Genomic DNA, 72,089 nt, shown 5'->3' with positions numbered 1-72,089 from the left:
TTCTAGTTGTAAATCCATGGTCCTTTATAAGACAAAGAAAGGGGATGAAAGACTCACATATTGAGAGTCAGAGATTATGTATGGATAAACTGAATACTACATAGACATCTACTAAATACTTACTAGATGGCCTCTGAATTCCATTCTAGTTTTAGATCTATTATCTTAATTCCTAAAAAAGGGTAATCGAATTGAAGAGAACTCCATCCCTGAGACCACTTCCTAGACCAGTAGATAATAATATTCTCTTTCATGCTTCTAAAACCTTCTTATTCTAGGATGAATTTATCTATATTAGAGGTTGATCAGGACAACTTGATCTGCTATATGAAATTACAGGAAGGTGAAACTTTTTTTTAGAAGTTTTGATTGTCTCTTTTATGGAGAATATGCATATGCTTAATAAAAACTTTTTTTTAACGTATTGGGAAATGTATTGGGGCACTGTTATTAACAACTCATTGAGAGAGTAATTAAAATCTAATAGCTGGGAATAACTTGGCTTGTTGTGGTTTAGAGTTACTGTTTTCTATGTGGCCTATAAAAGGCAATTTTCATTTTAGAATAAAACATTTTGAGATGTCCTGAGAGAGCTAAACAGAAACAAAAAAAAAGTAGACCTAAGAGTGAACTTGCTATCTTCTTCAGCCTGACAACTGATAGTTGAACCAGATCAACAACTTTACTTCAGAATTTTGCCCCATAATTATACTAGAATGGACTCAAAGATTCCTGACCTTGGACTGTAGACCTGGATATAACTTAACTATCTGGTTTCCCTCAAAGATAACTTTGCAGGCTGTTAGAATATTCTAGTGGTACCTGGCAAACAAATGATACCAGATAGCTAGTGTTGTGGCTAACACAAGAATACAAGTTGCCTGAGGGATCACGGTTTGGTCCTTACCATTTTATGTTGCGCTGCCATTGTAGGTTCCCCTAAAACCTTGGTGTTCTGACCACGTGGCAAGAAAACATCACTAATCTCACTGAGTTCATCCTTGTGGGCTTTCCAGCTACAATCTGGCTGCAGATCCTGCTATTCATCCTCTTTCTTGGAACCTATCTGTTTGTATTGATGGAGAATCTGGTCGTTATCCTCACTGTGTGGACCAATGGCTCCCTCCACAAGCCTATGTACTACTTTCTAGGTAGCATGTCCTTCCCAGAGACATGGTACATTTCTGTCACAGTCCCCAAAATGTTAACTGGCTTTCTTCTTCATCCTGATACCATCTCATTCTTGAGCTGCATGACTCAATTGTATTTCTTCCTTTCACTTGCCTGCACAGTGTGTACTCCTGGCCGCCATGGCATATGACCGTTACGTTGCAATCTGCCAACCACTCCACTACCCAGCCATCATGACCACAGAGCTCTGTATCCAGCTAACTGCCACCTCCTGGGTATGTGGCTTTTCCATTGGTATAGTCAAAGTCTATTACATATCACGTGTCTTCTTCTGTGGTAACAATGTGTTAAACCACTTTTTTTGTGATGTTTCTCCCATCCTGAAATTGGCCTGCAAGAACATTTCCATGGCTGAGATGGTGGACTTTGCCTTAGCCATTGTGATCCTTGTATTCCCTTTCTCAGCCACTGTTCTTTCCTATGGTTTCATTGTCTCCACTGTCCTAAACATCCCCTCAGCTGCTGGACAGAGGAAAGCCTTCTCTACCTGTGCTTCCCACCTAACTGTTGTAATAATATTTTACATGGCTGCAATCTTCATGTATGTTCGGCCTCGGGCTATTGCCTCCTTCAACTTCAACAAGCTGATCTCAGCTGTATATGCAGTCTTCACACCAATGTTGAATCCTATTATCTACTGCCTGAGGAACCAAGAAGTCAAAGATGCCATCAGAAAGACCCTAAGCAGTGGATGGGCCCTATTCTTGAGAGATTCCTCCTTTTGAAAAGCCTCTCTCATTTCTATTCAGGGACCCAGAAACCATTTCCAAGAGAGGCAATGACTAAATAAAAAAGTACTGACAGCCCAGAAATGCCAGCTTAATTTTATGACACAAAGTAAATTCTCATAAATAGAAAAGAAAATGAGAGAGACAGAGAGAGATAGACAGAGACCAAGAGAGAGACAGGGGGGAAGAGATAGATAGAAATAAGGAGAGGGGGAGAGAGAAATTAACACCTATGCAACAAAATTGTTTGTAATAACTGAAAAAAGAGGCATTAAATTTAACTCCTTTTTATACAAGACAAATGTGGGTTTGATTCCCAAACAATGGATAATGCAGAGAAATAGACTTGTGGACAAATTTCTCCAGAAATAAATTAAAAAGTTCTTAGAAATAATTTTCCAGAAATACATTTTTAAACATTCACTATGAATAAGTTAAATTTGCATAAGGCACATAAGAATGTTTAATCATATAAGAAATGATGAGCTCAATGATCTTCTAAAAATATGAGTAGACTTGCATAAAATAATGAAGAATAAAACGAGCAAAACCAAGAGAATGTTGTATACAGTAATAGCAATATTGTTTTAAGAATAACTTTAAGCAACTAAGTCATTTGGCTATCGTAAATACTCAAATTAACTACAAAGGACCTATGGAGGAAGAAGCTATCTACACTCAGAGAAAGAACTAATAAATAGAAGTATGTATAAAATTATTTTACATATACATGTTTGTATATATACATATACACACACATATACATACATATTTGTGTCTAATGGTGGCCATCTCAGGAGGGAGGATAAAAGGGGGAAAAAAAAGAAAGTTACATAATAACTTCATTATACATTTAAAAGGAGTGGCAAGTTGTACATAATAGATTTGCAGTTTCATGCACAATCATCTTTTTTTTTTATTCTATTATGTTATGAAAATGCTTGTTTTATTGTTTAAGTTCAGAATAAAATAAATTTTTAAGAGAATGATTAAGCATTAGGAATTAATACAACCATATTTTTAAAAGCTTATCAAAACCATGAGATTATTTTAAAGAAATGTAAGCAAAATCTTCAAAAACACTATTGCCTTCATAATAAAATTCTTTTTAAAAAAGTACAGGTATGAAAAGCCCATTGAAAAATGTGATCAAAAGTATATCTCAGAAAGCAAGCTCAAATTTTCAATGAAGAAACACAGAAAAGTGTTTGAATAAGTAAAAAAGGGGTAGAAATAAAAGAAGACAAATAAAGAGGTAGTCGTAGTTCATTGTTGGTCTATGCCAGCATGGAAAAATTGCAATGCTGTCTAAATTAACCTATATATTAACTATTATACTTAGATAACTGGTAGAGATAATTTATGAAATTTCATAGTAATAGTGATAATAATATTCTTTGTAAAGAAAAAATTCTTAAATCTCAAGAGAAATAGTAAAAACCCAACAGGAATAAAGATAGGGAGTGGTATCATTTCTAGTTCTTAAACAATATTGAAAGGCAAATACCCACAACATTCTTTGGTGCTATTTAAAATTAGAAAAGTAAAGCAGTGGAACGTATTATATAAGCAAGACACAGAAACAATCAAGCTCCATGTTTATGAAACCTGAGGATACAAATAAGGGAAGGGAAGGGAAGGGAAGGGAAGGGAAGGAAGGGAAGGAAGGGAAGGGAAGGGAAGGGAAGGGAAGGGAAGGGAAGGGAAGGGAAGGGAAGGGAAGGGAAGGGAAGGGAAGGGAAGGGAAGGGAAGGGGAGGGAAGGGAAGTTGTGCTGCCCAACTGACCAGTTCCAGTTGGATCCCCAGGGAGGCAGCTTCTACTACTATTCACAGAGATTGTTGTTTGGCATTCGTTCTTGAAGAAAGACCATGACATCAGGGAGTGAAGCTATGACATGCAAGTGAATTGGATTTAAATGAAGGAGGGCTGAGCAAAGTCATCAGCCTCACCTTCTCTGGAGCCATTTGGGTCCAGTGGCAAGATATAGATTGGGATGATGGGTAATGAGGGCCTAAACTGGGATGACAACAGCATGAGTGGAGAGAAGAAGCATTGCTGGTTGATGCTTTATGAGAACAAATTATAAAGTGACACTCATAGAAGAATCAAAATCGAAGGTGACCCAAATGGTAATAGAAAGGCATGTGGTGGGTGCAAGTAGGCTACTACATACTACTGCCAGCTGTGACTTCTGCAATCAGGCTATTAACAATCAATCAACCGCTGGTTGGCAGTGATTCCAGGCACTGTGTTCAGCTTTAAGAAAAAAGATTGAACTGAAATGTTCCCTGTACTCAAGAAAGTTACAATTCTTATCCACTTTTCTAGCCTATTTCACTTTAGTCCCTTTTCAGCACTCTATATACCAGCCAAAATTAGACTGTTAGCTTCACAGAATTAAGGAAGTTAGGAAGAGAGAGTGCTTAAAGAGAAAAAAGATGAGTTGTGTTTTGAACATGCTGAGTTTGAGATGCTAAGGGACATATAATTAGAAATTTCTTGATACCACCTGATTCAATAACCTTAAGGTGTATTTGCTAGAAGAAAATCTATCAGCTGTTTTATACATAATTTCATATTGTCAAGTACCCACGTTTTTGTGCTTCATTCCTATGCCATAGACATGGCCAGGTGATAGCCATTTGTGGTGTAACCATATGAAGGCTCACACTGACGATGTGTAGACTGGAAAATGGGAAGGTAGCCCTTAAAACCTGAATATATCTTCTTTTCCCTAAAACAAAAAAGCAAAATCCCCAACAAATGAGACTGGCTACTTGGATTCCTCAATCTTCTTTGAAAAGAAAGCTAAACTTTAGCAATTTCATGTGGATTGAGAAGAATGCGGGAGAGTAAAAATAAGGGTGAGACAAATCATTCCCTATTTCAAAAATTGTATGTTGATTTGAAGTTTGTCAAAAAGAATACATATGTAGAGGGCATATGGTTAAATAACACAAGTGGTCAGAGAGCATATATGAAAGCTATGTGTATAGGAAACACATGTGACTAGGGAATACGAATGAAAGAAAATGTATTTAGGAACAGCTAGGTAGCATAGTAGATACAGTACTGGGCCTAGAGTCAGGAAGAACTGAATCCAAGTTCAGTCTCAGAGATTTACTAGCTAGATGACATTGTCATTTAACCTCTATTTACCTCAGTTTCCTCATATGTAAAATGGGGGTAATAATAGTACATGTCTCCTATGGTTGTTGTAAGGATCAAAAAAAATATTTGCAAAGAGATTAGTACAGTACCTGGCACATAGCAGACATGATATAAAGGCTATTGATAATAATAGTAAAGTATAACATAATTATATGTGGAGAATGCAGCCAGAATGAAAGAGTCAAAGGGTCAACTCACACCTCCAGAGCTGCAGAACTGCTACTACCCTCTGGAGTTGTCATCAGGCATGATGTTTTCTCCCCTGAGCAATGGCCATGAGTTTCTTTTTTCTTTGCTTATACTCTGTAGGGCAGCTCTGCTCTCTGTTGAACATCTTCACTGAGTTGCTCTCTGCTGAGAGTTTTCCCTACCGCTCTCTCATAAACTCTAAATGCTTATCTGAGTTATAGTCCAAAATTCCTATTGAATGCATTAATATCCTTGAGTCACCAGCCTCAGTTCCCTTTCAATCATTGCAGAAACTCCATTTACCAAAACTACAAATACAAAGCTGGAGGGGAGAATGTGTCTTTCAATTCCTTATTCAATCCCATATTGCCCATGATTACCATGCAAATCCAATCAGGAATACCACTGAAAAAAGCTCAGGTAAAGCTAATGAGACTGGCAAGGTTTGCACTTCTTTCTACCAGCAACCAAAGTCACTATTGCTGTAATTATTACACACAAAACTCCCCTCCACCTCCATTTCCAATATTTGAACCCAAGCCCAAGAGTATACAGAGCTGAATGGACCACAGGCTATTCAAATTTCTCTCTTCCTTCAAGACATAAGTCAAGCAGCACCTTCCATGTGAATTTCTTCCTGGCCTTCCCTGTCTAATTATATTTTGATTACATTAATTATTTTTATTTATTTGTATATATTCTCTATATACTTTGATATGTACTTATCTCCCCACTAGAATGTATGGAATTCTTTCATCTGTTAAATCTGTATCCTTAGCACCCAACTCAATGACCAGGACATAGTTGGTACTTAAATACTTGTGAGGATGATGAAAGACCAGGGTGAAAGGCCTAAAAAGAGTGCTTAAGTCTGTCTCAGAGATGCTTAGCCACCAGCAAGGGAAGTAGTCAGGACTACTTGGCCAGGAAATATATCCCATGGGATCCTCTAAACCCATGGACTCTAGGTAAGTAGATTCATGATGATGTCATCTCTCCTGAGGAAACAATAAGTGTAGCCACAGATCCAGGCAGGGGAGGGGACACGTGATGAATAGTGGAGCCAATTCCCCCAAGAATAGGCAGCTGTCCTTTTTAATCTCAGAGGACAATGAGGACTGAATACTGAATATTCCCCGTGGGCTTCTCAATTACTTCTTCTCCTTCCCCTCTCTTTGGTCTTTCTCCTGAACCTTGGCAGTTTCTAAGCTCCTGGCCTCAAGAACCTCCATTTGATTCCTTCTGCCTGACAATAACTTCTAGAGAAAATTGGAGGAGACGTGTTATTTCTTTTCTTTCCTCATAGACAGCAGCAGGAGAAAGGCGACACCATGATACCCTAGCATCCTTCCTGGGGGAGAGGAGATGCCTAAGGTCCAGAACTTCCTGTCCAAATTCACTGTACTCAGCGGAGAAGAAAAGCATTATTGTAAAGAAGGCTGAGCTTCAGACCATCTGGCCCTTGAAGTCCCACCCTAGGTTCATCATTGGTGGAAAAGAACTTTTTCCTGTTTAGTCAGCTCAGGCTTTCAACTAACCACAAAGCAGTCAGTGTGGTTGGTGGCTGGTCTTCTGCACCCATCAGAAGTAAGTAATGCTCACAGAGCTAACTCTATCCTGGAACCCTGTATAGAACTTAATCTGGACATGTGTTAGGGGGTCGTGGTGGTGATAATGGAGGCCTCAGGATAATAGCCAAAGGAAAATGAAACTAGCTTTTGGATCTTTCTGCCACCTAGGTCCATGTTTTTCCTGGACTTTGTTCTTCCTACTCTGGTCAACACTCAAACCCAGTCCAGCCTAACCCAGTCCATCACATCCTACCGAAACAGCCTGATAGGACTACTAAAAGATCTTTGTGACTTGTAAATATTTGCCCTGAATAATAGAGATATGACTTTCTATTCCTAGCCTGTGTCCATAGAAGCCCTTCAAGTTTCTGCTAGCCCCCAGTTAGGCAGTTTGTGGTCTTCACCAATGACCAGAAAGGAATCTAAGAGTTTTCAAAAATCTGTTAAACTTGTATGTTCCATATGTGTTAGTCATTCAGATCATTGTGGGCACAATATACTTTGAGTGGAACTTGGTGTTACTTTTCAATAAGCAGTCCCACGAGCTGTCCAAAGGTCCCTAGAAAACAAATGGGACAATACATTAAAGGTATCCTCTTCTCTTTCCCTTTCTCAAGCCTTTTGCTAAGAAGTGCTATTCTCTTTAAAGCCCAGAGGCCACAGGCTTCTGTATTTGACTTCTCCTGTGGTTCCAGGAGAATTCTTTTGAGAATGTAATTCTCAAAATTTGTAATTCTTTTGAGATGCAACATGGGAGAGTTGATAGACTCACGAACTTGGAGTCAGGAAGAGGTTAAAATCCCATTTCTAATATTTTATTTCCATAAGACCATAGAAATAATAGTATCATAGATCTAGAGTTGGAAGGGGCCTCAGATATTATCAAATCCAACTCCCTCATTTTACAAATAAGGAAACTGAGTCCTGGAGAGGTTAAATGACTTGCCCAGGGTCAGACAGCTAATAAGTACTTGGAGCAAGATTTGAACTCAAGTCTCCCAGATAATCATAGAGAGGCAACAACTTTGTTATCAGAGTGCTTTGTTTGACTGAACTATCTTCCATTCTTTTGCAGTCTAAATTATATAACTTTATTGAAATTGCCTCCCCTTCTGCTGTAGAATGAACAATAAAACCTGAATTAATCACTTTCATACTGCTTAGGTTGAATATTCAAAATCTTATTGCACACAGCATTTTTTGACTTCATAGGACTCCACAAATACTGTATACGCAACCAGAAACTTTCAGACCAAATTTCATTTAGGGACAGACTATATCCCATTCATCCATTTAAATATCATAGAATGCTGTTGATTGGCTGTGTATTCGAAGTAGTCTTGAAAAAGTTATATAAGCCAAATTTGAACCCTAGGAAACTAAAGCTGCTACTAGTGATCAGTCTTCCATACTACATGGATAAATTTATTTTCCTTTCAGTTTGGCTACTTTTGTTATTTGACCTCAAGTCATGTAAATCTAGAAGTAGGTGAGATTCTCCCTGGATTCCCAAGGAACCCAGGCTAAAGTATTCCCTAATACTCCAAGTGTCAGGTCTTCATCCACTGTATGATCTAGCTGCCACCTAACATGTCATTTAATCTATGTAACCTAAGAAAACTAACTCTCCAATATTATAAATTATACATGAGGACATATATCTATGAGGGCATTCCTAAACCGGAAGTTTCTACACCAAGAACATCACATGCCTTTGACTTTTGATTTATATATGATTACACACATAATTCATAATTGGACCCAAGACTATTGCTCGTGTTTCTCAGAATATGGCAGAAACTAAAAGTGAGTGTCAGAGAAATCCTGATCCAGTCTCCCCAAAACTACTTCTCTAGTTGCCCTCTTGCTTCAAATGCTTTTAGTTAGCTCTGTCACGGAAAATACCAGAAGTACATGTCAGAAAGTCTTGTATCCTTGTTCAGAAATGGCTAATCTCTTTCACTACTGCTTCTGAACATTAGTCCATCTAGCTGTGGGGATGGTAGTTATGAAATGTAAATACCATTTCCCAATGACCTCTTTCTTCTAGAATTTCTTGCATTCCCTGTCAAGCATGGCATTCAAGAGTTTGGCTATGTGTCACTTTGATAATTCTTCCCTTGGCCAACAGACCTCTCAGTTCCTATGTTACTTAATAACTTATGTACCAAATAAGTGAAACTCCAACCCAAAAAATGGTTAGTCCATTCAAAGCTCAGGAACAGATACGTAACAGCATGAAATAAGAGTAGTAAAGGAGCTGTTAAAAATAAAAAAAGCATAAAATATTGGTTTCAAATACACCAGTAACATATAGTCAGTAATCCCATTGGTATTCCTTTTTTTTCTTCTCACTTTTCCCAGGACACTAGTCCCATATTTCAAACAAATGTAGCACACTCTTCACCTGCTAAATTTCTACCCATCCTTTAAAGTGCAACTGAAATTCTACTTACTATGTGAAGCTTTTTTCTCTGATCCCTCCTCCCTTTCCCAGTAACAATCATCCCCAAGCTCTAACATTTCACACTCATACATCATACAACCCTAGATCAATAGGCTTCGGAGCTAGAAGAGACCTTAGAGACCATTTGGTCTAACCCCCTTACTTTATAGATGAGAACTGTGAGGAGCAAAAATTAAATGACCCCTCCATTTCCCACATGCTGTGAGTAGCATAGCAGAAATGTAAAACCATGTCCTCTGCATCCAAATCCAGGTTTCTGCCCACTAAACTACAACTGTCTCTCATACTTTTTTTTCTCTACCACTCAAATGTGCTTAAGATGTACTATTTGTTTTTTTTTTGTCCCTGTTAAGTAGCTTTTCAGTCATGTCTGACTCTTTATGACCCCACTTGCAGTTTTCTTGGTAAAGATACTGGAGTGATTTGCCATTTCCTTCTCCAGCTCATTTTACATATGGGGAAACTGAGGCAAACAGGGTTAAGTGACTTGCCCAGAGTCACATAGCTATTAGGTGTCTAAGGCCAGATTTGAACTCAGGAAGATGAATCTTCCTGACTCAAAGTCTAGCATTCTATCCACTGGGCCACTTACCTGTTCCAAGACGTGCTTTGCATTATGGTTATTTGTGTTTGTATCTTATTTTCCTACTGGGCTAATAAGCTTCAATAGGACAGAACTACTTGTCTAATTTTGTCTCTCCCCTAAAACTAAACACAATGCTAGGTATATAGTAGAACTTAATTAATGTTTTTATTTAACTTATTAATTCTAAAAATTTTTTTGCATAAATGGGTATAAAATGTTAATCTTTTAACTTACACAAGTGAACATGAGTCTTTAAAGATGAATAAAGTTAAGGTGATTTGAAGTAGCTAGATGGCAAGGTGGATAGAGTGCTGGTCCTGGAGTTTAAATCTAGTCTCAGACATTTACTATCTGAGTATCCGTGGTCAAATCATTCAACCTCTGTTTGCCTTAATCCACTGGAGAAGGAAATGGCAAATCACTCCAGTATCTTCAAAGCAAAAACAAAAACAAATAAAAACAACCCATGGATAGTATGGTCCATGAGGTCACAAAGAGTTGTACCTGACTGGACAGCAAAAATGAGATTAAAAAAAACCTTTAAGATTATATGATACCATAGTTGTTTTCTATTATACTAGAATAAGAGCAGACTTTACAATGGGGAGGTTGAGGGGGCAGACCCCAGAAATCAGATAGTGCAACTAATGCCTTTTTGAGATAAGAAAACTGAGTCACAGATAATAAAAATTGCTGGCCTGTGGCTACACAATTTATGCAGGTCTTGTACCCAGGTCTGCTGATTTCTAAAACAGAGCTTTTCCTATCACACTGCCTCTGAAATGAAATGCTTCCTAAAATAATCTTGTTAAGAGAATTAACATTAATTAGCATGTAGCATGGATTGTCCATATAGGCCCAACTTAAATAAGCTTATCTTTCTATCTTCATTGAACATTACTCTTCCTCCTGCTCTCTGCTATCCAATCAAGTGGGCCTTTTCCTTGTTCCTCATAGACGACACTCCATTTCCTATTACCATGCCTTTGAACTAGTCATCTCCCATGTCTGGAATATACTCAATATACTAAACTCTTGGTTCAGATCCCTTTTTTCTTTCAAGACATAACTCAGGCACTACCTTTTTTAAGGCCACAAGTGGCTTTAGTGTAATTTCCCAGTAGCAATTTGAGTATAGTATACCCAAAAAGGGAACATGGGGTAGTGAATAGAGTCCTGACCTTAAAGTCAGGAAGACTTGAGTTCAAGGATCATCTCTTACACATACTGGATATATCACCTTAGGAGAGTCCTTTATCCTCTTAGTGTCTGGAGCAACTCTCTATAACAATGTTAAAGAATAGTTGCTGCTCTTTATTTATAGAAGAGCTTCCTCACTGGGGGTTCTTAAATCCATGAAATTTCATATTCAGTGAAAACAAATAAAAAACTTGGCTGTAAATAAAAAAAATAATTAAAAATAATTATTAAGCACATATTATACCGTAGGCACTATGATAGGTATTGTGGATATATACACAAAATCCAACTGTAATGGCATTTGGTTAGCCCCTTATTTATAACCTAATTCCAGTGAAAACAACTGTCAACTTATAAGATACTTTCATCTGACATAATATTTCACTTAAGTAATTAATGATGTCAGGTGAGGCATGAAAGGACAACTAAATTTGGAAGTCAAATCTGATTTGTAACTTTTACTTCCATTCCTTGTATCTAATCTTCCAGTTTGCAAAATGAAGAAGGTGAGCTAGATAATCTCTAAGGCTCCTTCTAGATCTAAAATTCTATGAACTTATCTCTTTTTTCTTTTTAGGTCAGGGTCCTATCCAATGCTTTCCCAAATCTTGATTTTGCCATTTACCCTATTAGCTATCTGTCCTAGTTCATATCATCTTCAAATTAAACAATAAAGCTTTTCGTTGTGTCTTTAGACATTTAAAGGAAAATAATGTTGACTAAAACAGGACCACAGACAAAACCCCATGAGAATCCATATAAATCTCACTTCAGGATGACACATGCAAAATATAAGCTCTTTGAGGGCTACCATTGATTAATGTTTTCCATTATATCTCTTTATCCAAGCTTAAGGTAGACTTTTGTTAGGTAGAATTTTGTTAATTTATTAAGTAGTGAATTCAATCTAGTGCCAAGCATTCATAGTATTCTTTTGTAAATGCTCATAAGCAAATTGTTAACCAATACTAGTTAGATTCTCCTTTTTTTCCTGAGGATCAATGTCCAACAAACAAGTTTTAGCCTATCTTCATTGTCCTTCAACAGAGAAAGTCCCACTCAAATGCTTCATTATGGCATTTAGATTGCCTTGCATTCTCAGAGACTATGCCAGTAGATGATCAGCTTCTGTACTAAAATGACTTTAAGTCTATGGCAGTAGTTTATATTTGTTGTCCAAAGGCCAGCCTAGCTAAGTGTAGAAAAGCATATTGGCCTCTAAGTAATTATCAATTCTTTGGCTGTAGAGACTAACGTAAAAAATAAATATAGAAAATAAATTTAAAATACAGAATGTAGATATGCATATAGAATAAAAATAAATGTGTATAAATTATGTATGATTGTAAAAATAGAATAAAATAAATACAAATGTAGAAAGAAAGTTTTGTTTAGCGCCCTGTGGCTTTTTCTGTAATGCTATTATAATGGTGGAACAGAGGGCAAAGGGTGTCAGAATCATTTTTTTCAAGTTGTCTTCAGATATATTAATTAATTAACTTATTTTAAATATTTTGTCTAAAAATAAGTGAAATTCTACTACTAACATTACAGCACATCCTTATGAACATTCTCAGTATAAATGCAACCAAAAATAATAAAGAAATTAAAGACGATAGATTTTCCTAAAGAGGCAAATAAAGGGATTATCAGAATTGGATTCAACATGCAACTAAGGGCAAAAAAATAAATGAATTGCATGAAGATGAATGCAGTTTATAAAGGAAATTCTGTGAAGAACATGGTTATCTAAACCAAGTAAACAAATGTCTTGATGTCTCATGATTTAAAGCTGTGAAAAGGATGAAAAAATAATATGCTAGAAAATATAGTTTAGGTTTAAAACATTAAAGAAATCGGAGACTTGGAGCCTCAGGTATACAGGATGATGAATACTTGCTTCAAGAAGAATGGCTGTACATGCCAAACATAGTGAACATGAAAAATAAATTACAAAATAAAGTTAACTACCTCTTAATGTGAGAACTGCTAGTTACAGATAAGAGTCATGTAAAAATTAGCACCAGTTTGTTTGATCAACACTTGAGTCAATAGTAAATGAAAAATTATAAATATGTGAAGAATGCACTGTATGCAATGACAATTTCACTTATTTAAATAAATCATCGGCTATGAAGTAATGGAGAAATTAATAAAGTAAAGAAATTGAGTACCATTTCTTACAGAAGAGACATAATAAGCCCAGAAACTACATCAGCTAACAAAATCCTTATTTACCAGGGAAGAAGAGTCACTTGGAAGCAAAAAGCAATGCCAATTTTTAATACTAACTCATTTTAAAAACTTAAAGGAGTAAGATGGGAGAAGTTTATGGGGAGCATCATTTCACAAAACAACTAGTAAAAAATATATGGGAAAATTACAGTTGAAATTGAGTTAATTTATCAGTACATATACTTTGGCCAAGAAATTCATAGGAACAATAAGCTGTATCTAGAATGGAATATGAGGAGAATAGAGTGGATTGCATTTGGGAAACTGCACAATAATTTCATGATCCCAAGCTGATTATTGTCACAAAGCTTATTTTTAAATACTAATATTCTCTCAATAAAACTGTATCACTAAAAATCATAAAATGCCATAACTTCAAAAGAATGACTCTTGTGAGTGACATAAAGGGTCATGGAAATACAAATGGTGGATATAAATAACCTGCAGCATATTACCAACAATGATGTTCACAAGAAGTGGTGTAAGAGACTTTACCAGATATATATGCAAATAGAAATGGTCCTTAGCCATGATAATATTGAACCATTGAGTATAATTTTGATCTGGCCTTCCAACCTATTCTGAATCCATCTGGTTACATTTTTATCTAATCCATATCTTTCTATCCTTTACCACAGAAATAGAATGAGATATTAAGAAAGTATTTTCTTAAAATGTAGGTAAACTTCATCCACATCATTCCACTTATTAGTTTAGTAATACTATCAGAAAAGGAAATGAAGTTAATCTGGTCTGAACTCTTTTCAAAGAATCCATGCTGGCTCTTGGTAATCACAACTTCCCTTTCTGGGTGTTTATTTTTCTTTTTTGCTAACTATTTCTATAAAGATCCATTCTAGAAGTTTCCTGCTGGTTTGTAGACTTTTTCTTTCTTTTTATTTGTGAATTGGTACAACAATTGCCTTTGTCTAACCCTGTGTTACCTCTCCTATTTTACATAATCTTTCAAAATTCATTGACAGTAGTTTAATAATTACATCTGTCAGTTCCTAAGTACCAAAGAATACCAATCATCTGGGCCAGTTATTCTCTTCCTATCAGCTTAGTCATCTTGGGCAACAACTCCACGCTGGTTATTTGTGTTCTGTCATTTCCACTGTAAAGCTCTTTTTGGAGAAAACAGAAACAATAACAACAAAAAGAATCATGAAACTCCTTTTTCTCCCCATTGGTTATCATCATCCCGTCTACCTCATGCAAAGGTTCTATTGCTCCATGATATTCCTTTAAAAAAAAAACTCAATATAGCTAAAAGCAAAACAAATCAGAGCAAAAAAAAAATCTTTTACTGTTTTTGGTGTCCCTTATCAGTTTCAACTCATACTGACATTACTAACAATTTTTATAGAACTGTACTATACCCATACTCATAATCTGTTACCTGATCTTACTTCCATCTGTAGAACATTTCCTAAGGTTTTGGGTATGTTCTCTGTGTATTCACACTGTTCTCTTCAGACAAATAGCCTTCTCATTAGAACAATTTCCCTATGTATCTTCAGAATTTCATTATTCACCCCCCCCATTCCTCCTGGGTTAAGTTTCTCCTAAAGCTCTTTACTCTATGGGATCTTATCTATCTTTCCTCTGAACCCTTTGAAATCTACTTTAGCAAAATCCAATTTGTATGTCAAACTATATTCTTTCTCATTTTCTATCACTTCCTTCCAAGATCTCTTTATTTTAACCCCCAGCAAATAGTTCATTCTCTGTTAGTAAGACTCAGATCCAGAATAGAATATCATATTGCCTTCAAAATGATCACCTTCAATCCATTCTATACCTATCTTGGATGGTTTCTTCCCTGTATCCCCAGCACTTGTAATAGTATCCAACACATGGCAATGCTTAATAATTGCTTCTTGGTTGATTGATTTATTTCTGTGTCTTTTAAAGGATGAACTTATTTTTTAAAAAGTCACTTCAATAAGTTATTAGCTGCTCTGCTTTCAGAGAAAGAGAGAGAGAGAGAGAGAGAGAGAGAAAGAGAGAGAGAGAGAGATCATATGACTGGTAATTCAAGTCCCCTATCAGTACTAAATCATGCCTCTGTGCCAGACTGGTGATCTATTTTCCAAATTTTTCATCTATTTCTTTTTATCTCTTTATCCCTCCAAGTGCTCTATATTATACTCCAAAGACAATATTATTTGTTTCTCCCTTCTTTGAACTTTACTTAAATGATTCCCCCCCTCAAGTTCCTCAATTTCTCATATTACTATGTTTTCTTCACACATAATTCCCCTCACCCATTTTTTACCTATCCTGATTCCACTGAATGAAACCATAATCTTGTTATGAGTTTCTTCTTAGTAAGTCTCAATGATACCTGTGCATTAAGACATCTAGTTCTTCTTGTCATTCTCTACATTCTGGCTTCTGACTGCATCATTCAGGCAAAATTTTCTATGCAAAGTTACTAATTATCTCTTAATTCTCAAATCTAATGGCCTTTTCTAAATTCTCAGCCTTCATCATCTCTCTTCAGCTTTTTGTGCTGTAGACCACCTTCTTCTTCTTGATATTATCTTCTCTCTAGGTTTTTGTAACAATACTCTCTCCTGTCTCTCTTCCCACCTCTCAGTCTACTCCTCATTTTCTTATGTTGGATCTTCATACAGGTTGCACCCAGTAACTGTGAGTGTCTCACAGGGCTCTTTCTTGGGTCTTCCCATCTTTCTTTACACTATTTTACTTGGTAATCTATAGATTCAATTTTTATCTCAATCCTGATGATTCTCAAAATCTACCCTATTCAGCCCTAACCTTTTTGCTGACCTTCAATATCCCATCTCCAACTGCCTATTGCACATCCATAATTGGATGTTTTTTAGGCATCTTGAATCCAATGTCTAAAACTGAACCCATGTTTTCCCCTAAACTCTCACTTCTTCCAGAATTTTCTATTGCTGTTGAGGCCACCACCACCCTCCCAGTCCCTCAGGCTCACAACCTATGTGTCATCCTTGCCTTTTCACTCTTTTCACTCCCATATCCAGTCTATTGACAAAGCCTGTTGATTTTATCTTCATAGCTCTCACATATAACCCATTCTTTTTGATACTGCCACTACCCTTGTGTAGGCCCTCATCACCTTAGACCTGACCTATTGCAATAGCCTGCTGATGAGTCTGCCTGCCTCAAGTTTCTCCCCTTTCCAGTCCATTCTCTACTCAGCTGTCAAAGTGATCATTAAGCACTCTTCCCTCTTCATAAATGGCTCTCTATTAGCTTCAGGATCAAATACAAAATCATGAACGTATAAAAAAAAAGTCACTTCAATAAGTTATTAGCTGCTCTGCTTTCAGAGCTTTGGCTTTTAAATCTTTATAACCAGCCTCTCCCTATCTTTCAGTCTTCTTTTACCTTATACCTCTCTCCCTCATGTACTAGCCTCTTTGCTATTCCTTGAACAAGATACTCCATCTTCTGACTGTGAACATTTTTACTTTGTGTCCCCTATGCATGGAATGCTTTCCCTCACCTCTGTCTCCTGGCTTCTTTGGTTTCCTTCAAGTCTCACCTAAAATCCCATCGTCTGTAAGAAGCCTTCCCCAATCCCCCTTAATTCTAGTACCTTCCCTTTGTTGATTACTTCCAATCATATATAGTTATTTGAATGTTGCTAATCCCATTAGATTGTAATGTCCTCAAGGGCAAGGTCTGCTTTTTGCCTTTCTGGCTAGCACTTAGCAAGTGACAGACACACAGTAAGCATTCAATTAATGTGTACTCTAAGCATACTTTGGATATTTGAGTATAGTCACTTGAGACAATGGCTTTTGCTATTTTCTCATTCTTTGGATTTTGTCTGCTTTGAATTCTGGGCATTTCAACTTCAATTCTCCTTTCATATTCTGTCTCATTTCTATTCTTTTTGTTGTTCAGTTTTTTTTTCAGTCATATCTGACTCTTCATGGTCGCATTTGGAGTTTTCTTGGCAAAGATACTGGAGTGGTTTGCCATTTTCTTTTCCAGTTTATTTTACACATGAGGAACTGAGGCAAACTTAGGGAAAGTATTAAGTGACTTGCCTAGAGTCACACAACTAGTATGTGTCTAAGGCAAGATTTGAACTGAGAAAGATAAGTATTTCTGACTCCAGGCCTGGCACTCTATCCACATAGACAGTCTTTTTTTCTTCTCCTGCAGCCTGTAATTTGAAGCCCTTTACATTAGATTTGCAAGCCAACTGACAAGTACATTCTTGCCAGTATTTGTAAACAATGTTCCATCTCAGGACAAGGATTTTTCATCTATATGTTGTAAGCTATAATTCAGAAATCCACATCTCATTTTAAGACATCACACTCTTAGCTAGATTTTTGCTTTCCACTTTTTCCCCTTCTGTATCTCTTGTCTTTATAGATTCAATTTTTATCTCCATCCTGATGATTCTCAAAATCTACCTATATAGCCCTAACTTTTCTGTTGACCTTCAGTACTCCATCTCCAACTGCCTATTGCACATCTGTAACTAGATGTTACATGGAAATGGAGGAAAACTCAACCTGTGTCTTTGCTGTCTTCACTTGCTTACTGAAAACTTCAATCACAGGCAACACTTTTTAGGTTCCTTTTGGTAGAAACATTTGTGCCCACATCAATCACTCAGTCATTAGCTGTCATTGGTTTAGATAAGCCTTGGAACTTTCCTTGTTATGTCTTAGATATATGCCTCAGGAAGAAAATGGATCCCTCTTTTGTTGTCATCAAATTGACAAGTCTCAGGACGCTTGAATAGAGAATCACCTACTACTATTTTTCCGTTCTTCTTCTGAAAACTCCAAATGTGGTCATGAAGAGTTGGACATGACTAAAGTAACTGAAGTTCAACCGCATCTATATAGAAATAGAGCTGATTTGATTTAAAACATGGCCACTCCCGATCTCAGCTCAGCTAATGAAATCACAGTAAGATCCAGACGTGGAGATTTTAAATTAACTGTAAAAATGAAGCTATCCAGTTTAAAGCCTAGAAGAATCCCTTTAATGAAGTGTGGACAACTTTCTTGATTAATTTTGAAAGAGAGCTTGATATAATACCTTATTACTTTCCCCTTATTTTCTATAACTACATTAACTGATCTGAACAGGATGATATTAAATCCATATCACCTTCCCACATAAAGTGACACGGATTTGGTATCACCCTGTTCAGATGTGTAAATTGAAAGAGGGTAAAATGTATAAAATGAAAGAGTTCTAATAGATGCCATTTAACATCCCTTCCATTTCTAAATCTTTGATCCTATGATCCCATGTATCCAAACTGTGCCTTCTTTCTATTGAACTCTGATTCCTTCAAGTAGTAATAATAATTACTATCAAGTGAATAATGTGTGGTTGTCTGGCTCTTGACTCAGATTGCTCACTTTTTTCTCTGTCTTTAGGCCAAAGGCAGTTAAAATTCCTGACCTAGTATCCATACCCTGTGTCCCTCTCTATGTGTAGACACTTATCTAAGTCACAGGACCTCCTGAGAATAAGGGGACTATGAAGATGAACTGTTGAGGTAAAAAGGGATCTCAAAGTGATCATTGTCTCACTCTCTCATTCTGCCTGATGCACTGTTTGTGATTCAGATCTACTCTTTCACTCCTGAATCCTGTGTCACAACTACTGTAGTGAATTTCATAATTCCTGACCTTGGATCTAGGGTAGGAACTGGTTACAGAGGCTACTCTGCTCACCAGTTCCTCTGAAGGGCAGCCTGGGAATTGTAAAGTTTTCATGGTACTCAGTCCAGATGAAGACCGATGTAAGGTTTTAGATTAATGGAAGGATAGGTTCTATCTGGGAGGTAAATAGCCACTGCTAACCCCTAACCATTCTGTGTTGCATTACCATTGTAGATCCATATAGTCTCTTGGCATCCTGATCATGTGGGAAGAAAACATCACAAATGTCACTGAGTTCATCCTTGTGGGCTTCCCTACCTCCTTCTGGCTTCAGATCCTGCTTTTCATCCTATTCCTTGGAACCTACTTATTAGTATTGTTGGAAAATTTGGTTATCATCCTCTCTGTCTGGGCCAATGGTTCCCTCCACAAGCCCATGTACTACTTCCTAGGTACTATGTCCTTTCTGGAGATATGGTACATTTCTGTGACTGTCCCCAAGATGCTAGCTGGGTTTCTCCTTCACCCCAATACCATCTCATTCTTGGGCTGCATGACTCAACTCTACTTCTTCCTTTCACTCGCCTGCACAGAGTGTATACTCCTGGCCACCATGGCATATGACCGTTATGTGGCAATCTGCCAACCACTCCACTACCCACTCATCATGACCATCGAGCTCTGTATGCAGCTGACTGCCACCTCCTGGGTATGTGGCTTATCTGTTGCTATAATCAAGGTGTATTTCATCTCATGTGTCACTTTCTGTGGTAACAATGTGTTAAACCACTTTTTTTGTGATGTTTCTCCCATCCTCAAACTGGCCTGCAGGAACTTTTCCATGGCTGAGATGGTGGACTTTATCCTAGCCATTGTTATTCTTGTATTCCCTTTCTTAGCCACTGTTCTTTCCTATGGCTTCATTATCTCCACTGTCCTGCGCATCCCCTCAGCCTCTGGACGGCAAAAAGCCTTCTCTACTTGTGGTTCCCACCTCACAGTGGTGATAATCTTTTACATGGCTGTAATTTTCATGTATGTTCGGCCCCGGGCTATTGCCTCATTTAACTCCAACAAATTGATCTCAGCCACATATGTAGTATTTACACCGATGCTGAATCCCATCATTTATTGTCTAAAGAATCAGGAGGTCAAAGGTGCCATCAGAAAGACTCTGAGCAGTAGTTGGGCCATAATCCTAAGAGATTCCTCTTTCTAAACTCCTATTTATGTGTCAAGTATGGTCCTGATAACCAAACTCAGCTGGGATAAAGTAAACAAAGGGATCTATAGAACAATTTGTCTATTGAACATTGAAGTAAAGAATACAAATAAGGTCTGAATGAGATACCAGAGATGTGAGAGTTTATTCTACATTAAATATAAATTAGCATAATTGCCATTAAGTTTACCATTATAGCCATATAAAATTAAAAAGAATTTAAAACCTGTGATTATATAAATATATGCAAAAAAGCTTTCAGAAAGGTATCATAGTTGTTCACAATAAAAATCCTAAAACAAATAAATAAAAGAAAGCACGCGAGAAAAGGCTTTATTTAAAAAGATAACCAACAAAATTAATCATAAAAGATGAAATAGACCATTCTAATTATATAAAATAAGAGAGATTTTAAAGGAAAAAAATAATAATAAATAGGAAGAGAAACTGGCAAGAAACAAAAGAAAATATTTACATGAAATATCTCTGAAGAAAGTCTGATATAGAAGATATATAAGGAACTGATACAAGTGTAAGGTCTTCCAAAGTCTTACTGCAATTTTAAGCTTCAATAGCTTCAGAAGTAAAATATTACAAACTTACCCCAAAAAATCATTTGATAGCATAATTATTTAAATTTCTTTTACTTTTTTAAATTTTTAGTAATGACCTAAGGAAGAAAAATGACCTAAAGTAAATTTCAAAAACCAAGAACTATAATTATTTCAATGAAGAATCACTGGAAAACATCTGAATAAGTACAAGGATAAAGCAATGATGCTTAACAGAAATAAAAGACTTAGATAAATGGAGAAATAGATATTTTTCATGATTGGATCAGGTCAGTATGATAAATAAGGAAAAATTACCTAAATTAATTAACAAATTTACTATTAATCAAATCAAATATCCAACTGGTTACCATATAAACCTAGTTATAATGACATTAATTTAGAAGCTCGAAAAGTTTTTGAATATCAAAGGAAACAGTAAAAACAAACAAACAAACAAAACAAGAGGAACGAATGGGCCCTAGAAGGTCTACATCTCAAACAATACTATAAAGCAATATTCATGAGAATATTTGGTAGTCATTAAAGAATAGAAAAATAAGTCAGTGAAGCTAACTGTACTAATCATGACACAAAACCAGTTGTGACTGTTGTTGTTTAGTTGTTTCAGTCATGTCTGATTCTCCCTGACCCCATTTGAGATTTTCTTGGCAAAGATCCTAGAGTGCTTTGCCATTTCTTTCTTCAGTTCCTTTTTACAGATGAGGGATAGAGGCAAACAGGGTTCAGTGACATGCCCAGGGTCACAGAGCTAATAAGTGTCTGAGGTTGAATTTGAACTCAGGTCCTCCTAACATCAGGGCTTCCTGACTCTATCCACTGTGCCACCTAGCAATAAGACTAGCTAAATCCAAGTACATAAACTTTGGTCATGAGAAGATAGGGAAATTCCCATTTAATAAGAACTTTTGAAAAAAAACAACCTGTAGTTTGGCAGAAAGTATGTTTAGACCAGCTATTTATGCTATATAACATAATGCCACTCTTAAATATAAAATCACTTAAATTTTATTTTTAAATGAAAGAAAGGACCTTTCACAACTCTGGATAGAGGAGTTAAAGTCAGAGATTGTTGCTCCAAGTTTTCTGGTGACAATAAAGACATAGTGTGGTCTGCCTATGGATGAGGAGTTCATCTGTCGTATCTGTACTGTTCATCTAGTGTTCCATCCTCTCTGAAGAAAGCAAACATTTTACTTATGGAAACAAGTTGCTTAATTCATTTGCCATCCCAATAAGGTTGTTCTTTTGCTTAAAAGGTCCTTGTTAACTTTTACCTCCAGGCTATTCATCCAAGGTGTGATAGGCATTCAGATCCTCTGCATACTTTGGTCCTTAGGAGATCTCTTCTTCCTTTGGGCTTTTTTCAAATGGTCTTGGATTTGATGTTGAAATGGCCCCTAATCAAGAGAGGTGAAGTCCTTAATACTGTGTATCTTGCCTTTAGTAATGAGATGCTTTCTAGTGGCTGCTAATAGATTAATTTGGATACTGACAGCATTACACAGAAATGAATAATTGGTTTTTACAAAGGTCTTGTTTTTAGAACCAGGCCAGGTTTGCATGTCTTGTGCATGCAAAAGCATTGTTTACAGTTCATGAGATAAATGAGAGAATATGTGTAAAACTCTTAAAACAGTTTCTGGCACATTAAACACTCAATACTTATTTCATCCATTCAACAAGTGATTCAGGCGCTCAAAAAACAGACAAATGTGATTGCATAATATCAAGAACTTTTTGTGAACAAAAGAAATTTAGAAAAGAAATTATTGTGTATGTAGGGGGTAAAAACCTTTTCATTCAATATCTCTGGGGTAAAAGTTTTGTATCCAAGATATACAGAGAATTACTACAAATATACGTGTATATATATGTTGATTTCATATGTATATAATATATGTAGATAAATGTATATATGTATTTCTACATAAATATCAGAGAGTACATTATTGGAGTCAATCTCCAATAAATGACTAACAGCTATGAATACTTTTCAAAAGAAGAAATTTAAACTAACTGCCATAAGAAAAATATTCCAAATCATAAGATAAATGCAAAGTAAAGCAATTCTGAAGTTTTACCTCACATCTGTTGAATTGGTAGAGATGAAAAAAGAAATAATTAGTGTTTAATAAAAAGACTTTGGGAAGGCCAGCACACTAATATATTGCCAGTGGAGCTATGAATTGTTTCTAAGGTCCTCAAAAATTAATCTAATTATTCAAAATTTTATAAACTCATATATGTTGTCTCAGAGATTCTATTAGGTATATGTACTTTACATATCAATGAAAATAATGAAATCCCTACATACATCACAAAATATTCTAAATAAAAATTTTTGTTAACATAGCAAAAACACTAGAAGTAAAGTGGGGAACCTTCCACAAAGGAAGTACTGAATGAACTATGGTTTTTAATGTAATGGGATAGTCTTGTATCTTAAGAAACAATGACTATGGAGAATTCAGAGAAACATGGGATAACTTGAATGAATTGATTCAGAGCAAAATAAGCAGAACCAGAGGAATACGTATGTGTCTGTGTCTGTATGTGCCTGTGTGTCAGTGTTTGTATATATGTATATATACACATGTGTGTGTGTATATATATATATATGCATAATACATATATGAATATATGAAATTACTTCAATAATGTAATTTTTAAAGCATAAAAATCAACTGAACATAAACTACTTACAGTGAATAGCTAATGACACACATTTCCATCCCTCCAAGTAGAAAGAAGTGGGGGACACTATGGGTAGAGAATGTTGCATATAATAATAGCCATAGTTGTTTTACTTCACTGTTTTTCTTTTGTTGTTGTTATTGTTACGAGAGTGGGGTCAATGTAGTTAATTACAAGGTCACATTGAGAAATGACTAGAATATTTTTAAAAATCAGTAAAACTTTAAAAATTACTTTTATTATCCCTAGACATTTTGTAGACTTTTGCATACATGACAAAGGGGTTATCAGAAAGGTTTTCACCATAGAATGGGGCAGACTTAGAGAAGGTACAGATCCTGAAATTTGTAGGCAATGTAAGGACCTCAAAAAATCTAGTGAAGACAATCTAGGGACAAAGTCATCAGGTCAGTTTCTTTCTTGGTCCCCATAGTGCTCTCTCTCTCTCTCTCTTATCTCCACATATTTACTTCTTTCTTTTCTCCCTAAAATACCTCCACCATTCCAAATTCTATCATTCTTTAAGGACTACCTGAAATGGCTTTTTTCTCCATAGTATATCTAGTAAACATTGAGTTCTCTTCTTCCTGACACAGTCCTTAACTCATTTGCTATAGCTTGCTGCAGGTAGAAAAAAGAGCTCAACCAAAAATTAACCAGAATGAGAACCATGGGCTTAATAACTAAAAGGGAATCTCCTGCTCTAGATCATCTAGTTTACTCCCCTCACTTTAGGGATGAGGAAATTGAAGTGAGGGTAAAGTGAAGTGATTTTACCCAAAGTACTTAGGCACAACACTCTTGAGTGCCACCTGAACCAAATTAAAGTATAATTGGAAATGGTTAACAAAATAAATAAATAATATGATATTATATGATAAAACAAGATTACATTTTGAAACTAAGCAAATATGATGCCCTCACAGATCTTTATATGTTGTTTAGTGGCTCCCATTTCTATTTGAGTTTGACAACACTGCTCTATGTCAATGAATTATGAAGTAACATAATCTCAGAAAAATCAAAATGGAAGGTTACCCAAAGGACAATGGAAATATGGTGAGTCTAGGTTGCTACATGCTACTAACAATGACTTCGACAATCAGATTATTCCACAATCAACTAATTCATCACTAAAATTTTGTTTGGGACTTAATATATTTCAGGTGTTATGCTAGGCTTTAGGGACAAAAAGATAAAAGTTAAACAGTCCCTACACACAAAAAGGTTACATAATCTGGATCCAATCTACTTTTCCAAACTCTTTTTGTTTATCCCTTTTCCTGCCCTTTATGTTCCAACAAAACTAGACAACTGTTCCCTATCATGGCACTCTACCTGTTGTATTTATTCATTTAAGTAAGCTTTCTCCCATACCTGAAATATATTCCCTACTCCTTAGTACTATCTTGCTTCAAGACAACTCAAGTACCATCTTTTCAACAGATTGTAACAATTCTCCTAGTTAGAAGTGTTCCTTTCTACTTCCTCAAGTTACTTTGTATTATACTTATCTATGTTCATGTTGCGTCATCTCAATAGAATGTAAGCTCCTCTCAGTCTGTAGATATTTTTTGTTTTCTTTCTATATATCCAAAGTCCCTAGGACAGAACTTTGCACACAGTAGCCATCTAATTGTTTAATTGAATTGAATTATACATATTAAAAAATATCTTCAAAGGACACACCCAAAAAGGTAGTGGATTGGTAACACACAAAAAAAGCTTAAATGCTGCAATGATACCTACGAAATAATAAAACCAAAGGAAAGCCTTCAGCATAGTGGGCTATTCTAGTAAGGATCTGCAGAAAGACGGAGGAGAGGCAGGAGAACCATATGAGATGAGAAGACTTTGATGAGTTATGAAATCCAGCATAGGGAGGAATACTCATACCATGCAGATCATAGATCTATTGGGGGTCTTTCTGTATTTTCCTACTTGGAATATAATGTAGAGTAATGAAGTCACTGGCTTTATGGATAATAACACTTTAATGACTTGTGTAAATTCATTTCCTACCCAATTACACTCTTTTGGACTTCATCATTCCCCAAGGAACCTTATGATCTTGCAATATCCCTTTAGCCTCAGTACTCCCACATTCTCTGTATGTTCCACTCCTACTCTACTTTTTCAACCTATTTATGTTGGAGAGTGGAATGGACAGCTCCTCCCAAAACCCTAATAAAGGAGGGCACCCCAGGCCAGCCATCTTTTCATTTCCCATCCATCTGCATTCCTGTGGACTATCCATCATGTTCCCAAACCAAATTTCTTCCCTTTGCCCCACCCTTAGATTTTTAGCTTCTTTTTGTTTGTTATTTTCTGCTATTAGGTTGTAAGTTCTTTGAGACTGTCTTTATTTTAATTATTTATATCCCTAGTACTTACAGCTCAATACCTGGCACATAGGAAGTACTTAATAAATGATTGTGGTCTGACTGACTAGATCCATACTGTTTTCTGAAATGATTAGAACAATTCACAGGTTTACCACCAGTCTATTAGGACTGTCTTCATGCAATCCCTCCAATATTGATGCTCTATATTTTTTTTTGGTAAATTTTGTTAATTTCTGAGTATGAAGCAAAATCTCAGAGTTGTTTTAATTTGTAATTCCCTTATTTGTAATTTGAAGCAGAATTTCTAAACATCTTGGGTAATTTGCAATTTTTTTTGAAAATTATTCATCCAGATATGGTGGCTTATACCTGTAATCCTTGAAACCAGGAAAGCTGAGGCTAGAGGATTGCTTGAACTCAGGCATTCTGAGCTGCAGTGGCCTAAGCTGATCAGATGTCCACACTAAGTTCAACACCTATAACTTGAGACTCTGGTAAAAGAGGAACCACCATACTGTATAAAAAGAGTGAAGCAATTCATTTAAGAAATGGAGCAAGTCAAAGCTCTTGTGCTAACTAGTCCACAAGAAACCACTATACATCTAGCCTGGGCAAGATAAAGAGAAGAAGGAAGGAAGGGAAGAAAGAAAGAAGGAAGGAAGGGAGAATAGGAGAAAGGAAAAGAAAGAAAGAAGAAAAAGAAAGGAAGGAAGGAAGAATGAAAGGAAGGAGGAAAGGAAGATATTCATATTCTATAGGAAGAATACCTTTTATCTTGATACCAATCCAAGAACCACCCTGAGTGCTGTCTCTCACCGCCAGGGAGATAATCTGCAACAGGCAGTCATCTAAATGAGGGTTAATACTTCAAACATGTCCCCCTCATCTAAACAACTTGGACCCAGGAATAAAATGACCCTCTGCCTTGACTACCAGGTAGAACCAAGGACCCTTTTGCCAAACATATGTCATTTCCTCCAAATACATGCATGCTTTTCTTGGAATTTAACAACCATATCAACATTACTTTTGTTACCATGAAAGGCATAACAATTTATGATTCTGTGGATCTACTAAGAACTCCTTTGAAGATGAATTGTTCTTTTTGTTCCAGTGGCCTCCAAAGTTGGGGGTGAAGAATTCTGGACGGCTATTTTGGGTTATCAAACAATCATAGGTTGGGAAGATAGGTCACATTCCATCTTCACAGAGAATGCCAGTCTTGGGGCTTGTCTCCAACACAACCACTGTAAGCCTTATTCCCTTTAACCTTTACTCTTCCCCTTCTCTGTGGTGGAAATTCTCATATCCCCTCTCTCTCCCACCACTTCTGATCGTAATGTAGGTCTAGTTATAACCTAACCACTGCCTCAGTATCCACAGTAGCAGCTGCACTGATTCCATTAGGAAAATCCATTCCCTCCACCCCAGTATATCAAAGGACAGTGTCAGGCATCCTGGGCTACTCTATGAAGGATGTGAAGACAGATGAGGCAGGGTGAACATGACGAATGAGAAGGGTTGGATGAGGTGTGATATCCAGCAATACACTGTTGGTGCAGTTGTGGACTGATCCAACCATTCTGGAAAGCAATTTGGAATCATGCCCAAAGGGCAACCAAACTGTTCACGCCCTTTGATCCAGCAACAGCACTATCAAGGCTGTATCCCATGGAGATCATGAAAAAGAAAAAAGGACCTGCATGGGCAAACATATTTATGGCAGCTCCTTTCACAGTGGCAAAGAATTTAAAAATGAGGCAATGCCCATCAACTGGGGAATGGCTGCACAAGCTGTAACACATGAACGCAATAGAATATTATATGTGCAATAAAGATGATGAACAGGCAGATTTCAGAAAACTCTGGAAAGACATATGAAATGATGGTGCAAAGTGAAATGAGCAGAACCAGGAAAACATTGTACATACTTTCAGCAACATTGTGTGATGATCAACTATGAATGACTCAGCTCTTCTCAGCATCACAATGATCTAGTACAAAGTACAAAGTACAAAGGACTCATGAAGGAAAATGTTATCCCCATACAGATAAAGAACTAATGGAATCTGAATGCAGATCAAAGCATGCTTTTTTTTACTTTATTCTTTTTTTCATGTTTTTTTCTCCCTTTTGATCTGGTTTTTTTTTTCTTTCAGAATTGTGATTAATATGGAAATGTCTTACATATTGGCACAAGAATAACCCATATCAAATTACCTGCCATTTTAGGAAGAGAGGAGGGAGGAGTGAGAAAAGTTTGGAACTTAGCATCTTATAGAAATGAATGCTAAAATTTTTCTTAACATATAATTGGGAAAAAATAAAATGCAATTAATAAAAAATATAACTTTTAAAAAAGAATGCTTAAGACCTTCTCAGAGATGCTCAATCATTCAGCAATGAAAGTTAATCAGGGCACCAGACTGGGAAACATGTCCCATGGGACCTATTAAAACTATTGGCTCTGGACAAGGAGATTCACTTTCAGGTCACCTCAGCTTGGAGGTGATTGAACTGAGCCATAGATCCATGTTGTGTAGGGGACATATGATGAAAAACAGTCAATACCCCCAGGAACAGGACACTGTCCCTCTTCTTTCCAGGTGACCATGAGGACTGAGTATTGAACATTCCCTGTTGGGATCCTTTGTCACTTTTTCTACCCCCCTTTCTCCTGTCTTTGCCCTTTCCCCTGAACATTAGCAGCTTCCAAACTCCTAGACTCAAGAACCTTGATTCCTTCTGCCTGACTGGAGGAGTTATTTCTTCTAGAAATAGGTATAGAATTCCTTATCAGTAGAAGCTGGAGGAGAGATGTAGTTTCTTTTCCTTTCTCACAGACAGAAGTAGGAGAAAGGTGATACCATGTTCCCCTAACATCCTTCCTGAGAAGGGTCCAAAACTGCCTGTCCATACTCACAAGCTTCACCAGAGAAGGAAAACACTACTGCAAAGATGGATAAACCCCAAACCATCTGATCCTGGAAGTCCCAACCTACTCTTTTTTTCTGTAAAATACTGTTTGAGAAGCTTAAGTTTTGAAGTAACTACAAAACATACAGTTTGTTTGGAGACTGGCCTTCTATCCCCATCAGAGGTAAGTAATATTCATGGAGAAGTATGTGTAGAACCTGAATCTGGGTATGTGCTGGAGAGTGGAGAGAGATCTCACGACAAGCAGCAAGAGGAAGAGGAAATTGGAACACCAGAGTCTTTGTTGGTCTCAAATTAGGTAAATGATCAATACCATACATGCCTTATAATGACAGACCCACTTACACAAAGTGCTCATGTCTTTCCCATTTATAAACCTTCCCTAGGAGACATCTCTGGAAATGAAGAAAAAACTGAAGTTTAGCAAGAGATACGAATTTGACCAGGGCCACGCAAGATACCACAATCAGGGCTGTGACTAGAATTCAGGTCTGTTCCTATTGGTCCAGATCCCTGGAATATCTGGGACATTTTTCTTGCTACTGTAGTTCACCATGCTGGATTGTTCTCTATTTTTATGTACTACCCAAGCCCATCCCAGCCTAACCCACTACATCCCACTAAAACAGCCTGACTGGACTAATAAAGAATCTTTGTGAATTGCAAGCTTTTTTCCTGGATGAATTCATGACCACGTTAGAGGTTTGACTTTCTGTTTTTTAGCTATGTCCACAGAAGTTCCTCTATTTCTACTGTTCCTCAGTTAGACAGCTTCTGCTCTTCTCCAATGACTATAAAGAAGTCTAAGCAACTATCTGCAAAAATCTGTTAATGATTCTCTTGTATTTTCTAAATCCTCTAGTTATTTAAGTTGCTATTAAAATATTTTGCTTTCATTAGTGTCTTGTGAAAAGTAAGTCCATTCTAGGATAGTGAGCTGCCCAAATGACCCCAGAAAAGGGATTAGGGAATGCATTATAAGTACCCCCTTCTCCTTTGCTTTCTAAAACCATTATCTCAGTGCTGCTAGTGTATTTATGGAGCTTCCAGATATACCAGAACTCTGTTTTTGTCTTCTTCCTCTATTCAAAGTAATCACATGGCTCTATGGTTTATTTTCTTTTTCTACTTTTGAAAGGGAATATGGGATAGTTGATAGACTCCTGGATTTGGAATTAGGAAGATGTGCTGAGATCCTACCTGTGACACTTTCTTTCCTTATGGTCATGGTAATAGTTTCATATGATCATAGATTTAGAGCTTGAAGGAAACCCTGAAACTAATTCCTAACCATCCTTTAAAATGCAATTGAAATGCTACCTCCTGTAAGAAACTTTTTTTCTTTGATTCTCCCTATCAATAATAATCTTCCTCTAAGATTTCACATTTATAAACCATACAATTCCAAATCACAGACTTCAGGGATGGAAGGAACCTACATAAAGCATTTGCTCTAATCCCTTTATTTTATATATGGGAAGATGAAGGAACAGAGAAATTCATTGATCTCCCTGGGTCACCCAAGTAGTGAATAGTGTAGCAGAGATCTGAAAGCAAGTCATTTAACTCCAAATCCTGGGTTTTTTTTCACAAAACCATAATTGTCTTTCTTACTTTTTTATTTACCTCTTTTATGCCTAAGATGTAATATGATTTGTTGTCATATGCATTTGTATTTTATTTCTCTACTAGCCTGTAAGCTCCATTCAGTCAGGACTACCTAATATCTAACTTTGTCTCCCTCAGAGCTAAGCACAGTGCTTAGAACATAGTACACACTCTATAAATGATTTATTAGAAGAAAATTTCACAGAAACTCTTTTGAAACTAATATCTGACACAACTTGCAATATTAAAATGAGTTATTAAATGTAAGTTAATATGATGAGCTTTATTTAAATATACATATATATACAAATTAAGATTCTGTTACATCGTACCATATGATACTAGAACCATAGACTTTAGAGTTGGGGAGGGGAGTTTTGGGGGAGTAAACCTCAAAGATCATCTGTTATAACTAATTCCTTTTTTGAGTTAAGGAAACTGAATCACAGAGAAGGAAAGTGATTTGCCTAAAATTACATAGCTTATACAGCTCCAGGACTTGTAACCAGGTCTTTTTACTTCCCAAACATGACTCTTTCTTCCACATTACTTCTAAGGTGAAATGATTCCTAAAATACCTTTGCTAAGAGCAACAAGATTCATGGAATTTTAATTACTTATTTATGAGAATGACCCCTCTATACAAAAGCATTTGACTGCTTAGAACCACTTATTCCACATACACTTTGCAACTTCTCCCAACCTCTTCCACTTAGCTTTCTTCAAAGTTACTGAAAATGGTACCTCCCATATTAAATTAAGCTTTTCATGATTCTCCTGCCTGCTACTGCTTTCTCTTTGAAATTATGTTGTATTTGCATTGAATGTACTTACAAATCTATTGGCTGTTCCCACTAACCTCTAGAACATAAGCAGCTTTACAGAAGGAACTTTTATTCTTCTCTTTGTGTCCTCATGACGTACTATATTGCCTAGCACATAATTGGTGCTTAGTAAATTCTTATTGACCATCTCTCTGCAAAGTCTTTGTTTGGATCCACTAGTATATTATTGATAATAATGGCTATGATTTGTAGGACCAAGGCTTCAGGGAACCTGCTCTGATGATCAGGGATTGGGTTCCTTTGGAAGATTTCACACTTAAGGACAAAGTTGAGGCAGTAGAGAAAATTAGCTCCACTAACTCCCAGTGTAATTTTCTGAAGATCATTTACTCTCAACGACTCTCAGGTTCCTAGTGTATGAAGTGAGAGAATTATGCTGAATTCTTCATTTATGAAATTCTGTGATTCTCTAAACCAGTTAGATACTGATACAAAGATAAAAGATACCGACATACTGGACATAGCTTTGCCCAATTAGTATAATTCACAAGTCTATATTTAATACAATATACCCAAACAGGTAGCAGAGGGGAATGAATAGAGAGCTAATCTTAAAGTCAGGTAGATTTGGGTTCATAACCTTAGTAAAGTCAATTAATTTATCAATAACACAGGCAACTTGTTAAGACTATAAGTTGAAAAATAGTCATTGATCTGCATCTGGAGAGTAAGTTTTCCAATTAGGAGTCAAACCAATGAAATGATCGGTAAGGAGGAAAAAAAACCAAAATGTAGTGAGTGTTATTGGTGGTATGGGTAATATATATGGTAAGTACTGGTTAAAAAATGAAGCTGGCTGTCACAAAACATTTGTAATTTTCCTGTCACCTCTTTCTTTTTTGTCTGTTTGTCTTGTTTTTTCTTTTTTTGGTGAGGCAATCAGGGTTGAGTGACTGTCTGGGGTCACACAGCTAGTAAGTGTCAAGTGTCTGAGGCTGGATTTGAACTCAAGTCCTCCTGATTCCAAAGCCAGAGCTCTATCCACTATGCCATCTGGCTGCCTCTCACTTGAATTCTTTCTGTCTCATTTTCCAGATACATGAACTGAAATTCTTGGATTAAATGATCTGTAAAGATCCCTCCTAGCTTTAAAATACTATAGACCTATTACTTTAAATTTCTAAGTATTTTTTTATTTATGCCACAATTTTTCTTTAAAAAATTTTTCTGAATCTTGATTTTGCCATCCATCCCATTAGTTATCCCTTTCAGTTTTTCTTCAAATCATATAAGTATGACTTTTATATCATTGAAAATAACATTAACCAGAATGAGATTATGGCCAGAATCCTGTGACATACATTTAAACACTTCCCTGCAAGCTGACACACAACCATTAAACAGTTAAATTCAACAAGCGCCATTTAAATGCCTAATTGTGCAGGTTGGGAGCCTGAGAGAATGGGAAATTGGTATCAGTCTAGAGCCTTGGATCATTCCAGAGCTCATTTGATATAATCACAGAAAGTAAGGGAGGTATGAAATTGCACACTGATCCATTTAATGGCATGATGGAATTAAAAGGGGATCCAGGCCACTGTATGCATTTTTACAATTAGTCTTGGTTGTCATAACACTTCAGTTATTTTCTGTCACTACACCAAGTAGGGGCAGGGGTTAGGAAATAAGAACCTATCTTGCTTATATGTAAAATAAGGGAATCCTAGGAAGTGGTTTTCAAAGGACTTTGAAAGTCCTATAGTCCCTTTCAGCTCCAAATCTGTGATCTTATAATTCTAGGACTCGAAATTCTGCCTTCTTCCATTATAAAAGCCTGTCTCACAACAACTGGTTCATGCTGTTATGTAAATGGGATTAGTTTGCCTGACTCTTAGCTAAGATTCCTCAATTTGATTTCTATGCTCAAACCATTGGCATTTGAAGGTTCTTTGCTGCTCTCCATACTGTTTGCCGTTATAAATGATGCCCATTTTCTCTGTCACAAGACCTGTTGAGATCTAGGGTTCAGCCAGAATAAGCTGAGAAACAAACAAATACATAAAGTCACAACTGGCCTAAAATTTCTGGTTCTACTGTATGAACGATTTGTGACCCAGATACACTTTCTCAGTTTTGAATCTTGTGCCAGGACTCTTCTGTAATCACTGTTTCTTAATCTTGATTGAGGATAGAACTGGTTACAGATTCTTCCCTGCCCTCTGGTTTCCATGAAGGGCAGTCTATGGGCTCTCAAGAGGTTTCCATTGCATTCTGTTCAAAATAGACAGATAAATGCCTTTAAGCTGAGGAAAGGGTGCATGATGTATGAGGAATAAATAGCATTTGCCTACTGCTGCCCCCGTATTCCTCACCATTCTATATTGCATTGCCATTGTAGGTCCCAATAGCCCTTGGCATCCAAACAATGAAGGAAGAAAACACCACTAATGTCATTGAGTTTATCCTTGTGGGCTTCCCAACTGATGTCTGGCTACAGATTCTGCTCTTCATTCTCTTCCTTGGAAACTATCTGTTTGTAGTGTTGGAGAATCTGGTCATCATCCTCACTGTCTGGGCCAATGGTTCCCTCCACAAGGAGGGAACTTCTTCCTGAGTAGTATGTCCTTCTTGAAGATATGGTACATTTCTGTCACTGTCCCCAAGATGCTGGCTGGGTTTCTCCTTCATCCTAACACCATCTCCTTCCTGGGCTGCATGACTCAACTCTACTTCTTCATTTCACTTGTCTGCACAGAATGTGTGCTCCTGGCTGCCATGGCATATGACCGTTACGTAGCAATTTGCCATCCACTCCACTACCCAGTCATCATGACTACGGAGCTCTGTATGCAGCTGACTGTCAGCTCCTGGGTATGTGGCTTTTCTATTGCTATAGCCAAGGTTTATTTCATCTCGTGTGTCAGCTTCTGTAGTAATAATGTCTTAAACCACTTTTTTTGTGATGTTTCTCCCATCCTAAAACTAGCTTGCAAGAATTTTTCCATGGCTGAGACAGTGGACTTTGGCTTAGCCATTATGATCCTTATATTCCCTTTCTCAGCTACTGTTCTCTCCTATGGCTTCATTATCTCCACTGTCCTGCGCATCCCCTCAGCCTCTGGACAGCAAAAAGCTTTCTCCACCTGTGCTTCTCACCTCACTGTGGTAGTCATCTATTATATGGCAGTAATCTTTATGTATGTTCGGCCTCGAGCCATTGCTTCCTTCAATTCCAACAAATTGATCTCAGCCACATATGTAGTCCTTACACCTATGTTAAATCCCATCATCTACTGCCTGAGGAACCAAGAGGTCAAGGATGCCATCAGAAAGATCATGGTCAATGGCTGTGGCCTGTTCTGGAGAGATGCTTCTTTCTGAAGAGACCTATTCATTTCTTGGCCCAACTGCTAGGCAGAAACTCAAGATTATTGATAGAAGAGAGAAAGATTATTTGGTATTTATATAGTACTGGGAAACTACTGGTTGAAAAAGTATAAACTACCAAGTGAGTGATATTAAACATTAAACATAATATTCAATATATCTGTTTCAAAAAATATTATTTTTTTTGGCTAGGCAATGGGGTTAAGTGACTTGCCCAGGGTCACACAGCTTTAGTGAATATTATGTGTCTGAGGCTGGATTTAAACTCAGGTCCTTCTGACTCCAGGGCTGGTGCTCTATCCACTGCGCCACCTAGCTGCCCCCCAAAAATTATTTTCAACGAATGAGAAATAAGATACTCTACCAAATTCCTTTATTAATGTGAGTTCTGATTGAATCAATAAATCACCTCTTTTTCCTTAAGCAGATGAGAACACCTAACTATTGAAAGACTTAATTAAAGACATTGTACTAGCTGTGAAAAGTCCTTGATTTGGAATGCATGAAAGTCATTGAATGAAATGGCTAAACAAGAAGTGTATTGAAATTTGTTGAGGAGACTCATCTGTGTCTTGGGGGTTGAGGTATGTATAAAATAAAAAACCAGCTCAGAGCTAGCTTTGTCACTGGCTAGGTTGGCCAGAAAAGAGGTAGAAGCATTTCTAGCCAATTTTTGAGAGAGAATTCTATGAGTAATAGGAGATATTTCTTTCTACTAAATCTCTTCTTTCCTAGTTTGATTAAATGAATGCTTGTGAATATTTAAGTAAAAACATTAAACAAAATCTTACCAAAGAAACTCCTGAAATATAAAGAAAAATTTACTATGACCGTGTTGATTTATATAAGAGATACAGAAAAATTGGGAATGGTTGGGACATTTTACATGAGTAATTTGAGGTGAGTTGGTGTGGTTTAAGCTTCAAGAATAACCTTAAAGCTTGGAAAGATTCCACTTCAAAACATATTCTTTCATCCTGGTAAAACATTACCTCTGTGTTCCAAAAACATTTTTTCTATCTATAGCTAGCTAATAATATTAGGTAATATTTATATAGTGCTTACTATGTGCAAGATGCCTTTATAATATGAACTTTCTTGTGATAATTCCCTATGGCTATGAATTATAAAGTAACATAATTCCAGAAGAATCAAAAGTGAAGGGGATTCAAAGGACAATGGAAAGAAATTTGGTGGTTATAAGCAGACTGCAGTATATTTCCAACAATGACACTTTTGATCAGTCTCCTGCATAATATGTCTCTTTTCTCTTTTCAACCTTATGTTCCTTTATGCATCTTTTGTACTCCTCTTCATGAACTCTATGTTTAATTCCAATTGAACTTCTACTTATTTTCTGAAGTTATTCTGCTCCTTCCTCCATTCACTTGTGCAATCTGCAATACATCATTTTATCATCTGCTCCTCTTAAAATCCTTATCTTTTTTCAATGCTCAGGTCAAGTGTCAACTTCTCAACAAACCCTGGATCCTTTCTGTTGCTATATTCTCTCTCTCCTCATATCTGTGAGTATTCTATCTTTCCCCAGTAGAACATAAACTCTTTGAGGACAAGGATTTATTCTTTTTTGTCTGTATTCACCATGCCTAGCACAGTGTCTATATTATATGCCTATGTGGCACATAATGAGGACTTTGTACCTTGTTGAATTAAACTGACCTAGAATGAATTGTACATAGAAAAGAGATTACCAAAGGATATTTAACACTTAAAAAAGACCTGGGCAGGTCACATATAAAAATCCTGCATTCTTAAATATTAAAATGACCATAAGAAAGACTCCAGAACACTAGGTAGAATTGACTATTGAGATATTGAGATTAAAATCATCACCATCATGGGGCAGCTAGGTGGCACAGTGGATAGAGCACCGGCCCTGGATTCACAAGGACCTGAGTTCAAATCCGACCTCAGACACATAACACTTACTAGCTGTGTGACCCTGGGCAAGTCACTTAACCCCATTGACTAGCCGAAAAAAAAAATCATCACCATCATCATCATCATTACCACGACCACCACCATCATCATTATCAGTATAGCTAACATTTATATAATACATTAAGGATTGCAAAGTGTTTTCCATATGTTAACTCAATTGATCACTCACAACAACCTGGAGAGTTAGGTGTTATTATTATCCCCATTTTGCAGATGAGGAAATTGAGGCACAGAGAGGTTGAGTGACTGTATCACACAGCTAGTCAGTATCTAAGGCAGAATTCAAACTCAGGTCTTTCTCATTCTAAGTTGTATGCTCTATCTACTATGCCACAATTTGCCTATTATACGAGATTAGAAGATTTAAATGAGTTATATCCATCAATAAAAGGAAAGCCCACATCAAGGAGATAATAAATCTATCAAAGTATAGTTATGGAAATTAAATGCATGTATTTTATATTTTGTGTATTATGCATCATCATATATTTATTGATTATTCATTTGTATGTTCTTATATCTTATTTTTATTCAATTCAATCATTGTTCATTAAATATCTACTGTGTGCCAGGTAACAGAGATACAAAGGCAAGAACAAAATGGTACCTGCCTTATGCAATTTGCATTGAATTCATGGGAAATTATATGCATATAATATAATATTGGATATGTATTGGATATGTATATATATATGTGTGTATACATACATTATTTATATATATATACATACACACACACACACACACACACACACACACACACACATATATTCCAAAAATCCAATTTGGATGGGACAGAGCACTATAACTGGAGATGCAGAAATTTTTTTTCTTATTTTTAAGAGTTATGTTACCTCATGATCACATAGTTCTTGGGAACTGATTGGCCTAGCTTAAGTCCACACTTTTAGAATTCACACAGACATACCTGGATGGCCTCAAAGACAAGTGTATGACTTCTAAATTGTTCCTTCAGTTGTTAGATGGAAATCATTCCCCTTGAGAAAAAAGAAAGTAATCTTTTTTTTTCCTTTTTTTCCCAAACTCAATTGTATGTGATAGACATATCTTACAGGAAGAAGATTACATTTCCCACAATAATGAGGCCCAGAGTTCAAATTCTCAGAGGAGGATTCCATTTTTCATAGTGTTGTATGACTAGACAGAGATGAGAATGGCAAGGATAGAATTCTATGAAAATGGAGATTTAGTGAGGATTTCTGCCAGATTTTGTAAGACTTAGGGCATTTTAAAGACTGCAGTAGAGTATACAGGAACTCAGCATACTCAAATAATTTCTTGTGGTCCACAGAGCAAGGAGAAATAATATCTAAACAGCAACAGAGTTTTAGTGACTAGCTGATTATCCCTGAAGAAATGAAAACATTGTATAGGTGATGCTTTCCATCAGTCACTCTGAATGCAGAAAAACCTTGCCCAATTTAACTTTTTCATAAGGTCCATGTGGTTGGAAAGTTTTTTCTAAAATAAGTTCCCCAGAATTCTAGGGGAAATATGGTGATAACAATCTCCTGGGATATGAGCTGAGATTGATTTGGTTGTTCAACTAAATATTCCATTCCAGCTAAATGTTTTATTGTGTTGATGCAACATCTCCCATGAGTCTGTTAGTATTCCAAGTAACTGAATAACTCTTAAGTTCTCAGTTTTGAACTGGGTGGAGGCCAAAGAGCAAAAAAATACTTGTAATACCCAGAGCTTCACTCACACATGGGACCCCTATCAACTGAGGGACACACGAAAGCTATGTCAAGTTTGAGATATTTTGTGGTTTAGTATATACTCAGAATCATACACATGAGCCCTCACAAATACATATTTTTATAAGACCAACCAGAGGTTACATGAGTTTGAACTAACAATCAAGGAACATGTTAAAAAAAGTAATGAGATATCATACTCACATATAGTGATACCCTCTCCTAAAGATTATAAAATCACAAATGTGAGAGGGGAAAAGTGTAAAGAACACATATTTCTTAAAAAGGCACTCATGGTCAGGGAATGTGTGTGAATGGGGACTTACAAAGGGAATGCATGTAAACAAGGAACATATGCATTGGAGGTCACACAGGGAATATATGTGGACATAAATACAGGTTTTAATGTAACCCATTCCTCCTATGCTGCAGAGCCATGATACAAACTTGAAATGTCATCAAATGAGTGGCTGTCACCACTGAACTGGACTCATCTGCTGCTCTGTTTTCTCAACGTTAATATTCTCTGCTTGTCTTCATCTATTATTGAATATCTTTGTCTCCTCTCCATTCCTAAGCTACTATTTGCTTTTTTTATGAACAATTTTATTTAAGATTTTCATCATCTTTGAAGACAAAACACTGATGTACAGTGACTCTCAGTGGGGTTTCCCCTTGGTTTATCACAAATGCACAGTCCTTTATCCTTTTGATTTAGATTTTTCTTTTCCTATTTATACACAATTTCAAATCAGCCTAGCCTTGTAATTTATATAGCATGTTCTTCTGCTTGTGAGATTCCAATTTTGTTGTCAATTGGAAACAGTGATTACTTTTACCAATTGTGGTATGAGTTTGTAGTGAGGCTTTGAGGCCTCACTGTTTTAGAGTTTTTGTATAGAGTATGCATTTAATGGACAGAATTAAATATACTATATCAGTTCCTGAAAATTTGGGATATTTCCCTCTTCCCCAAAATTTCCCTGAGATACTATGATATTTTCTACTAACAGTTAAGAGGATGATGGGACTACAGTATATATGATGAACTCTGCTAGTGTGGTAAAGGAGAAACTAGCCTACTTGAATATTAATGAAAAGTTTATCTTTGAGTTGAGAGCCAAAAAAAAAAAAAAGATATCAGTAGAACAACTGAAACATAAAAGGGCTTATTTTAAATATATCCATGACTTAAATACAAAACAAAATAAAGCCCATAGAGGTTCACAAGTCTGAGGCTAGTATCTAATTGCCACAGTAATTTTAAGAACTTCCAAGAAAGCTGTGAACAAGGTACTGCCATATCTCTACTCTGCAGTTTCCTCTGTGTAGACAGCTACATTATTTCCACAAGAAAAATTTAATTTTTAAAATTTAAATTTAAACCCAATTCTTGCTACGTTCAGACTTTCATCTAAGATGTTACTAAGATCATGATTAGAAATGATCTTTGGGAGTTAGCATATTCCTATCTAGTAGCAACACACTGATACCGATAAATTCAAGGACATTATATTAGCGTTATTGAGAATAAGGAACTCACATCTTTGAGTGTTTAAGAGAAATTACAGCAAAGACTCTACATTCTTTGTCTCTCCTTTCTCTGACTGGACTTAAGTCAAGGAGAAAAGATTCATTATCTAGTTTGTGCTCAGGCCCTGCCTGGCTCACAGTTCATACAGAGAACCTATTTCTTGGATCAAGAAACTTCATTGTAAGACTTGAGATATAATCGTTTGGAAAATTTTCTTAGCTTGGAGTGAGAGCCGTTGGAGGCAGATGAATTGGCCTTGGATATGGGATCTGATAATGCAATCCTATTTTAATTCTTGCTGTGCATTCATCTATACATTGTTTAATTAGCTCTGAATCTGTAAGATTTTTGTTTTTCCAGAACAACATTCTGGCTTCATTTATAATGTACTGCTTTTCTCTGATAGTGTCTTCCATCACCCCGATGCTGCATGTCACCTCCTTGCAAGCCTGAAAATCCTGTGGTACAAGCTGAGGACTTCTTATCGTGTTGCTGTTGTCGTATCTTATGCTCACACTGTGTCCATCATGCCTGCCACCCCACCCACAGTGCAGAGGAGGAGAGGAGGGAGTGTTGGGAGTCCTGTGGAGCCAGACTGGGGTCTGGCCCCAAGCTACTATTTGTTAGATTGAAGTGGGTTCACAGCCCTTGTAATCCTATCTCCAGATATTTTCTAGGCACAATCAGTAAGATTGACAGCAAAAAATCTATGTACTTATATTGTCTTTATTTTTCACTCCTTTTTTTATCCTTCTACTTTTGCAGGTTCTTCAGTCTCCACTCTTGTCTAAATTATGGCCTGAAATTCCTTTTGACTGCTACAATATCCCTGGATTACTAGCTTGAGTTCCTTTCAAATTATTCCAATAGCTTACTTAGCCAAACTGTGAAATGAAAGCAAACCTGGGAGTATCTAGAGTTGATTGGACCACAGTTTATTTGGAAAAAACTTGAAAGTCACTTATCAATTTTTAAATTAAGAACAGATATCTCATACCTATTGTATCTTTTATCTCATCAAATTACATCAAATGAGGTCCAGTCAAATTAACAAGTATTTATTAAACACATGTTAATGTTAGACATTGTGTTAAGCTCTAGGGATATGAAGAAAGGCAAAAATTGTCCCTACTCAAATAGTTTCATAAAAACCTGGGAAAGCTGATGCAAAGTGAAGTGAGCAGACCAGGAGAATATTGTACACATCAATATTATAATAATGATCAACTGTGGAAAAACTTAGCTATTCTGATCAAGACAATGATCTAGGACAATTTTAAAAGACCCATGAGGAAAAACAATAAGAACTGATAAACTCTGAGTACAGATTGAAGCATGCTTTCCCCCCCACTTTCTTTGTTTCTTCTTTCTATTATTTCTTTTTCACAACATGGCTAATGTGAAAATATGGTTTTCATGACTTCATATGTATAACTGATATCATATTGCTTGCCTTCTCAGTGAGTGGGGATGGGAAGAGTAGGAGGGAGGGAGAAAATTGAGAACTAAAGTGTTTTTTAAATGAATGTTAAAAATAACCTATCCTGCAGCAGTGGATAAAGCACCAGCCCTGGAGTCAGGAGGATCTAAGTTCAAATCCAGCCTCAGACACATGACACTTACTAGCTTTGTGACCCTGGGCAAGTCACTTAACCCTAATTGCTTAAAAGAGAGAGAGAGAGAGAGAGAGAGAGAGAGAGAGAGAGAGAGAGAGAGAGAGTGAGTGCCCCCTCCCCTAGGAACAGGACCCAACTTTAAAATAAAATTTAAAAATCACAAAATAGGCTGGAGAAAAAAAAAACTAAAAATATAAAAAGAAGAACCTAACCATAGAAAGTAATATGATGACAGAGAAGATCAAAACACAAACTTAGAAGAGGACAACAATGTCAAAACAGTGATATGCAAAGCCTTAAAGAAAAATATGAATTGGTCTTGGCCCCCACCTTTCCTCCTCCCCATAAAAAAGACTCCTGGAAGAGATCAAAAAGGATAACAGAGGTAAAAGAATAACTGGGGAAATAAATGAGAATGATGTGAGAGAACCATGAAAAAAGTCAGTAGTCTGATAAAGAAACCTCAAACAATGGGGAAAAAAATTTGTACAAAAATTCACTGAAGAAAAATATTCCTTGAAAAGAATTGGCCAAACAAAACAAGAGGTTCAAAAGCTCACTGAAGGAAATATATATTTTTTGAACTATAATTCGGCAAGTGGAAACTGATGACTCCACATGACATCAAGAAATAATAAAATGGATAGGTAGGTGGCACAGTAGATAAAGATCCAGTCCCTTGGAGAAAGGAGGACCTGAGTTCAAATATGGGCTCAGACACTTGACATTTGCTAGCCGTGTGACCCTAGACAATTGCCTCACCAAAAAGCAAAAAATAATAACAATAAAACAAAATCACATTAATGAAAAAATAGAAGAAAATATGAAGTATCTCACTGGAAAAACTACTGACCCCGAAAATTGATCCAAGAGAGATAATTTAAGAATTATTGGACTAGTTGAAATCCATAACAAAAAAATACCCTGGACATAATATTTCAAGAAATTATCAAGGGAAATCCCCTCATATCCTAGAAGCAAAGGGAAAATAGACATTGAAATAATCCACTAATTACCTCCTGAAAGAGATCTTGAAACAAAAACTCCCAGGAATAGCATAGTCAAATTAAAGAGCTCCCAGGTCAAGCAAAAATATTAGAAGGAGCCAGAAAGAAACAATTCACATATTGTGGAGCCACAGTTAGGATTACACAGGATTTAGAAGCTTCTACACTAAAGGACCAAAGGGCTTGGAATATGATATTCCAGAGGGCAAAGGAGTGAGGATCACAACCAAGAATCACTGCTCATAGAACTAAATGTAATCCTTCAGGGGAAAAATGGATATTTAATGAAATAGAGGACTTTCAAGTATTCCTGATGAAAAGACCAGAACTGAAGAGTGAATATGATTTTCAAACACAAGACTCAGGAGAAGCACAAAAAGGTAAACAGACAAAAGAAAATATAAGGGATTCAAAAATGTTTAACTGTTTACATCACTACATGGGAAGAAGATACTTGTAACTTTTATGAATTCTATCACTATTAGGACAATTAGAAGTAGTTTACATAGACAGAGGGCATGGGTATAAGTTGGCTTTGATGGGACAATATTCAAAAACAAAATTAAGGTGAAAGGAAGAGAAATGCACTGGGAGAAAAGGTAAGTGAGAGGTAGAGTGGGATAAATTGTCTCATATGAAGATGTGCAAAAGACCTATTACAGTGAAGGGAAAGATGAGGGTGAGTATCACTTGAGCCTTACTCTCATTGGAATTGTCTCAAAGAGGGAATACTATACACACTTTTTTGGCATAGAAATCTGTCTCACCTAATAGGGAATAAGGAAGGGATGGGATAAGAGAAGGGGTAGACTAATAGAAGGAGGGGCAGATTGGAGAAGGCAGCGATCAGAAGTAAAACACTGCTGAAAAAGGACAAAGGAGAGGAGAGGAGAAAGAGAGAGAGAGAGAGAGAGAGAGAGAGAGAGAGAGAGAGAGAGAGAGAGAGGGACAGAGTAGGGAGTGAGAGAGAGGAGGGAGGGAGAGAGAGAACAGGATGGAGGGAAATACATAGTTACTAATCATAATTGTGAATGTTAACGGGATGAACTCACCCAAAAAATGGAAGTGGATAGCAGAGTAGATTAAAAAACAGAATCCTAGAATATATTATTAACAAGGAACATATTTAAAGCAGAGACACACACACAGAATAAAGGTAAGGGGCTGGAGCAGAATATATTATGCTTTAGCAAAGTGAAAAAAAAAGCAGGGGTAGCAATCATGATCTCAAGCAAAGCAAAAGCAAATATAGACATAATTAAAAGAGATAAGGAAAAAATTACATCTTGCTAAGAGGTACCATCAATAATGAAGTAATATCAGTGTTAAACATATATGCACTAAATGGTATAGCATCCATACTTTTAAAGGATAAGTTAAATTAATTACAGGAGAAAATAGACAGTAAAACTATACTAGAGAGGTACATCAATTTTCCCCTCTCAGAATTAGATAATTCTAACAAAAAATTAAACAAGAAAAGAGTTAAAGAGGTTAATATAATTTTAGAAAAAATTAGCTATGATAGACCTCTGTAGAAAATTAAATGGGGATAGAAAGGAATATACCATTTTCTCAGCAGTACATAGCACTGACACAAAAACTGACCATGTATTAGGGCATAAAACCTTACAAACAAACACAGAAAGGGAGAAATATTAAACACATATTTTTCAGATCATAGCACAATAAAATTACATTTAATAAAGGGCCATGGAAAGGTAGATTATAAATTAATTGGAAACTAAATAATCTAATCTTAACTAATGAATAGGTCAAAGAACAAATCATAAAAATAATCTATTATTTCATTAAAGAGGATAAATATGAGACAACATATGAAAATTTGTGGGATGTAGCCAAAGCAGTACTTAGGGGAAATTTTATATCTCTAAATGCTTATATTAATGAAATAGAGGGGGAAAAGATGAATTTCACATGCAACAAAAAACAAATAGAAAAAGATTAAATTAACAATCCCAAATTGAACACCAAATTGGAAATCCTGAAAATCAAAGAAGAGATTAATAAAATTGAAAGTAAGAAAACTATTGAACTGATGAATAAAATCAGAAGCTGGTTTTATGGGGAAAAAACAACAAAATATGTATTAAGTAGATATGTTGGGTTAAAGAAATTTTACAATGCTGATAGAGTGCCATGAAATTAATACTTGCAATCCAGATCACTGAAGTTTACACTTTTCTGTATGTTTCAAACTAACTGTGTACCATTTGATTGAGCACACCATAGAGTGAGAATTATCAAGGTCCATTGTTTTTAATATGTATTTTGGTTTGTAAACAAAATTATAGTGATTTCTTGCACACTTTTTGGAAAATAATTATATAAAAACATATGTATCTGCTTCTAGATACAATGTGGAATTAAAATATTCATTCACAAAATAATCTGCTTAATGTTCTATATTTGATAATCTGACGTGAATTCTAATTAAAATAATAAAACAGATAAGTCAAAGGTAAATTTTATTTTAAAAAAGAAAGAATACCTAATTATCAATTTCAAAGTGAAAAGGGTGAATTCCTCAACGAAAAAGGAAATTAAAGCAATTATTAAGGGCTATTTTGCTTAATTATATGCCAATAAATCTGATAATCTAAGAAACATAGATGAATATTTATAAAAATATAAATTGCCCAGATAACAATAGAGGAACTAGAATGCTTAAATAACCTTTTCTTAGAAAAAAAAGGAATTGAATAAGCCATCAATGGACTCCCTAAGAAAAAATTCCAAGGGCCAGAAGGATTCACAAGAGAATTCTACCAAACATTTAAAGAACAATTCCAATATTCTATAAACTATTTGGAAGAATAGGCAAAGAAGTCCTACTAATTTTTTATAGCACAAATATGGTACTGATACCTAAACCAGGAAGACTGAAAACAGAGACAGAAAACTATTAACCAGTTTCCCTAATGAATATTGATGTAAAAAGTTAAAATAAGACACTAGCAAAGAGATTACAACAACGTATCACAAGGATCGTATGCTATGACAAAGTGGGATTTGTACCTGGAATGCAGGATTGGTTCAATATTAGGAAAACTATCAACATAATTGACCATATTAATAACAAAACCAACAGAAATCATATTATTATCTCAATAGGTGCAGAAAAAGTTTTTGGCAAAATATAGCACACATTTCTATTAAAAAACACTGGAGACCAAAGGAATAAAGGGAGCAGTCCTTAAACTAAGCAATATTTATCTAAAACCATCAGCAAGCATTATATGTAATGGAGATGAGCTAGAAGCATTCCCAATAAGACTGGGGTGAAACAAGGATGCCCATTATTAACACTTTTATTCACTACCGTTCTAGAAATGTTAGCTATAGCAATGAGAAGAAAATGAAATTGTAGTAATTACAATAGGCAGTAAGGAAACAAAGCTATCACACTTTGAAAATGACATGATGTTCCCCAATTGGTCAAATGATATGAACAGGCAGTTTTAAGATGGAAAAATTAAAGTTATCTATAGTCATATAAAAAAAATGCCCTAAATCACTATTGATTAGAGAAATGAAAATGAAAACAAATCCAAGGTACCACATCACGCCTATCAGATTGGCCAACATGACAACACAGGAAAATGATAAATGTTGGAGAAGATGGGGGAAAAAATGGAACACTAATGCATTGTTGGTGGAGTTGTAAACTGATCCAACCATTTTGGAGAACAATTTGGAATTATGCCCAAAAACATAGAAAAATGTGCATACCCTTTGACCCAGCGACACCATTTCTGGTGCTTTATCCCAAAGAGACCATAAAAATGGGGGGAAAAACCCATATGTACAAAAATATTTATAGCAGCTCATTCTGTGGTGGCAAAGATTTGGAAATTGAGGGAATGACCATCAATTGGGGAATGGTTGAAAAACTTGTGGTATATGAATGTAATGGAATAAGCAGGTGGACTTCAGAAAAACCTGGAAAGACTTGTATGGAGTGATGCTGAGTGAAATAAGCAGGACCAGGAGAACATTGTACCCAGTAACAGCCACATTGTGTGATGACTAACTTTGATAGACTTAGCTCTTCTCAGCAATGCAAGGGTCTAAGACATCTCCAAAAGACTCATGATGGAAAATGTTGTCCATACCAGAGAAAGAACTATGGAGTCTCAATGCAGATTGAAACATACTGTTTGCTCTTTTTTTCCTTCTGTTTTGTTTTATTGCTTCATTCTTGTGGTTCCTCCCATCAGTTCTAATTCTTCTTTACAACATGACTAATGTGAAAATATGTTTAATAGGAAATGTATGTAGAGCTTTTATCAGATTGCATGCTGTCTTGGGGAGGGAGGAGGGAAGAGAGGAGGAGAAAATTTAAAACTCAAAAGCTTATGGAAGTGAATATTGAAAACTAAAAATAAATTAATTAATAAAAATCATACAGAATCAACTAAAACTTACTTGAAATAATTAACAACTTTAGTAAAGCTGCAGAATATAAGACAAACCCACATAAACCATCAGCATTTCTTCATAAGAGAAAATCAAGCAACAAGAGATAGAAAGAGAAATTCCATTTAAAATAATTGTAAGTGTACAAAAGTGTACAAAACACTTTTCACACAAATAAAATCGGATCTAAACAATTAGAAAAATATCAATTAAATGAATTCTACCTAAAATAATTTACTTATTCAGTGCCATATCTATCAAACTACCAAAAATTATTTGATAGAGCTAGAAAAAATAACAACAAAATTCATCTGGAAGAATGAAAATACGAGCATATAAAGGGAATTAATGGGAAAAGAGTCAGAGTTGAGATATGCTGTTTGTTGCCACAGAATGGTGGAGTAAGGACACTAATAAGATGTGTTGGTAAAGACTACAGCATTAGCAATAAAATTGCTATATGGATCTTAGATTATAAGCCTGCTGATTGGGTTGTGATTCTCTGCCAGAATATAAAGAGGTAGGTTAGGTTCTGAATAAATGCATTATGGATTAGGATTTAGCATTTTCTACTGTTAATTTATTAGGTTGTTACCTTCTACTTAGTGTTCCTGATGTCTTGGCCTACGGAGACAGCTGATTTTTATTTTGGGGAGTTTTGAGAGTTCTCCATGACTAGGATGTGTGGTCCTCTATCTTTTTAGTTTCCTTACCAATAAGGAAAATTTCATTTATTCCTTTTATATTAACTGTTACCTTTTTTAAATTATTACTTAAATAATTATATTTTCTTCTTTCTTAAAAAATCAAATCAGGAATGACTTCTCTGTTATTAAATACTCAAAAGAATATGGGAGTTCTTTGATTTGTTTATGCCTTCAAATGCTGCAGAATTTGACTTTGCTTTGAAAAAGTAGCAAAATATAAAATAAACCCACAGAAATCATTATTCTTTCTGAATATTACTAGAAAAAACATAAAAGAAAATGCTAGAAGAGGAAAATCCATTCAAAATAATACAACCAGAAGCAAAACAAACAAAAAGAAAAACCAAAAAGGGGTCAGCTAAATGGTGCAGTGGATGGAACATTGGCCTAGAGTCAAGAGGACCTATGTGTAAATCTGGTCTTATTAGCTGCATGACACAGGGCAAGTCACAACTTCAATTGCCTCAATAATAATAATAATAATAACACATGCAAAAAAGGTAGCACAAATGGATGAAATATAGAAGAGAAGAAGGGTATAAGCATTTGCATGGCACCTAATACACGCTAGCCACTGTGCTAAGTACTTTGCAAATATCTCATTTAATCATCACAACAACCCTGGGATACAGCTACCACTTTACATTTACATTTTGCATTTACATTTTACATCCCCATTTTACATTTTTGAAAACTGAGGCAGAGAGAAGTGACTTTTCAGAGCCACACATCAAACTCTAAGCCTTTATCAAAATTCAGGTCTTTTTGACTCTAGGGCTTGTGCTCTAGTCACTTTGCCATCTAGCTTCTATAACAGCTAGATATACTACATCAGACAACTGACCTGCCATTGACATTTAGGACTTATGTAAGTATAATTACAAAATACTCTTTATATATAGGCATGAAGGGATCTTTTTTTGACATTATAAAAATAAATCTCTCTGAAACTAAAAAGAAGCATCATATGCAGGGAAGATACACTTAAAGCTTTCATGATAAATACAGGAGTAAGGCAAGGATGCCAACTCTCCCCACTACTATTTAGTATTGCTCTGAAAATAATAGCAACAGCAATAAGTCCAGAGAAAGAAATTAACGGAATAAACAGAAGTAAAGGGGAGGTACAACTATCCCCATTTTCTGATGATATGATGGATTTTATTATTGTATAAAATAAGAGGTGAAAATGTATGGCATGGAGTAATGGTCAATTCAGTGAAGCAGATAAAGAATGCTAGTTTGAGGTGAATAAAGTGATCATCTATTAATTCCATAAAATTTTGGTTTAGTGATACAAATTTGGAGAATGTTCTCAGCTTACGTTCCAAGAAAAAGGCTTAAGACTTTCTCAAAGATTCTCCATCAGTTAGCAAGAGGAAGAGATGGTGGCATCTGGCCAAAAAAATAAAATATGCCCTTGGGGATGCATTAAAGTCCTAGATGCTGGACAAGCCAATCTATAGTGATGTTAACTCAACTGAGGGAATATTTTCCTCTGAGCCAAGATGAGTCACAGATCCAAGCTGGATAGGAGACATCTGAAGGAACAGAGCAGACAACTCCCCAGGTGTAAGGCATTGGCTCACTCCTTCCCAGAGGACCATGAGATTGGGTATTGAAGATTCTCCATGAGGCTTCTCTATCAGTTCATCTATTCCTCTCTCCACTCTGTCTTTCCTCCAACCCTGCTATTTTCAGAGCTTTTAGACTCAAGAATCTAAGTTTTATTCTCACTGCCTGAGTGGAAGGACTGGCTCAAATGGAACAAAACTAGAGAAACCAATTTAGTTCCCTCATGACAGAAAAGGAATAAAGCAAAAAAGAGGGGGAGGGGCACCACTGATACCTAGAATTATTCCTGGAGGTAAGAAGGGGCTCAGAGTCCACAGCTTCCTAAACATGTCCACTTTAGTAATCAGATGAATTACACCTAAATGATGAGTGTGTCCCTGATTGTCAGATCCTAAAACTCCTATCTCCCACTCATCATTGGTGGAAAAAAATTGTTTTCCTTTTAGGTTTCTGTTTGACATCCTCAAGGTTTGAACTAACAACAAGGCAGCTAGTTTGGGGACTGACCCTGTTTCTCCATCAGAGGTAAGTGAAGGACTCTGTATCAGGTGTAAAAGAGCTATGGATAATTCTCTCTCTCTCTCTTTCTGTGTGTGTGTGTGTGTGTGTGTGTGTGTGTGTGTGTGTGTGTGTGTGTTATAGTAAGGAAATGAGAGGATGGGGTAGAGACAGAAGGGAGAGACAAGAACCTAAAATTGAATATTTGTCTCAAATTAAGGAAAGGATTGCTTTTTTAAAAAAGCAATTCATAATAAGAAGCCACTTACACAGGACACCTATAAGTTTCTTGAGAGCAGGAAGGATTTTATTTTGTCTGTTTTCTAGCCGTTAGCACTATGCCTGGAATGTAGCATGCATTTAAGAAATGGTTATTGATTGATTAATGTAAAATTATTCAATATAATTCATATCTCTATTAATGATAGGAAAACTTAGGTAAAGGAGAGGACACAAATAATTCAGTGGTCAAATTGGTCAGAGGTAGCAGCAGAAGTCAGTCCTCCAAACATTTCCATGGTTCTTGGACGCTTCCTTTTTTGTATTTAGTGAGCCACATGCCATTATACCTCACTCTAACTTACCTCAGTAGGTGGCTTCGCATAATTGATGAAAATATTTTATGGCTTCCTATCAGTTGCTTGGGAAGAGTGCATGATCCTCGCAGATGTCTGAAAATCTGCTCTTAGCTTGCTGGTCTCCTACTAGGCCTTAGGTTTTCTCTAATGAAAAATTAGTTCCAAGAATGAGCCTTCTGAAATCTAATGCTATCTTTGCTGTGCTGTAAACTCCTTGGCCATTGAAATGATCATAGACAGATTTTTAACTTGAGTACAACCTGGTATCTGTGTCCATTATTTAAATCTGTTGTATGATAATGAAATGGCCAAATGTGAACCAAAAAGATGGGGTTACATAAAGGCCTTTTGCTTTTTCCTTTCAAAAACAGTGTATTGCTAAAGTCTGTGTGGTGTACCAAGAGCATACACATCTCTATCTTTCACTTTTATCTGGACTTGAGGTGTTAAGACCCCTCGTTTTGTGTCTTATTTCTGATCACATGAATGAAACTTCCTGGTGCTTCCCCATTCAGGCCATATATAGAAAGTGAGAGTTGGAGAAATGCTTTTCTAATCAGCAAAAGGCTACCTCATCAATTACCCTGGCCTCCAGATGCCCATTGATAGATGCCTGGGGTTAGGAACAGGGAAACATAGCTGAAGGAACCTTTACTGTTGTTGTTCAGTACTGTCTGACTCCCTGTGACCCCCTTATGGGATTTGCTTGGCAAAGATACTGGAATGGTTTGGCATTTTCTTCTCCAGTGGATTAAAGCAAAGAGAAGTTAGGTGACTTGCCCAGGGTCACACAACTAGTGAGGGTATGAGACCAGATTTGAACTCATCTTCCTAACTTCAGGCCCTGTGCTCTATCATCGAGCCACCTAGAAATCATCTACTCCAACCCTCTCATTTTGCAGATGAAGAAAGTGAGATCCAGGGAATTTAAATGGCAAGTGTCAGATATGGGATTTGAACCCAAATCCTTTTACTCCAGAGATAATGATCTTTCCACTCTATCATGATGACTATATCATGTCCTGGGACAGGTTTCAGAACAGTCACAGATAGAGGCCATAACAACTATTGACTTTATGGACCTTATATTATATCTGCTCCAGTTGGGATGATGACCCTTCTAGACATGGTAGTACTGATGCCCTATGCTCTTTTTTTTTTAAACATTGAAGCTTCTATTTAAGGGAAATGACATACAATATACCATTTCACATTTTCTCCCTTTACCCTAGAATCCAGTGTGTTACTTATTAAGGATTTATGCTATATATGGTCTTGAAAACTAATTTCATTTTCAAAGGCTGTTATTATAAGATTTCATCCCATAATTGGATTACTAATTCTTGTTACCTAATAACTTGGGGATGCTTAAACACATCTCCAAACTTAAGTAATGTGGATCCATTTAGCAATAGAATAAGTAAATAAACTACACAAACCAAGGCTACAGTGGAGAAAAGTATTAGATTTGGAGTCCAAGGACTTGCTTTTGAATCCTGGTTCTGCCCCATCAAAAGCAGAGATTTAGAGATAGAACAAACCTTAGAGATCAATGTATTAAGCACCCTCATTTTACAGATGAGTAAATGGGGCACAAAGAAATTTGAGTCACTTACCCATAGTTACATAGCAAGTTACATACATAGCAAGTGTCAGGATCATGACTTGGACGGGAGTCTTCTGTCTCCTCTGATTCCAAATTCAGTTCCATTTTAACTGCATCAAGATGCCTCTTCACCTCATATGTAACTTTGAGCTAATTGTTTAACCTTTCTGGGACTCAGCTTTCTCATCTGTAATATGAGTGTATTGGGTTAAATGACTTTGATTTAGCCCCTCTAAATCTCTAATCATAATAGCAAGAAAAGGTAACAGTTTAAAATGAAATAGCAATAACATAGAACATAGCAGTAACACCCAGGCACTTATACCCTTGATATCCTTTCATTTCACTCTCACTTTTCTCATTCTAGGTTTCCATTCTTAACATTCATGCAAATGCAAATTACCAATTATTCACTACAATTTCCTATAAGAACATAATCTTCCCTGAGGTAGTAAATTCATATCATCCAATTAAATATTGATTTACTCTTACCATGTGCAAGGTACTGTAACAGTTCTTGTCCTCAAGAAGTTTACAATCTAATAGATTGAGATAAGACACACACAAATAGGTAAGACATAAGTTAAAATGTAATAGGCACAAAGAAGACCAGACAATGTGATGTAAAAAAAAATTACGTGGAAGTCAAAATTACTTTCAGTTGCAAATGGGTGGGAGACCATGGACGGTTGTGTGGAACATTGGAGATCTAACCTGAATATCAAGCAAAAAGTTGACCAGCTAATTAGCTAGTATTCACTAACTGCCTCCTATGTGCCACGCACTGTGTAAAGATCTGGGGATACAAGGAAAGATTAAAGAAAAGGAAGTGTAGGGGCAGCTAGGTGGCACAGTGGATACAGCACTGGCCCCGAAGTCAAGAGGACCTGAGTTCAAATCTGGCCTCAGACCAAACACTTGACACTTACTAGCTGTGTGACCCTGGGTAAATCACTCAACCCCAATTACCTAAAAGTAAAAAATAAAAAAAAAGAAAAGAAAAGAAAAGGAAGTGCCTATTCTCAAGGAATTCACAGACTAATGAGAAAGATAACATGGAAATAATTATGTACAAATAACATATATACCAGATAAATTGGAGGTTATCAACAGAGGGGAGGTACTAAGCTAAAATAAATATTTGAATTGAAAGAGATATGGAGATGATGTATTCTAGCAATTGTGGGTGGCATATTTAAATTCATGGATGTGGAAGACAACAGGATGACATTAGTTTGGCTGGACTGGAATCCAGTTTGGCTATAAAGGAGAGAATATGAAGAGGTGTTACAAAGGGAAGTAGAAGTCAAATTGCAGGTGGATTTAATCAAATGATTAGGAATTCATATTTTATTCTATAGGCAGCAGAGAACCACCAACATTTTTTGATTGGGGGACTGATATGGTTATCCCTGTATATTGGAGAGATTGTTTTGGCAGGGATAGGAATGATGACTTGGAAAGGGAGAGAGAGTGAGGCAAGGAGAACAGCAAGAAGATTGGTAGTACAGTCCAGGAGAGAGGTGATTAAGGAAAGAAGCTAGATGATGACTTCTTCACCTTCTTGCATCATTCTCAGGGACTCCAAAACTGTGAAACTTTTCTGTTAGTTTCATGAGCTCTCCCCATTTTTTTTTTATTTCTAGTTAAGGAAGAAGCCATTCTTTCTCTCCCCCTGTGTTTCCCATCCTCTAGACTACATTGATCTAGGAACACTCTTTCACCAGCACCAGAAATAAATGTTGTCCTTTAGGGCACTATACTATTCTCTAGGTGTGGGAAGTCAATGGTGACAATTTCTCTCCTGATATCCCCACCCCAAACTGCCTCCAAGATATTAAAGGCTGAGGAACTATGCAAATAAATACATCATGGTGCCAAGGATTGTCAGAATCAACTGTCTCTCACTGGCCTAATTACCTTGGGCAAGTCATTTCGTATCTCTAGTTTTCTCATATCTTCTAGTCATCTCATATCTTCAGTTTTCTCTTCTGTAAAATAAAAAGGTTGAGTGCAGTCTAACCAAGACAGAATGTAAGAGTTATATTACTTCTTAGTCCAGGACATCATACATCTCTAAAGGGAATTGAAATATGGGTAGCCAAGTCTACAATAAATCTAATTATCCAATAATAATTGTATAGTATTTAGCACATTGCCTGGCTATGAATAAGTGTTACATAAATGTTAGCTATTATTATTGTTATCATTAAATATAAGTTCTTGTTAGTTCTTTTAATTATTATTATTATTTTGTTTGTTTCTCATTTTTCCTCTAGCTCACCTTAACATTTCATTTTCCTAAAATCCTTTCTGGGTATAATATTCAGTGACTTTGATGCTCTTAGACCTACTTTCTGAAGCATTTCCTTTCATTTTTAAGAGCTTTGCATCCTACAATGCTTGGACAAAGGTTGTGATTAATCTATTACCTCCTCCTTGATCTCTGTTGGTTCCCTAAGTGTCCCTCTTTAATACTTTGACAAAACAAAAACTCTTCTGCCTCTATTCTGCTGCAGCCCTTATCAAACAGAGAGAGGATAAGGAAAAATTATAGAGCAGTGATAGAAGACACACATGGAACTTAGGTTTTAAAAGGTATGCATTCAAGTGGCAATTTTCAAACCCGTCACCTCTCTCTCATCAGATAATCATTATCTTCTTCATTCGTTGGTGGGTGCAGGGTCTCAGATTGTGCTAATTTATTTTTATTTATACATTTAATTTTGACACATCAATTATTTTCTAAATCACTAACGCACACACCACTCAAACCATCCATAGCACCATCCTATTAAAAAATTTAAACAAAGCCATCCAATAGCAGTGATAATACATATACCTTTTGTTTTTATAGTTCACTATTTCTTAACAAAAAAGAAAAGAAATAAGTTTTAACCTTAGTCTTCTGAAACCAATATTCATCATTATATTTTACTTGAAATCTGTTACTTTTTGGCATGTCTTCATTTACATTCTTTTAGACAATGTATACTGTTCTCTTTGGTTTTGCTTTCTTTGTTCAGTACTGATTCCTTTAAATCTTCCTATGTCTCTGATTCTTCATGTTCATTTTTATGACATAATAAAATTCAAGTATATCAATATGACACAATTAGTTTAGCCATTATTCATTCGTTAAGCATATACATTGCCTCCATATTTTTCTCTCTACTAATAGGTTTTCTATTAATATTTTGGGACATAACACATTTCTGACATTTCTTGGATATAAAATGTCACTTTGATGTCACTTCTTTGATGTAAAAACTCACTAATGATGCCATCAAATCAAGGAATAGGAGCACCTTAGTAACTTTTTTCTCGTAATTTTAAAATGTTTTCCAGAAGTGTCAGAACAATTCAAAACTCTACCAGCGTTAGTAAGTGGTAATATATTGCCACATCTATTTTAATATTGACCATTTCTCTCTTTTACTATCTTTACTGATTTGCTATGTAAGAGACAAAACCTATTTTATAAACTTTCCTTTATTATTACTGCTTTGATAATTTTGTCACATGGTTGTTGATAATTTTCATTCTTTCTTTTGAAAATTATTTGTTCATATATTTTGACTACTATACTATTGGGGTAAGTTTTTTGCCATATAGATATGTGTTAATTATCTATATATTTTGAATTTTAAAATTTTATCAGAGATGCTGCAAATATTTTTACCCCAAATCTGTAATTTCTCTTCTTCTTCTAGCTATAGTGAGCCTGTTAGTGTTAAAGCTTTATAATTTTCATGACTTAAATGTTTTATTTTGTATTTTTTCATTTCATTTATCCCTCATTTGACTGTGAATTCTTCCCCTAACAAAACTGTGATTTGTATATCACAATTGCTTAAAAGAAGCTTTAGAAAATGCCTTCTGTATTTGCATTCTTCTCTCATTTTTAACAATGTGACACATAGATCATTTATTTATTTGGAATGTGTTGCAGTATTGAGTGCATGGTGTTAAGTAAATTCTATTTTTCTGTCAAATTGCTTTCACTTTTTCTAATGGGTCTTGTCAATTAAAGCGTATCTTATCCTGCAGTTTGTATTCTAGGACTTAACATTGAGCAAAAGAACCGTGTTCATTTATGTATAGGCCTTGCTTATCCTAGTCTACTCATCTATTTTTTTTATATATTTTCAGCAGTACTAATTAATTATTTAACCATTACTAATTAATTACTAATAATTCTTTGCAAGCTGAGATCTAGTATTGATATTCTCTTTTTATTTCTATATTTTCTCCATTTCCCTTGAAATATTCAATCTTCTGTTATAATGAAAGCACAATGTTGATATAAATTTTTTGTATTTTAATTTTAATTAGCACTATAAAGTATCTCCTTGGTAGCTTGACTACTACTACCAAATCTGTTAAAAAAATGGTATCATCATTTTTATTATATTGGTATGACATAACCACAAGTATTAATTGGGACTCCAAATATTTAGGCTTTCATTTATTTTTATAAATAGTGTTTGTAAATGTGGTTAAATAAGTCATAATTCCATTTATTTGCTTAACTCTAAGATTGATTAATTTTACAGTTATTTAATTGGAATTTCATCATTTTTTTCTTATTTTACTAATATTAAGAAATTCTACTAATTTTGTGAATTTATACTACAACATATTTTGCTAAAGCTATTATCTTGAACTTTTTTAGTTTAAAATTTTCTCTGTAATTTACTGTCCCTAAAATAATTACAAAGTTCTTCCTTATAGGATTAAATGTGCTAATTGCTTTATTAGGGATAAGATTTAGATTGGCTTCAGTACTGTGATTTCTCCTATATAGGAAACTCCCTGCTGAGGAAACCCCTTCTACAACATCAGGTTAGCACCTTCTCTGCTATTAGTCTGCTCCACTTCTAATGCTTTCTCTCAGAAATTACTTTGAATATTGCCTGCATATACATATTTATTTGTTTGTTGTCACTTTCATTACAATGTGAGCTCCTTGACAGTAGGGGCTGCTTTAACTTTCTTTGAATCTTTTCTGCTTATAACAATGCTTTGCACATCTTAATTAGTTGGCTAGAGAACTGAAACATTAAGTGTTTTGCCAAAAGTCATATGGTCAACATGTATCAAAGAAATGAATCCAAGTCATCCTGAATCCAAAGTGGGCCTTCTATCCACTATGCAATACTGCCTTCCATATTGCTTTACTAATGTTGAACAAATTCTTCATCCTCATATAAATTCGAACTGATCATAATAAATATTTTAGACATTTTGCTGTATTTTCTTTGCACCAATATTTATTAATTATACCAAGCCACAGTGGATAGAGTGTTGGGCCTGGAATCAGGAAGACCTAAGTTCAAATCTAGCCTTACTTACTAGCTGCATGACCCTAGCAAGTCATATAACACTGTTTGCCTCAATTTCCTCACCTATGTAAATTGAGCTGGAGAAGGAAATACAAACTACTCCAGTATCTTTGCTAAGACAATCCCAAATGGAATCATGAAGAGTTGGTGGTAACTGAAACAACTGAACAACAACAGTGTTCTCTTTATTTGCTTTGTTACTCCCTGGTTTGGATGTTAGAACCATTTTTACTTCATAAATAGACTTGGTAAAGTGTCTTCTCTATGTGTTTTCAAGAACCATTTATAAACAGTAGAGCTTAGCTATCTTTTAAATATTTGATAAGATTGTAAATCCATTTGTCCCAGGGATCTTCATTCTTTAGTAGTTAAATTATGACTTGCTTTGATGATGAGGATTACTGATGATCTCTTCTTCCTAAATGGTTAATTTGGGATTTTACATTTTTGATTAATTCATCCACTTTCTTTTTAATTCTCATGTTTCCAGCAAACTCGTGAATTTATCAACTTAAGTATTCCTTCCAATAATATAGACAATAAGCCATCCATGCTTGACTATCATGTAGAAATATTGACCATTTCCTTCTATAGAATTACCACAGGGAGAAGATTACTCAACAAACTGTTTTTTTTTCCTTGACATGATATGGATATGAAGGAAGCATAGAGGCCTCAGTCTTGCTGTGATCAATCTATTTTCCTTTTCATTCAGAATTGTGATTGATGGTGCCTTTTATTCCAATTCTCCTTCATAATTCTCTAGTTGTTAAGTGTAATAGTATATATTAGGCATATACTCGTACCCATTGCATGCCATTCTATTATCATACGGACAATTTCAAATAATTTGAAAACTATTTTAGCCACATAACAATATGGATTGAATATAAATATTAAAATGATAGGTCTTTTAATTGGGTATAGTGATCTCTGATAACTTTCTATGCTTCTCTATTTGTTACACGTTCAACATGTTCATTTTTATGTTGTCCATTTGGTTTTCCTCTATTTTTGTTAAATTTGCTAACATTTTATGAAATTTGTAAATTTTTGCAAAAATATTTCAATTCTTCATTATATGCATAATATTCTGACATTTTTAATTTTATTTATTTTGATTTTTGTTTTCTAAATTAGTTATTTTTGCTTGTTTGGATTGATACTTTGTGAATTTTCTAGTTATTTAAACTTTTATGCACAACAAGTTAATAGTCTTTTTTTTCTTGCTATGTTGTTAAAGAAATGTTTTAGCTCTAGTCCAAAAATACTGGTGTTCTGTTTCACTGCTATCAGTTTCAAAATGACTTTTTAATATTTATAATATATTTAAGGGTTAATTCTTTGAGTCATTCATTGTTTTGAATGTCATTACCAAATTTACATTATATATGTAACTAAATATAATCATGCCAATTATTATAGTGTGAACAACTATTATGCATTAGACTACAGTCACAAATGTGCAGACAGGCCAGTTAATGAAAAAGGATCCATAGAACCTGCACTCATCCTACAGTGATTAGTCTCACTTAGCCCTTGATCTGTCCAAGAATCAGCAAACCAAAGCTTGAAGCCGAATCTAGCCCTTCAGTGAGCTAAGATTGTTTTTATTTTAATGTTTAAATGCAATAAAACTTCATTTTAAAATGTAAAAAAGTTCTTAGCTCGACTGAACAGAAATAAGCCTGTGGGCTAGATTTGGCAGACAACATATACATGTGTAATTACATCTAGAATATATGCAAAATTAATTCAAAGTAGTATGAGGAGAGATAAAATTATCAGCTGAGAGGATCAGAAAAGTTTCACATAGAAAACAGTATTTGAAAACAAACAAATAAATGATTGTTAAAAAAAATAGTGCTCATAGCAACCTGAGCTGCAAAAGGAAGCAGTGAGGAGGCATTACAGGGAAGGGAGACAGTCAGTGGAAAGACACAGAGACAGGAAAAAGAAAATTCTGTTAAGTAACTGTGAGGCTAGTATTTCTGGACCATAGAATCTATGAAGAAGAGTGCTGTGTTAAAAAAAAAATAACTGGAAAAATAGGAAGAGGTCCAGTTGCAAAGGATGCCAGAGCCAAATTTAGAGTCACTAGCAAACCACTGGAACTTACTGGGATGGGTGAGGAGTGACATAATCAAATCTGTATTTGTTAACTGAGTGGAGGATGGGACTAAAATACGGGAGTACTTTAGGTAGGAGACCATATAGAAAGCTAGTATAATAGTCCACTGATATGTGAAAAGGTCCTGAAATTGGGTAGTGGCTATACGAGTAGAGAGGAGACAGATATGAGAGATGTTATGGGAATAACAACAAAATTTGTTAACTAATTGTATATATATGGGATGAGTGAGATTAAAGAGCAAAACACAGCCAACCTTGGCTTCCAAAAGGATTATGAAACTCTAGATAATAAGAGGAAGTTCACAAGAGGTAGGTTTGGGAAAAACAATACAGGTATTTGTTTTGGAAATGTTAACTTTGAGATGTCTATGAGATACTCAATTTGAAATATTCAACAGGAAAGCATTGATGTGGAACTGGAGCACAAGGGAGTCTGAGGCTTGATTTGGAAGCCAAAGATGGCACTTACATCTATAAGGGATGATAAGACAACCTTTGAAAAGAGAAAAAGTCCAGGGAAGAACTGTGGGTACACTCACAGTTAGGGGGTGTGAAATGAATGATGATTTGTCATAGCAGACTAAAAAGTCCTAGTCATACTAGGACTAGTAGGAGAATCAAAAGAAACCAATGTCATAAAAATCACAAGAGGAGAAATTATCTGGGAGGAGAGTATAGTTAACAGTGTAAGATATTATAGAAAGGTTAAAGAAGAGGACTGAGAAACAGGTCCCTAGATTTTGATAACTTTGGAGACAGCTATTTCAGTTGAGTGACAAGGGCAGAAATCTTATTGCAGAGAGTTTAGAGTCAGAGGAGAGAAAGTTGAGGCACTGAGTGTTGATAATTTATTCAATGATTTTGGCTAAGAAATAGAGGAGAGACAGGTCTATAACTAGGAAAGATACTAGGATTTAGTAAGGTTTTTCTTTTCAAGAATAAGAAAATGAGGTCATGTATTCTTAAATAAGAAAGAAATATAATGGACACAGAAAATATAAGAAAAGATGTAGATCCCTGCTTTACTGTCTACAGGAAGTCAGGGTTCTGGAAAGTATATCAAAAACTTTTAACAGAGCTATGCTCAGAAAAGCTTCTATTTTTATATTCCACATCTGTCAAACTTTCTTAAAGTGGTCCATTATCAGAAGATCAACACATTTGTAAGCACATCAGCTTTGTTATCTGACTGGAAGCAGAATAATAAGAAGGCTATCTCAGCATTAACTCTGAGACAGGTGTTTAGGTAATATATGGAATTTGTCAACTCACTAACTTTAAAGTACAAAACTCAATGTATTCTAGCATCACAGATTTAGAATACTCCTGAATCATTTGGGATACACATTCATTGAGCCTCTGGTTACAGAAAATTGAGGAATCTGTGGAATGGAACTCGGGAACACAACCTTGATAAGCAGTTTTTTCCTCATTGGAATTCTCCAGGAGAGCAGATTCCCTGAACTCATCTGTGTCATGATCATACTTCTTTATCTAGTGGCCATGGCCAGTAATGGTCTCTTGCTGTTGTTGATTGCTATGGACAACCGGCTCCATGTGCCCATGTACTTCATGCTCAGCCAGCTCTCACTTTTGGACCTGCTCTTCACATCAGTTGTTGCCCCCAAAACTTTGGTAGATTACCTGGGTGGACAAAACACCATCTCCTTTACAGGCTGTGGGCTTCAGATGTTACTGGCACTAACACTTGGGGGTGCAGAAGATATTCTGTTAGCTTTCATGGCATATGACTGCTATGTGGCCATTCAACATTCCTTGAACTATATGGTAATTATGAGACCAAAGGTTTGCTGGTCCATGGTAGCTACATCTTGGTTTTTGGCATCTCTGAGTGCCCTCGTACACACCATCTGCACCATGCACTTCCCTTTCTGTAGAAACCAAGAGATTCACCACCTGCTCTGTGAGATCCCTCCACTGCTGAAGCTGGCATGTGCTGATGCTTCACAGTACAAGTTCATTTTATACACAACAGGTGTGACCTTCCTCCTGATGCCCCTCTCTGCCATCTTTGCCTCCTATGCCTTAGTCTTAACTGCTGTGTTCCACATGTCCTCAGCACAGGGGAGACAGAAAGCTCTCCTTACCTGCCATCCCATCTGACAGTGGTTGGGGTGTACTATGGAGCTGCCATGGTTATGCATGTCCTACCAGTGCCTGCCACAGCCCTCAGCAAGACAATATTGTCTCTTTGTTCTACACCATTGTCACTCCAGCCTGAATCCCCTAATCTACAGCTTGAGGAACAAAGATGTTTGGGGGGCCCTGAACAAGGTTATAGGGAAAAGCCCCTCAGTAGAGAGATTTTAGTACCTGAGAAACCTAAAGAAGACTTTGTTCTAAAGTTCTTAATAGAATCTCATTATTACTGTTTCTAATTCAATAATGTATGTTGTTGACACTTTGTCATAGTATTAAATTTGTATATTAATTTAGATGTTACTTTCATTCATTTTTGGTGTGAGGTAGCTTAATTCCCAGTCTACTAACCTGCCATCAAGACCATGGAGTTCTGTATCCAGTTGACTGACAGCCCTTGAGTATATGGTTTCTCCATTATTGTAATCAAGGTCAATTGCATCTTACCTGTCACTTTATGTGGTAACAATGTCTTAAACCACATTTTCTGTGTTGTTTCTTCCATCTTCAAACTGGCCTGAAAGAACTTTTTCATGGATTCATGGAAGATTTCACACTAGCTATTATCTCTATGTCCTCCTTCTGAGCTACTATGCTTTTCTATGGCTTCTTTATCTTACTATCCCAAAACTGTTGGACAGTGCACTGTCTTCACTGATGTCTCTCCTACTTCACTTTGTCAGTCATCTACTATAAGATTGTAATCTTCATATGTGTTCAGTCTCTTGTCATTTCTTCATTCAACTCCGACAAATTTATCTCAGCCATATAATAACTAGAGTTACCAGCAGTAAATTTATATATTATCAAGTGAGTGACATTAACCTTTAAAAATGAAAGTTAATATATTTACTGCAAAAATTATTTTCAATAATTGAGAAAGTACTTTACCAAATTCCTTTTAAGGAATCAAAAATCACGTCCACCCAACTTTAAATAACCACTTTTCTTTTGTTAATCTTTCATTTTTGAAGAGGACTAATGACATCATGGGGTAATGTCTTGACTTCCTTATGAATTGAATTTAAGTGAGAAAGTTACACAAAGTCCTCAGCCTCACTCTCTCTTCCACAATTATCAAATCCAGCAGCAAGAGAAAAGTCAGGATGACAGCAATGTCCTGAGGAGCAGGGAATGACCTTGGTGTTTTTAATGTCTGACCAAACTAAACATTCTGCAGTACCTACTTTAGCTACCTTAGTGGCTGTTGGAACAAATTATTCTCATCCATCTATTACACTGCGGGAATCTTCATGCTTAGGAGTAGATAACCCCTTAATGTATCATTAAACCTGGTTTAGTCTGTCTGCTGAGATGGTTAACCACGGTGTGGCAGCTGATCATGTTACAGCTTCTTGGAACAACAGGTGAGAGTTTTTGAGTACCAGGTAGACAAAGGTAAATGAGCAGCCCTTAAAAGGGCTTGGCAAACCTTTGCACCAGAGGTCCTAGCCAACCCCCCTATTACTACCTTATGTTCTTCAACAAGCCACTTACACTTTTTGGGTCTCAATTTCCTCATCTGTAGAATGGGGCATACCAGAAGACTTCTATCATCCCCTTCAATTCTAAATCTGTGATCCTTTGAGGTTTAATGTCCAACTTTTTTGGGGGGGAGCTATTAAGATGTGCAGAGTATATTAGAAGTAACATCTGAGTTGAATTAAAAAGACCTGAATTTGAAGATCTGACATTTGTTACTTTTCTAACCTTGGCCAACTCCTTTCACCTTTCTTTTTCATTTTTGGAATTTTTATTTATTTTATGCTTAATTTATGTGATAAAATAAGCATTTCCATAACAATATAATTTAAAATTATTATTGCACATGAAACTGCAAATCTGTTATGTACAGGTTGCTATTCCATTTAAATATATAATAAAGCTTTCTTGTAAATTTCTTTTTTTGTCAGTTCTTCCTCTGGATGCAGATTTATCTTTCTTAATATGTTCTTTGTAGTTAATTTGAGTATTTATAATAGTCAAAGTGACTTACTCAAAGTTAATTTTTTAAAAATTTTTTGGCAGTTGGGGTTAAGTAACTTGCCCAGGGTCACACAGCTAGTAAGTGTCAAGTGTTTGGGCTGAGGCCAGACTTGAACTCAGGTCCTCCTGACTTCAGGGCCAGTACTCTATCCACTGCAACACCTAACTGCCCCTAAAAGTTACTTTTAAAACAATACTGCTGTTATTATACACAATGTTTTCTTAGTTTCACTTATTTTGCTCTTCATCATTTTAAGAAAGCCATTCCATGTTTTCCTAAGATCACTGAGTTCACCATTTCTTATAGCACAATAGTAATCCACCTTTCTTAGCCTTGTGCTCCTCATCTTTGAATTGGGAGTGATAATACTTCGTGTTAAATATTTAGTCCTTTTAGAATCTGTAGTTTCATTGTTGTTTCATTGCTATATAGTTCTTTCAACTATACAAATTTAAATCCATCTATAACTTAATAAAAGATCTTTTAGAATTTCTATGGCTAAAACATTAATTGTTTTGCAACCAACCTAGTGTTAAGGTTCTCTTAATTTACTTTGGTGTTCAGATGACAAGCATGCAGTACACCATAAACATAAACCTTATAGGCTAAAGTGATCTGACAGAACTTTTATGTTGCTGTAATAGTCAGTATCACTTCCATGCAACAATAAGCCATTGAAGGATATTAATGAAATAAATTAAAAAATTAACAATCATTATTAGGTAATCAATCCCTTGTATCAATCTTGGGTATTTGTTTATATTTAGATTCATGTTTATATTTGCTCAAATTTATTTTCTGAATTTCATTTTGCACTGTGAATCCCCTCCTTGAGACCAGTTAATATCAAACACATGGCATAATTTGAAGATGTGTAAAAGAATGATTTCCTTGAAGTGGCAAATCAGGATACATAGGAGGAAAGTACCTTAAAAACAATACTCAGCATCTACTTTCCAAAGTCATCCATCTTCTATAACCTTTGTGAAAAATCATTGATTATTATCTAGCCCTTGTCTTGGGCTGCTGTTATGAATCCAAGGTCCAAAAGTAGGAGAGGCAGAAAAAGTAGTTTAATTACCTGATCCTCAGATGGCCACAAAAATCCTGCATTTGTATGTCTGACTCACTGACAGTTCTCATCATAAGCACAAATTAATCTTCCATCTGCCTCCATTACATCTGGGTAAAAAGGGCATCTTCTCTATGAGCTTGCAGGGCTTATCTGTGTCAGATTGTATCTGAATATGCCTATCTAGAGAAAAGCTTAATGTAAACGGGGATACCAAGAAGGAAAAAAAAAGTACTGACCTTCTCCTCTGGCCCCCACCTTTGGAATGTACATGTTTCTGGTCATGTCTAACCATACTTATTTTCCTCTAATAAAAGAATTCCTTCTCTCTAGTTGCTGTCCTGAACCATACCCTTGTAGAGATATTCTTCCATTTCTATGTGATGGGTGTGTGAAAGGCACAAATGAGACCACATGTTCCAAATAACCAGCCTTATCACAGAAAGCAAAATGGAATTGACTTTTTTTTAAGCATATGGCAAAGAAAGAGAATTAATAATGATCATAAAAACAACAAGAACTAATACTTATATAATGTCTACTGTGTACCAGGCACTATGCTAAACACTTTATTTAGCTCTGACTTTACAGAAACTTATTAATATACTAATAAATGAAAACCAAAGATTTTATTTTGCAATTTAACTCAGCCCCCAGCCAGGAGAAAACCTAGTGCATTTGAGCCAGGGCTCAAACCATAGTACTTTCTGTTTCCCTATATATTAATATCTAAATACTGATCCACTCTGTTATAGTACTCTCCTACTCTAATGCCCCTACTTCAAAAATAACACTTAAAGAATTGATATGAAAGTAAGCTTTCATCACAAATTGAAATGTCTAAAGGAGATTCTTATTTCAAAAAGTTCAAACAAGAAAGTTTGGGGAATTGATTGACTTTAAAAAAAGACAAAATATTTTGTACCAGAATAAATCAGAATATAAAGCCAATTTTTTGAAAAGAAACAAAAACATGTCCTCTTTTCAGGGATAAAAATTCAGTAACCAAAAACTAAATCATAAGTTTGATAAAATCTGGAGAGTGTTGGTGTCTCAAGTGTCCAATATTCTCCAGCTTTCTGAAGAGCTCAACATTAATGATGACCTAAAAAAAGTCTCATCCTTAAACATTCTAAACAGCATTCCAATATTGTATTTAAAATTAAATATCATTTGGGTAAGGAAAAACTCCTATTAATTATTCTAAGCATGCCATAAACACGAAGAACAAACAAAAAAAAAACCAAATAAACAGGCATTTATACTATTTGGAGCTGAGTACTAGGAGACTATGCAACTAGGTGGTGCAGTGAATAGAGCACTGGGTTTGGAATCAGGAAGACTCGTTTTCATGAGTTCAAATCCAGATTCAGACACTTATTAGCTATGTGACCCTGGGCAAGGCACTTAACCCTGCTTGCCTCAGTTCCTCATTTGTAAAATGGGCTAAAGAAAGACATGGCAAACCATTGTAGCATGTTTGCCAAGAAAAACTCAAATGAGGTCATGAAGAGTTGGACACAACTAAAATGACTCAACAAGTAGGAGACCACAGAGCCTTCATGCCTCCACAACTTTATCCATGATATAGGCTTCCTATGCACCATGATGCCAGTAGCCCTATGGAGTTGACATCCATGCAGGTGGGGTTTCTCGTGGGAAAGGCTAAGAGAATGACTCATGGCATGGGCTGTGATAGGATTAACCTGATTTGATTTCCCATTATGACATTTCTTCTTCAATGAAAAGTATACCGTCATTTAAGCCTGGCTCAGTATAGTTGCTTATTTATATTACTCTAGCCTGAAACTGACTTCAAGAAAGGTGAACATTTTTCCCCTTACTGTATAGCTATGTCCCTATTTTTCTTCGGTGGCAGGTGATCAGTATTAACACAATATTAGATTTTATCTTACAGGCTAATATGGGAACACATCTGAGCTACTGTAATAAGATGCAGGTATTGAGCTATTTAGCCTAGAATTTTACTCTTCTATATTCTAAACAATCAAGCAAATGAGTATTTGGCCTTTTCATCTGCCTATTACTAGTTATATATTCCAATATAACATTAAATCCTTTAATATCTCTCAATGATGTGCTTAACTATATTAGGCAATGTTGTGAAGCCAGAATATAATTCTGTTATTTAGTGAAGTTAATATTATAACAGTTTTCTGTTCTGTGTTAATGAGAAAAATTTCAGTATAATTAGTTCTCTTAAAAAATGAAGGACATGGCCTATTTCGTGTTTTCTTAAGAAGATATCCTCTTTTCCTCAGGGTTATTCATTCGAATATGGTTACCAGTTGAAAAAGTTTTGTTATAAACAACTTATTTAATTTGCATTTCTTAGAATTATTACTCAATGTATTTATACATCCTATCCCAGAACCTTTTGCTACAACTGAAGGTAATATGAAACTTTTAGATAATTTATTATTGTAATTAGAGGTCATCCTCCTATAAAAGTGTTCTGTTATTAGTTCCTTAGTAAATGTCATCCTCCTAAAGAGTGAATGAGCAGCTAAAGGAAAATAACTAGAGCAAATAATATAATAATGATTAGATAATTATGTATGCTAAATATAAAATTTAGGTTCTGAATTTTCTAATTTTTCAGTTATTTGAATTTCTTAAATGTATCAACATGACATTTTTGCCAATCTAAAAATGTCAATTCTCTGCTCTAAAAAGTTCCAAATTAGATGTTCTTATTAGTAGAGGCATAAGGTTTGAGACAGCTCTTGCTACCTGAACTGGTTATTGGCAAAGTAAATTTAAAATAGTATTAAGATCTATTTTGTAAGAGATTTTAACAGAAAAGGGGATCTTTGCAGCTGACCTAAACTGGAGAAACAAATTTGCTAGAAGCTAGAAACTCCATCCATTCCAAAATGCCTAAGAGAAGAAATTTCCAGAGGACTAGAAGACTGCATTAGGAGATGTTCTCAGAAATCAGACAACTTTATGAGATGTTCAAGTCGTAAGATATGATAGACTGACAAAATAGACAATGGGAGTGGATTATTATTTTTTTAAATTTACTTCTTCCCTAAGTGTCTCTATTCTTTAAGGTCTACTTGACAAAGTGGGCTTTTCCCAATCACTCCTGTTAACATTTGTCAAGCTCTCTCCCTCTTCCCCTCACATTATTTTCTGTCATAAGCCTCATGATTAAAAAATCCTTGATGAAGCATTTGTCATATCAGTTAGTGATTCACTGAGGAGATTGTGTCTCTCAAAAAGAATCAAAGGGGAGAATAAGGGAAATTATTTCTCCATTCTATTAATAACCCATTTTTAATTAGGATCCAGATTATTTATTTCCTCATTTAGGGCCCAGGCCCTATAGGTCAGCCAGTCTCTGGAGGGCATGGCTGATAAAGGAAATTGCCCTAATCCCCGGGGAATAGATTCCTTGATCTTGGGCAAGACCTTACCCAGGTAGAAGACCTCACTTATGTTTAGAGTATAAACAGAATCTAGTCTAGGTGAATTCTTGCCCCAAAACAATGAGCACCCTACCACTGAAGTTTAGTGTGACCCAGCACATGAAAGAGAAAACCAACCAGACTGGTCTAGATGGAGATGTACTCCTCTGTCCAGATTTCTGGAGGCAGCTGAGTCTCATAATCAAGCCACGTTCTCAGCAGGCTAAAAGAAGACTTTTAGCCCACCTCCTCATTAATTGTCCAATTAATTGCTTTTCACCTGTCAGGGGTATCCCCTTTTCTAAAGGCCTTTAAAGCATTCAGTGTCTCCATTGTTTTGTTTTTGGTTACTGAGAGAAATCACTGACCATCAATTTATTGATTAAAAGCTAGCCTTATTAATAAATTAACTGAAATATCAAAGGAAACTTAACTATTAAAAAACAGCCTTATCCCAAAGGACATAGTCCATAATAAAGCAAAGTGACGTAGCAAACACTCAAAAGAATGATTAGAAAAAGTCAAAAAGAGTATAAAATTTCAATTTCAGAAAGTATGGTGAGTAAGGATAGCATCTCATTGATATTCAATGATTGAAGTATTTGTTAAACACTTTCTAAGTTACAATCATGCTAAACACTGAATATACAAAGGATTTTTTAAAAATGGTAATTACTCTCCAGGAGATAACATTCCAGTAGGAGAGATAGCATGCAAACAATCATGAACATACAGGATGCATACACTATAATTTTCTCAGTGTACAGTTCATTCAGTATAATTACTCTTAGATTGAAGGGACTGAAGCTGGTACCCATAGAGGGTAAATTTTGAACTGAATCTTGAAGGAAGACATGAAAACTAGAAGCTGTAGATGAAGAAGGACAGAGTTCTAGGCATGGGCTATAAAACTGAAAATTGATTTTAATTCTTTTGCTAAGACTTAACAAGCTAAATTTAATATTCCCTTTTCAGGTTCCTTCACCTTGTAAACTTCAAACACCACCCACATTCCAGAAAAACTTGCCTAAAGATCAAGCTTTCATCTTATAATTATTTCCATTTTTGTACCTTGTAAATCTCAGCTGGAATAGAATCAGCACCAGATGCTTTGCCACACTAAAGGAGCCTAATGACATTCAAAACCTCTTCTTCACTTGGAACTTCAGATAGGGAGGGATTGACTTCAACCTGAGGCAAACAATCAATGGCCTCAACATTGATTGATGATGGTCTGTTGAGAACATTATTGAAGTGTTCAGCCTATCTCTCTAGTATCATGTCTTTATCACTCATCAATGTGGCTCCATCAGCATTGAGTAGTTGAGATGCACCATAGGTCTTTGGCCCATAAATAACCTTCAGGACATCATAAAAGTGCTTTGGATTGTTAATATCAGCATAAAACTGAATTCTATCTGCCTTCTTACTGAACCAAGAATCCTGCATCTCTCTAAGTTTTGCTTATACAATGTAAAAGAATACATTGATCTCATGCTTTCCCAGTCACCAGTGGAGTGAAGGCTCTGTACTTGATCACATGCTTTTTAGCATGATATTTTCAGCCATGTTGTAAAATGCTCTCAGTGAGGATGAGCATGGCATCAAGGTCAGCTACCACTCTGATAGTAAATTCTTCAACTTGAAAAGACTACAAGCCAAGACCAAAGTGGAGGGAGTGTTGGTGCGTGATTTTCTATTTGCAGATAATTATGTACTCAATACAGCCTCTGAAGCTCAGACACAAGAAAGTATGGATTGATTCTCTGCTGCTTGTGCTAATATTGGCCTAACAATTAACACAACAAAACACAGATACTCCATCAGCCACCACCACACCACCCATAGGTGGAACCATTGGTTACAGTAAATGGAGATGTTTTGAATGCTGTGGATAAATTCACTTACCTTAGCAGTGTACTTTCCAAGGATGTACACATTGACAAACAGGTTAACACATGCATTGACAGAGCTAGCCCAGTGTTTGGGAGGCTCTGAAGGAAAGTATGGGAGAAAAGAGGTATTTGGATACCAGACCAAAGGTCTATAGAGCTGTTGTGTTGACCTCATTGTTGTATGTGTGTAAAACCTGGACAATATACCAGCACCATACCAGGAAAATGAATCACTTCCATTTAAATTGTCTCAGGAAGATTCTGAAGATCACCTGGCAGGAAAAGATACTAGACAAATTAAACTGCCCAAGCATTCAAATTCAAATTCAGAGAGCACAACTCCATTGAACTGGCCATGTTGTTCAATTGCAAAATGTATGCTTGCCAAAAAGACTATTTTATGAAGACCTCACAGGGCAAGCATTCACATGGTGGTCAGAAGTGATACAAGGACATTCTCAAAGCTTCTCTTAAGAACTTTGTAAATGATTGTGTGACATAGGAGACATTGGCACAAGACCACTCAGCATGACGCGCCCACATTAGAGAAGATGGTGGTGCTGTATGAACAAAGCAGAATTGAAATAGCTCAAGAGAAACACAAGATGTGCAGACTTAAAGAATCCACCACAAATGTTCACATGGGCTATCTGTGCCCGACCTGTGGTAGAACACTCTGGACTCCTATTGGACTGATCAGCCACAGTTGGATACACTAAAACTTGACTCTAGCATAGTGATGTCATTTTGGTACTCTTCCAGAAGTCAGGGCAACAACATTTTCCACTTTTGTAACCCCTTGCATCACCCACTTTCAAGAGAAACTTGATTAATTAAAAGGTCAAATTTCATCAATTTAAACCATGATAGCAGGTCCCATCAACTGCACACTAATCCCATCACCTTTGTTTTGTGATTAAAATCACATCTTAGCTATGGTTAAGGGGGTTTCCAAAGGGGAGGTCCAAATGATGTAATCTTGATTCTGACTATGTTATATATAGACAATCAGAAGAAGACACATCTACATTGCTGGAGACTTTATTTTAAACAGTTATTTTTCCCCAATTACATGTAAAGACAATTTTTAGCGCTCATTTAAAAAAAAATAAGTTCAAATTTCCTTCCTCCCTTCTTCATATCCTCCCTCCTTAAGACAATCAACATTTTGATATAGGTTATATGTGTGCAATCCTGTAAAACAGTTTTCCATATTAGTCATGCTGTGAAAGAAGAAACAAACCAATAGGAGGAAAAACATGAAAAAATAAAGTGAAAGATAGTATGCTTCAATCTGTATGCAGACTACATCAGTTCTTTCTCTAGATGTGGACAGAATTTTTAATTAGTCCTTTGGAATTGTCTTAGATCTTTGTATTGTTGAGAGTAGCTAAGTCATTCACAGTTGATCGTTGTACAATATTGCTGTTACTGTGTCTGCAGATCAAAGCATACTATTGTCACTTTATTTTTGTGTTTTTTAAATTTTTTTTGAAAAATGTCATTTTTTTGCAAGCTTTCTTCTTTCACAATATGGCTGACATGGAAATAGGTTTTACATGATTGAACACATATAACCTGTTGTGGTCTAAGAGGTTCAGAGACCCCTCAAGGACCAGAGTACAGCACAGAGTCACCTAGAATGAATTCACACACTCAAGCTTTCTTTGAGTCAAGTTGGCAAAAGTTTATTGTTATGCCATACAGCAAGCAAGGATTCTCAAGGAACCTGCAAAAGCTTATACAGGAAAAGCAGTGGATTATGTGCCAAGTATGCTAATTATGTGATAACATACAACTTTGGTCACAGGTGTCATTCACTGCTGGAAGTGAGGGTGGGGGAGAAGAGAGGTTCCTAAAGGGTATATTTTTGGTCTGTTATATCTATAACATGATAGTTTCAGGAACTAATGTCTATAACTTGACCTCTGGATCATATGCAATAACTGGGAATCAGCACATGATAGTTTTGTTGATACAAGATAGTACAAAGGAAATTCTACAGGAGTCAGTTTGTTCATGTAACAAGGAGAGATAGTTTGCCTCACTGGGCCCACTCATGAGTTATTACCAGAGGTAGGGTCCTTGGGCTGGAGGAAAACTGCCAGAGATAGTGCCTTGAGGCTAGGGAGAAATATGATCTTGGAAGTGGGGTCAGAGTACAAGCATCCAAGCACTCCACCTTAAACAAATGAGACCCAAAATCTTTTGTGGTAAGGGACAAAGGTCTTGGCTTCTGAAATTGCTTCATACTGGGATTGGATATAGAGTTATCCCTGCCTCA

The 72,089-nt window shown here is 35.9% G+C and overlaps 2 protein-coding genes and 2 pseudogenes across 2 annotated transcripts; all 4 read left to right on the top strand.

Annotated features, from left to right (window-relative positions):
* Positions 1 to 943: 943 nt before the first annotated feature.
* On the top strand, positions 944 to 1,916 carry LOC110212669 (olfactory receptor 6B9-like; the record flags this gene model as incomplete). The annotated part of the gene is given in 2 exon segments (XM_020992687.2): positions 944 to 1,290; positions 1,292 to 1,916. Coding segments are annotated over 2 exon segments (972 nt in total), but the record flags the coding sequence as incomplete, so codon positions are not given.
* A 17,328-nt stretch (positions 1,917 to 19,244) lies between these two features.
* LOC110212719 (olfactory receptor 6B9-like) lies at positions 19,245 to 20,201 on the top strand. The gene has a single exon (XM_020992724.1). The coding sequence runs from the start codon at positions 19,245 to 19,247 to the stop codon at positions 20,199 to 20,201; it is 957 nt and encodes a 318-aa protein (XP_020848383.1).
* A 13,372-nt stretch (positions 20,202 to 33,573) lies between these two features.
* LOC110212668 (olfactory receptor 6B9-like) lies at positions 33,574 to 34,529 on the top strand (annotated as a pseudogene).
* A 26,117-nt stretch (positions 34,530 to 60,646) lies between these two features.
* Positions 60,647 to 61,588, top strand: LOC110212683 (olfactory receptor 2AG2-like; annotated as a pseudogene).
* Positions 61,589 to 72,089: the final 10,501 nt, after the last annotated feature.

The sequence above is a fragment of the Phascolarctos cinereus genome, unplaced genomic scaffold (assembly GCF_003287225.1).
Source record: "Phascolarctos cinereus isolate Bilbo 61053 unplaced genomic scaffold, phaCin_HiC Scaffold_2;HRSCAF=192, whole genome shotgun sequence".
NCBI lineage: Eukaryota > Metazoa > Chordata > Mammalia > Diprotodontia > Phascolarctidae > Phascolarctos > Phascolarctos cinereus.
The sequence above is the reverse complement of the archived record's forward strand: the minus strand, read 5'-3'. Positions and strand labels throughout refer to the sequence as shown.

Bases quoted from the DNA above. Each gene is read 5' to 3' on its own strand.
- LOC110212719 (XM_020992724.1), top strand. From the start codon at position 19,245: ATGTGGGAAGAAAACATCACAAATGTCACTGAGTTCATCCTTGTGGGC.